The sequence below is a fragment of the Dromiciops gliroides genome, chromosome 3 (assembly GCF_019393635.1).
Source record: "Dromiciops gliroides isolate mDroGli1 chromosome 3, mDroGli1.pri, whole genome shotgun sequence".
Taxonomy (NCBI): Eukaryota; Metazoa; Chordata; class Mammalia; order Microbiotheria; family Microbiotheriidae; genus Dromiciops; species Dromiciops gliroides.
In genome coordinates this window covers 596,702,366-596,757,130 of record NC_057863.1, presented here as the reverse complement: position 1 = coordinate 596,757,130, position 54,765 = coordinate 596,702,366, and the positions used below count along the sequence as shown (strand labels likewise).

Below are 54,765 nucleotides of genomic sequence, written 5' to 3'. Positions count from 1 at the left end.
ACTCCAGCCAAACTGGACCTGTTCTGTCCCATCAATTTATCCCATGCTTTCCTGCCTTCATACTTTATGCACACACTACTCCTCATGCCTAGAATATCCTCCTCCCCTCCCTTTGCCTGTTGATTGAATTTCTTACCATGTTTTAAAAGCGGCTCAAATGCCATTTCCTCCAATAAGCCTTTTCCTCGAAACTTACCTCCAGTCATGAGTGACCTTCCCAGCCAGATACCCTCACCCCCAGCCCCCAGCCCCCTTGGATGTCACATGGTTTTCAGAATTGAAGAGTTATTTTATTTCTGTTTGGGTATCATTCCTAGTACCCTAGGATCCCTGCAGATCTCACTTAGACTTTGTCTCTTCCAGCATCTAGCAGAGTAGACATTATTTAGTATATCTTGGTTGAATGAATGAATGAATGAATGAATTCTACAGTTATCAGATTCTGTGCAGAGATTCTATCTTGGAATCTTTTAGAATAATTTTCAGAACTTAGAGTCAACCTTAAGAATCAATCTTGGAGAAACAATGAGCAGGTGGATTTCAGAGAAACCTGGAAGGACTTGCCATGAACTGATGATGAGTGAGATGAGCAGAACCAGGAGAACATTGTACACAGTATCATCAACATTATGTGTTGATCAACTGTGATAGACTTGATTCTTCTCAGCAATACAACGGGTACAAGATAGTTCCAAAGGATTCATCATGGAAAATGCTCTCCAAATCCAGAAAAAACAAAACAAAAACTGTGGAATGTGGATGCAGATTGAACCATACTATTTCTTTTGTTTTTGGTGCTGTTGTTTTTCTCTTTTGAGGGTTTTTCCTCCTTGCTCTGATTCTTCTCTTATAACATGACTAATGCAGAAATATGTTTAATATTACTGTACATAGACATGCTGTCTTGGGGAGGGAGGGGAAAAAATTTGAAACTAGAAATCTTATAAAAACAAATGTGAAAAAAATGTTTTAATTAAAAAAAAGAAGAAGAATCAATCTTGGAGCAGCAGCTAGTGGTGCAGTGGATAAGCACTCGCCCTGGATGCAGAAGAACCTGAGTTCAAATCCAACCTCAGACACTTAACACTTACTAGTGTAACGATTGGAATGACGCCACCCTGCTGGAGACTTACTGTAGAAGAGTTCCGCCCATGAAGCGAAGGTCTTTGAGGGCAAGACCAGGAGTCAGGAAGTGACGCGGCTAGTGGGAGGAGGAAGGAAGAGACTGGCGCTCAGGCTCGCGCTCTTTCCTCTGGACTCTGGTGGAGAAGGGAGCTAGAAATGTGCTCTCCCTTTAATAGATAGGAATCTAGGCCTTTTTCTCTCTCTTTACCAAATTCTTATTCTCCTTAATAAATGCTTCAAAGTCTAACTCTTGCTAAAGCTTATAATTGATTGGCGACCACTCATTGGATATTTTAGACAGACTAGCTAGAATTTTAGCCCTTAACACCAGCTATGTGACCCTGGGGAAGTCACTTAACCCTTATTGCCCTGCAAAAAAAAACAAAAACAAAACATGGTCAAGTGATTTACTTTTCTTTGCCTGAGTTTCCTCATCTATAAAGTGAACAGGTCGACCTTGATATCCTCCAGGAACTTGTCTAGCACTAACTCTATGATTCTGGTCAAGATTTTTTTTTCTTTTTTTGGTGGGGCAATGAGGGTTAAATGACTTGCCCAGGGTCACACAGCTACTAAGTGTCAACTGTCTGAGATAGGGTTTGAACTCAGGTCCTCCTGAATCTAGGGCTGGTGCTTTATCTACTGCACCACCTAGCTGCCCCCCTGATCAAGATTTTAATAAATTCTAATTGAATACCTTAGAATTATAGTTATGGAACTGGACTCAGGAGAGATTTGGGTTCAAATACTGGCTCATGCACTTACTTGTTTATGTAAGGGAAAAGAGGGGGCACCAAATCACTTAACCTCAGTTAAGCTTCTGAGTCTTAGTATGGTTTTTTGTTGTTGTTGTTTTTGCTCCATAAAATGAGAAAATGTCTACCTCTTACAGGGATATTGTGAGGATCAAATGAGTTCCTATATGTGTGGAAAGTGCTGTCTATCATGATTATGAGTCTTGGACTAGTTCTTAGAAAGATCCCATGAATCTAACCTTGTCCCTCTTCTTTCCTTCCTTCCCAGCCTCCCACCTCCATGGGGCACATTTGAGTGCTAGAATTCACACAGGTGGGTTCCAGAGGCTGTCTAGCTGGTAAATGAAGGGAGGGAGGGAATGGACAGTTCTATCTCCAATGGAAGTGGGATTCTCAAGCTTGGGAAGTGCAGAGTAGTCACATCTCTCCCTGCAGCAGATTGCTCTGCCACAGTAGGGCAGAATATGAGTATAGATCTCCAAAATTCTGAGGGATTGCTTTGGGGCTTTAAGTCTCCAAACCCAGTATCAGCCCCTCAGAATTTTGGAGACCTGACTGGTGGTGGCAGTGAGGGGGTAATGCTGGGCAGCTCAGGAGCCTGACACGCCAAAGTAGTCAGCACATTAATCTTAGCTTCCCCCACAGACTATCACTCACCCCTCAGAGCTTCTTGTTTTCCCCATCCATGAAGTATCAACTCCCATTCCTACCTTGCAGATAGATTCTCAACCCTGGGTCACCCCCACTATCTGTCTTCTTTTGGCAGTGATGTAGAGGATGGATTGGAGAGAGGAGGGCCTAGAAGCAAGGAGACCAATTACTAGGCTATTGTAGGAGTCCAGGTAAGCTTTAGAGGTTTAGAGGTCTTGAGGACTTGAGCCAGAATAGTGTCTGTGAAAGGAAGAAAAGGGAACAGACGCCAGAGATACTGTCGAGGAATTCTTTTTCTTTTTCTTTTTTTTTTAGTGAGGCAGTTGGGGTTGACTGACTTGCCCAGGGTCACACAGCTAGTAAGTGTTAAGTGTCTGAGGCCGGATTTGAACTCAGGTCCTCCTGACTCCAGGGCTGGTGATCTATCCACTGTGCCACCTAGCTGCTCCGAGGAAGAATTTTTTAAATTAAAAAACAACAAATCTTGGCAACTGATTGGTGAGATAAAGTGAAGAATGGAGGACGACACAGGTCAGGAATCTGGATAACCAAAAGACAGGCAATGGCCTCAATAGAAATAAGAAGAGAGTTTAAGGGAAAGATAAGTTTCACTTTAGACATGTTAAGTTTGAGATGCCATGGGGACATTAGTTAGAAATGCCCATTTGGCAGTTGATAATGCAACACTAGAACCCAAGAGCTAATGAATGGCTACTTAGGGCTGGATATATATCTGGGAGTCATCTCCAGGAAAAGGATAATTAAGTCCATGGGAGCTGATGGGAGCACAACTGAAATTGACTGAACAATCAAGTTATGCCAGAGACAGCTAGGTGATAGATTGGTTAAAGCACTGGGTCTGGAGTCAGGAGGACCTGAGTTCAAATCCAGTCTCAGATACTAACTAGTTGTGTGACCCTGGACAAGTCACTTAACTTCCGACTACTTCAGTTTCCTCAAAGTGGGAATCATAATAGCACCTACCTCCCAAGGTTGTTTGTAAGGATTAAATAACATGATATTTGTAAAGTGCTTAGGACAGTGCCTGACACATCATAGGCCCTTAATCATATCTGTTCCCTTCTTCCACAAAGATTTTAGTAGGGGTTCTTAACCTTTTCTGTGTCATGGACCCCTTTGGTAATCTAGTGAAGCCTAGAAACCCCTACTCAGAATCTTGTTTGTTGCCTCCATTCATAATTGAAGGAAATGCTAGAGGTTTGTAAAAATAAAGATGTAATTTTTTTTTCCATTCAAAGTTCACAGACACCTCCACTCCCCTCCCCCCCCCACCTCCCCCAGGTTGAGAACTCTGCCTTATAGGGTAAGTTGTAAGGCTTAAATGTGAGAATATACATAAAAGTCTGAAACTTTATTGTTATTCAGTTGTTTCAATTGTGTCCGACTCTTTGTGACCCCACTTGGGGTTTTCTTGGCAAAGATCCTGGAGCGGTTTGCCATGTCCTTTTCCAGCTCATTTTACAGATGAGGAACTGAGGCAAGCAGGGTTCAGTGACTTGCCCAGGGTCACACAGCTAGTAAGTATCTGAGGCTTGGATTTGAACTCATGAAGATGAGTTTTCCTGACTCTGGGCCTGGTGCTCTAGCCAGTGTGCCACCTAGCTGAAACTTTATAGTACTAAGTCAATTTCTATTAGTAGTAATAGTACTACTACTACTACTACTACATGCAGCCTCCCCATATTGCTTGAACCTGTCAGATATTCTGACTTCAAGGCCAGGGTTCTTGCTTTTGACGGTGCTGCCACCCTTCTAGTCACCCAGATTTGTATGTAGCCTCAATTTTTTTCCAGACCTTTCCCACTGCACCCACGCCCCCTTTAGCCATTCAGTTGCCAAGTCTTATCAATTCTATCCCCACCACTTCTCATATCCATCCCTCTCCGTGCAGATTCAGGTTTCTCCTCCTCCCTGGTCTCCCTCCCACTGCTCTCAGGCAGCCAAAATAATTGTCCTAAGGTCAAGCTAAATTACTCCCCCTGCTCAAAGACTAGTGATTCCCCATTGCCTTGGGGATAAAAGAGGCCCTGGGGGCCTGCACTGTCTCGCCTGTCTTATTTTACATCCCTGGTTCTTAGGCGTCCTTTGTTCCAGGCTAATGTGTCTTCTTTGCTCCCCACTCGTCTTCCATCTCCGTGCATCAGTACAAACTATTCTCCAGCCCCAGGTCTCTTCCAGCTCCAACATTTCATCGCCCTGTGATGCTTTGATCACAGGAAATGCTTCTCGGGCTGTTGTTACACTCATTCCTCACCTCCTTTATCTCCTTCAAGGCTCAGCCGAGAGCTGAGACAACTGTGCAACCTGGGAAAGACAGTATACAAACCACTTAGGTACAGATGAACTCTTTATTATCAGGACGGCAGAGGAAAGGCCTTAGAATGAGGGGGCAGTGGCAAACGTTTCTGTTGAAGGTGGAATTTATCCTGGGACTTGAAGGGAGCAAAGGAAGACCAGTGAGGGAAGGCCACAAGAGGGACAGCCAGTGAAAATGTTTAATCAATATTGTTGAACTTAATGAGCTGCCCTGCAGAGCCTTCCCCAAATCCCTCCTTTTGGCAGTGTTCCCATCCCTCCTCAAATACTCCTAGAGTTCTTTGTTTAGTTCCCTTTCTACCCCCACCCCCTCATCCCCTATCTTATAGCCCCACCTCCCCGCAGTGTGTCCAGTAATGTGCCTGGCACATTGTCAGTCATTAAATTTTACTGAGGCAGCCACAATGTTCCAGGCACTGGACTAAATGTTGGGGATACAAAGAAAGGCAAAAAGCAACCCCTGCTCTCAATTTGCTCAGTCTGCTGTGGGAAACAACATGCAGACAGAGGGACAAACAATCCTTGCAAGGATGAATTGCAGCTACACAGCGGCGGAGGGAAGGTGGGATTGTATCAGAAACTTGAAAGAAGCTAGGAGGGCGGAGAGAGTTCCATGTGTGGGGGAATGCAAAGAAAATGCTTAATCAATATTTGTGGAATTTAATCAGAGCCATGGGCTGGGCATTCAGGAGGCCTGGACTGGAGCCCCAGCTCTGCCTATAGTCTCTCCTCTCACTGAGCATAACTTCTCTGAGTCTCAAGTTCTGTTATTATTGAGTGAGAAAGCTGAACTAGATATCTTTGGGTCCCTTCCAGTCAGAGACAGCATTGTATAGGGGAGAGTCAGAGGACCTGAGTTCAAGTCCTGGGTCCCAGGGAAGAATCATTCATAAAAGGAAGAATTCAGGTATTCTGTTTAGTTTTGTTGTTTGTTTGTGGTGGGGTTTTTTGCAGAGCAATGAGGGTTAAGTGACTTGCCCAGGGTCACACAGCTCATACTGGTTATTTTTGAGGAAGTTCTTTGTAAACCTTAAAATTCATGGGGGGGGCAGCTAGAATGGCACAGTGGATAGAGCACCAGCCCTGGAGGTCAGAGTACCTGAGTTCAAATCTGGCCTCAGACACTGGACCTCTTACTAGCTGTGTGACCAAGTCACTTAACTCTAGGAAAAGTTGGGTTTATATTATAGATATCTGAATAACAATCCCTAGATTAGTATTCCTTATTATTGTGCTATAAGAAATGACAAGCAGGATGACTTCAGAAAGACCTGGAAAGACTTGTATGAACTGATGTATATAGAACGAGAGCAGAACCAAGAGAAACATTGTGCAGAGACAGCAATATTGTTGATGAAGAATTGGGAGTGACTTAAATATCTCAACAATACAATGAATCCAAGACAATCCCAAAGAACTATCAATGAAACATACCTCTCACCTCCAAAGAAAGAACTGATATTGATGTGGCACAGACTGAAGCATGCTATTTTTCACTTTCTTTCATTTTTTTTCTTTTATTCAAGTTTTCCTTGTACAAAATGACTAGTATGGTAATGTTTTGCATAATTGTACATGTTATAACCCATATCTGATTGCTTACCACCTCAGGGAGGAGGGGAGGGAAGGAAGGAGGGATACAAATTGGAACCCAAACTATTTTTAAAAAAGTCATTACTCTGTGTGTATAAAAAAAGAATTAATATTCCTTTTTTATAGCAAATCATTCCCTCAGTTCCTCACAAGGCATACTTGGGCACATACACAGCCCACCCTCTCCCCGCCCAACCCCCCCACCCATCCACCACGGATTCCCTTTCAAGGTATAATCCCCTGACAAGACTTTTTTATGAGAAAAATTGATCGGGGGAGGGATGGAATGGGAAGCACTCTGCAGACCAACGTCAGTTAAGCACCGGAGTCATCACCCTGGGTGATCAGCATATGTGAGGAGGGCAGGAACGGGGATTTATGTGGGGGAATTGGTGGTCTGAGTCCCCAAATTCAATTGTAAAGCACATTGGGCTGCAGATAAGGTACCAGTCCAGTAAGAGCAAAGGAGATGATTCACATAAAGGGCTTTGCATACTTTGAAAGATTGTAGAAATGATAGTTCTTGTTATCAACAGCTGCCCAGGAAGTGTCTGACCCTCTGAGACATCCTGGGGATGGGCATCAGACTAGAGTCAGAGGACCCGGTCCAAGCAGTGTGGGGTAGTAGGGAGGGGTCAGTTTCCTCATAAAGTTTTCCATATAAAGGATGTTGAATTAGATGATCTCTAATGGCCCCCACTATGTTCTTAAGGCCTGTGTCCCTATGAGTTTTGGCTACGATACTGAATCTGTGAGGCATTTGGCCAGTTATTTCCTTATCTATAAGATGGGGGTGATATTTGCTCTGTAACCTCCACGGAGCTGTTGTGATGAAATTGATTTATTATGTGGAGGAGTCCTGGCCACATCTCCCAGGCGCCCCCCCCCCCAAATCCCCTCCTAAGGTATTGCTGAGGGAAGAAAGAAGGGAGCTGAGGTCTGGTGTAATTCTTTTTTTTTTCTTTTTTCTTTTGGTGGGTCAGTGATGGTTAAGTGACTTGCCCAGGGTCACACAGCTAGTAAGTGTCAAGTGTCTGAGGCAGGATTTGAACTCAGGTCCTCCTGAATCCAGGGTCAGTGATTTACCATGGCACCTAGCTGCCCCTCTGGTGTGATTCTGGAACCTGGGTGGGGAGCCCGGCCACGTTGGGCCACAAGGGAAGGCCTGAAAGGCTCAGCATGTTTCAAGAGCTCCTCCAAACCTGCCTGAGCACACCCCGAGCCACCTGACACTCCCTCCCGATGCCTTCCTTAAAGGCCCCGCCCCGCCTCTCCACTGGTCTCCCCTCCCCCACTGTGTCAATCGGGTTTCAAGCTCCACCATGCTGCCTTTTTCAAGATTTTTCGATTCAAAAGTGTTTTTTAAATACCTGTGGTGTATCTGGTATCCATTGCCTTGCTAAGAGCTGGGGATACAAAAGAGAAAAGTAAGATAATTCCTGCCCTCAAGGAGATTACATTCAAATAAGGGAATAAACCAAGTTCACAGGGCAATGTATAAAATAAATACACAGTGATTGGGGTGGGTGGGTGGGTGAAGGGAACATTAACGCCTAGGGGAATTAAAACAGCTTGAAGGAGGCTCATCTGGTGCCTTAACCCATGTTGTCTTTGTCCATCTTCAAGTTCTACTTCTGAGTTCTGCCTCCTCCAGAATGCCTTCCCTGATTGTTCCTGTCTGAAGAGATTCCTGCCACACACTCCCTTTCTCTGGAATCCTACGGCAATTACAGTATGGTGTTCAGTCCTTTGTCCGTCATTTTCAGCACTCTGTGACCCCATTCAGAGTTTTCTTGGCAAAGATACTGGGCTGATTTGCCATTTCCTTCTCTAGCTCTTTTTTTTTTTTTTTAGTGAGGCAACTGGGGTTAAGTGACTTGCCCAGGGTCACACAGCTAGTAAGTGTTAGGTGTCTGAGGCCAGATTTGAACTCAGGTACTCCTGATTCCAAGGCCAGTGCTCTATCCACTGCACCATCTAGCTGCCCCTTTCTAGCTCATTTTACAAATGAGAAAACTGAGGTAAACAGGGCTAAGTGACTTGCCCAGGGTCACACAGCTAGTAAATATCTAAGGCTGGATTTGACCTCAGGAAAATGAGTCTTTCTGACTCCAGGCCCAGCTGCCCAAATTACAGTCTAAACCACACACTATGGTGCTTGGTTCTATATGGTCTTTCGCAATATACTCTGATCTTTTTCTCTGTGAAGCTCTGTAAGAAGAGAGCTTAGATCTCTTCCTTCAACTCTGGAAACTAGACTGAAGTCCCTGAAGAGTCTTGCTGTTCCTGCCTCCCCTTCCCTCCCCCTCCAGTTTAATAAATCCTGAGTGAATGAATGGATGCCTGCTGCTAATCTCAATCACTCTACATACATGTGGATAGGACTTTAGGAGCATCAATGCCGTCTGATGCAGAGAATGCTGGACATGGAGATGGGAAATCTGGGTTAAAATCCCTGTATTGATGCTTACTATGACCCCACCCCACTCCCAAGCAAGCCATTTAAACATGTCTGAACCTCAGTTTCCTCATAAAATGGGGATAATAATCTCTGCCCTGCCTACTTTCTTTCTTTCTTTCTTTCTTTTTTGGTGAGGCAATTGGGGTTAAGTGACTTGCCCAGGTTCACACAGGTAGTGTCAAGCGTCTGAGGCTGTATTTGAACTCAGGTCCTCCTGACTCCAGGGCCAGTGCTCTATCCACTTCACCACCTAGTTGCCCCCCTGCCTACTTTCTATTAGTGAAGATTACATGATCCGGAGTGTGCTGTGCTTTGTAACATAAATGTTCTTTTAGGACAGGGTTTATTATCCCCAGTTTACAAAGAAGGAAACTAAGGCAGAAAGATTAAAGCACACAGCAAATTTGCAGGGGAACCAGTACTCAAAATTCAAGCCACAGTGGTCTTAGAGTCAGGAGGAAGCTTAGAGGTCACTTAGACCAAGCACCCCCATTTTATAAAGAAGGAAACTGAGTCTCAGAGACATTAAGTGACCTGCCCAATATTACACACTTACTAAACAGAGCCAGTATTTGAACCCCAAGGCTTTTGATTACAAATCCAGTCCTCTTCTCAATCTATTGAACAAGACCCGAATGCCAGCGAAGGACCCTAGCTATAAATACTAGGGTGAATGATTCATTCTGGCCCCTCCCTAAAAGGGGGCAGTTTAGACCCTATTGGCCACAGAGGGAATCCTATTGTCCTTTCTCCTCTCCGTTCTACAGCCCCACTCAAAGCCGAGGGGCAAGGTGGCCTCCTGACCTGTAAGGAGAGACTCAGACATGTCTGGCTGGCTAAACTGCTCCAGTCCCGCTGCCTAGGAGAGGGTTGGTGGGAGGGATCAGATTCGTGAATCATGCCTTCCTTGGGGCAGGGGGAGGTGGGGTCCTGCCCTTTGCGCCAGCCGAGCTGGTCAAACAGGAACTGGAGATGCAGAGGAGCTGCTGGGCTGGGCTGGGCTGGGTTGGGCCAAGGGGCGGGCTGATGGGAAGGGAAGGAAAGGAGGGGAGGCCGGGCCAGAGCCTCAGCATACAGAGGCGGGAAGAGGGCGCAGGCACTGGGACGACCAGCCCGACCACCCCCACCCCACCGCCCCGGGCCGCTGGGGCTAGGCTGGGGCTTGGGATCCGTAGTATGAGGATGGACATGGGGCCTCTGGGAGGTCCCAGGAAAGAAGAGCCTCAGTAAACCTGACTCCAGCAAGGAGCCTGGGACCCCCGCCCCTACGAACCACGATGTGTCTGCGACTGGGTGAGCTGGCTCTTTTTGCCCCCAGCCCCGAGGGAAGAGGGAGCTTGGGAACGAGGGAGGGAGAGATTGTTGTCCTGTCCTGTATAGATTTACAGAGCTGGAGAACTCTGCGGAGATCCCGGACAATTTGTCCGCCACGAAAAGCGAGAGGATGGACTAGCCAGTGTCTTCAGTCTTCCTCTGGCCCTGATGTATGATAGGATCCAGTCTGAGCCCCGCCCCCTGTCCTCTCTCCCTCCGCATTTTGCTGATTGGGGAAACTGAGGCTCGGAGAGAGGTTTGCTCCAGATCTCCGGACCTCCCGGCCAACAACACCCACCAAGGGAAGCCCCTTAAAGTAGGAGTCGCAGATCCCCTCTCCTCACCCCTCGTGTCTCCCAGTACCCAGATGTGGTGGAAAGATCCCTTGGGCTTCAGAGTGAGGAGAGGTGAATGCTCTTCCCTGTTCTGCCCCTAGCTATGGGCCTCGGGGAAGCCCCTTCTTTCCTCCGGGTCTAAGTTCTTGTACCTGCACCCGGAGGAGGTTAAACTAGGCGATCGCCAAGCTTCCTTCCAACCCACCGCCCCCTCCCCCAACCACCACCGGCTTCCTCTAGGGCCAACTTCTCCCTCCTCCTACGACCCCAATCCACAAAACCCCAGAAAGGACTTTTGATGCTCTGGTGAGGAGCAGGGCCCCCCGTGGGCTGGGAAAGGAAAGGATGAGTATTGGAGATGCTTCTGGGCAAGCAAGGGCTGTATGGCTGGTCCTCAGAGAGGGACCGGCCCGGTCACCGGCAGAGGGAAAGTGAACATAGTCACTTAGGCTTTTCAAGCAGAATCCCTCCTCTGGGGCAGGCCTCAGTTTTCTCATCTGTTCTCAAACGGTCTCAAAGAGACGTCCCATCAGGCAGGAAGGGTGGTCACAAGCCACCAGTAGGGAAAGGGCCTGAGCCATTCCAAGGAGCATAGCCTTGTCAGCTACCGGCGGCACTGGAGGAAGGTGGCATGGACGTAACAACAAGGTCAGGATACCAACAAGGGCCAGGGGATGCCCCCTACACCCCTTCCTCCCGGGCTAAATGAATGAACAAAATAGTAATGAACCAGCCAAACTCTTCATAAGAGCCATAGGGGAGACAGAAGAGGACGGAGGAGGAGCGGGTCCCCATGGGCAGGGAAGAGGGTTAGTGCAAGTGAGAAGCCGGGGCCCAGGACGCCCCGGGACCCGGACGCCGCCTCCATTGCCCTTCCCTCCCGCAGGTGGCCTGAGCTGCAGTGATTACAAGAAGATTTTGATGAAGACAGGTCTGGTCCTGCTGGTTCTGGGTCACATCAGTTTCATCACATGCGCCTTGCTGCACGGCACAGCCCTGCGTTATGTCACAGACCCCCAGGATGCCGTCTCCTTGCAATACGCCGTCTCTAACATCCTGGCCGTCACCTCAGCCATCTTGGTACCCACTGTGCCGCTCACATTCCAGGGAAAGGGGGATGTGGGAGGGAGAGACCTCTGCCTAGTGGCAGGAGGTCATTGTTTCCCTGCTCAGAGAGCAAAGGTTAAAGGTTGCAATGGGACTAAATACTAGCTGCAGACAGGACCGGGAGCTTAGATCTAAAGCTGGTGGGTGTCTAGTCTAGCTCCCTCATTTTACAGAAAAGGAAACTGAGTCCTCCAAAGGTAAAGTAATGACAAAAATCACTGTTAATATTAGAAAATACTAGGTTAGACGATACCTTAAACCATAGGTTCTTAACCTGGAGTCAGAGAACATGGTTCTTTTCTTTTTTTTAATATTTTGGTAATTGTATTCTAATATGTGTCCTTTGTGCATTTTAAAACTTTATTCTGGGGGCAGCTACGTGGCGCAGTGGATAAAGCACCGGCCCTGAATTCAGGAGTACAAGTTCAAATCCGGCCTCAGACACTTGACACTTACTAGCTGTGTGACCCTGGCCAAGTCACTTAACCCCCATTGCCCCGCAAAAAAAAAAAACAGAACAAAAAAACCTTTATTTTTCCAGAGGAGTCTAGGATGTACAAAAAAGCTAAAAACCCTTGTCTTAAACAATTCCACTTTAGTCTTGTTCAGGGGGAACAACAGAAAAGGAACCCTATTTACCCCCTTCTCGGCAGTTAGGTGGGGGACTATGTATCATTCTGTGCCCAGGCTCCCCCACCTAACTGCCAAAATATTAAAAAAAAAAAAAGAACAAAAAATAACGGGCAGAGTAAGTGCATCTGGTTAACTGCTTTTCTTTGTTACAAGGGAGGGTTCACTGCTGGGAACCCATATCCAGGAATGACTGTAAAAGGTTTTTAAAGGATCATTAAAACTTTTTTTTGGATAGGGAAAAAAAACCCAAAAACATCTAGCCCTCCCCTTACGTCCCATCCCTTCATGGTCATACATATTTTTGAGAAGCAACATGATATAAAAGATAGGATCAGAAAGACCTGCCTTTGTATCCTAGCTCAGACCTTGAACTAGCTGTGTGACTCTGGGCAAGTCACTTAAGTTCTTTTTGCCTCAGTTTCCTCATCTGTAAGATGAGTGGGTGAGACTCACATCATCTCTAAATCTATGATACTATGATGGCTTGTTTTACAAATGAGGCTTCTCAAAAAACAAAACAAAACAAAACAAAACAAAACAAAACCTAACATGGCAGCTAGATGGTGCAGTGGATAAAACACCGGACCTGGATTCAGGAGGACCTGAGTTCAAATCCAGACTCAGACACTTGACACTACCTGTGTGACCCTGGGCAAGTCACTTAACCCCAATTGCCTCACCAAAAAAACAAAAACAAAAACAAACGAGGCTTCTCTTAAACGATTAAGCAACAACTAATCTTTATGCTCGTGAAAGGAAACAAAATCAAAATCAAACATGCCTCGAACACAGAAAAGTAACATATAAATGAAGGTTGGAAGGGAGGCAAGTAAATCTAGTAGGGGCTGAAGGCAGCAGTCAACAAAAGCTGGACTTCAAGTGCTGGCTCTGTCATTTACTTAACACTGTCTGTGTCGATTTGAACAAGTCATTTCCCTCTCTAGATCCCTCCAGCTTTAGATTCCAGGATCTTATGAACCCAAACAGTAAACTGTGTGACTTAGGCTTTGGTCACTGCAGGAGTTCAGAAGGAGCCAGGGTTTGGTGTGGACTGGGGCAATGGGGAAAAGGCTTCCTTGAGAAGATGGCCTTGCAGGGTGGGTAGAACTGGCCTGGGCAGAGGGTAGGGTGGCAATTATAGGCTGCCAGGGGCCTTGGAGGAAAGGGGCTCCCACATTAGATAGATAGATTGTTAGCTCCTCCTTAAGGATAGGGAATGTTTTTGCCTCTTTTTGTATCCTCGGCCCTTAGTAGGATGCCTGACACATAGTAGGCACTTAATAAATGTTGATTGATTGATTGAGGTAGAGGGCCTGTCTGGGGCTGGAAGGTCTCTGCTAAAAGAGAAGGATACAAAGGCAGATGGAGCCAGATTGAATAGGGGAATTTGGATAGGAAGGGAAGAGCCTGGAGGCCAGGAGAGCAATGTAGGGCTGTCACAGATGGTCAAAGTGAGATAGATGCAAGGAGGGGCTGGACTAGGATGGTAGCAATGGGAGTGGAGAGGAAGTGTCAGATATAAAGATATTACAAAATAAGAAGCTGTGCTGCAGAGAGCCCTAGATCTGGGGTCAGGAGTCCTGGGTTCAAATCCAGGTTCTACTATTTACTAGCTATGTGACCTCAAGCACATAACAGCCTCCCTGGGCCTCCATTTCTTTCTTTCTTTTTTCTGGGCAATGAGGATTAGGTGACTTGCCCAGGGTCACACAGCTAGTAAGTGTCAAGTGTCTGAGGCTGGATTTCAACTCAGGTCCTCCTGAATCCAGGGCTAGTGCTTTATCCACTGTGCCACCTAACTGCCCCAAGCCTCAATTTCTTAATCTGAAAAAAAATAATTTTGTAAATCTTAAAAGTTATAAAAATAGGAATTATTGTGTAAGTTATTAAAAGTAGAATTCACAGAACTTGGAATAGTCTTACAATAGAATCCATGGCTCCTGGAATACTGTGTGGAGTGTGGGATTTGAAGGAAGAATTTTGTCTTTATAGCTAGTCCCAATTTCCAGGCCCTCCCCACTTTCTCCCGGCCCCCTTAAACTGGCATTAATGCATGTGCCTACACAGAAGGGCCGCCTCAATGCTCAGCTTCTCCACATCCCTGGGCTGGCTTGAGGTTCCAAAGAGATTGTCTTCCCATGGGCAGGAGGTGGCATCTAGAAGGTATGGGGCTAGACTTGGACTTAAGAACACCTGAGGGGGAAGCTAGGTGGCACAGTGGATAAAGCACCGGCCCTGGATTCAGGAGGACCTGAGTTCAAATCCTGCCTCAGACACTTATTAGCTGTGTGACCCTGGGCAAGTCACTTAACCCCCATTGCCTCGACAAAAAAATTTAAAAAAAGAACACCTGAGTTCAAATCTGACCTCAGACACTTACTTACTTAGCTGGACAAATCACTTAACCTTTCTCAGCCTCACTTTCCTCCTCTGTAAAAAGGGGATATGATAGCATCCTTATCACAAGGTTGTTGTGAAGGTAAGATGAGTTAACAAATGTACTTTGTAAACCTTAAAGCATTATAAAAGGCTAGTTGTTGTTGTTGTTGTTGTTGTTGTTATTATTATTATTTTGGCAGGGCAATGAGGGTTAAGTGACTTGCCCAGGGTCACACAGCTAGTATAGTGTCAAGTGTCTGAGGCTGGATTAGAACTCAGGTCCTCCTGAATCTAAGGCCAGTGCTTTATCCACTGCGCCACCTAGCTGCTCCCTTGTTATTATTTTTTAATGGCTTACACTGCTTTGGACCCCAGTGGGCAAGAGAGGAGGTTCTTTGATGGGGGTGCCTCCAGGGTGACCCTGGGAAAGTGATGGGTGAAGAAGGAGTGACCTACAGCTTCCTGATGATCAGTGGCTGTGGGGAGACAGAGGCCCTCCCTTACTTCTCACCTCTTCTGTCCATAGATCATCACCTGTGGGATCACGGTCATTGTGCTGTCCAGATACCTGTCCCTCACCTCCCTGGTATGGAAGTCCCTGGAAACCTGGGTTGGGGAGGTGGGGCAGGAGGGGAGTGGAACCAGGCTATTGCAGGATGGGCAGGGGGTGGGGTCAGGCTACCCTTGTGGGGTAGGACCAGCTTCTTACAGGAAGGAAGTTCAGGGACCATGCTCTCCTAGAGGACATCAGGGTGTTTGAATACAAAGGAAAGAGCCTTGTCTAGGGAGTCAGAACAGGCTTCTGCCACTGATTCACTGTGTGACCTTGAACCAGTCCCTTCCTCATGCGTGCCTCCATTTCCTCCTACATAAAATGAGGAAGTTGGATTTGATGATTTTTATCCCAGTGCCCTTAGCAGACAGTTCTATTATGTCATTCTCTCTCTCTCTCTCTCTCTCTCTCTCTCTCTCTCTCTCTCTCTCTCTCTCTCTGTCTCCTCTGTCTGTCTCCTCTCTCTCTCTCTCTCTCTGTCTCCTCTATCTCTGTCTGTCTGTCTCTGCCCTGATCATCTTGTGCTCTCAGCCCCTGAATACTGGTCACAGATTGGTGGGAGGAAAGATGTCTCAGCCTGAGGGTTGTGTGTGTGTGTGTTGGGGAGGGGGCTCTTCTCTGGCCAGGGCCCCCTCCTCACAAATGGCCCTTTTCCCTCCAGCGATGGACAGTGTTTGCTGCCAGTGTAACCAGCGCCCTCTTCTCCCTGGTCTGCTCCCTTGGCCTCCTGGCATCCATTGCCATCACCTTCGCCAACCAGGGCCGGTCACTGCTTGCCACCTGTTCCTTCAATAACTCAGAGCTCCTGTCCCTGACACCAGACTGCCCCTTTGACCCCACCCGAATCTATGTAAGTGACTCCCAGTGATGGGCATCCCTAGGACACATGACTTCCCTGGAGACTGTGTAAATGACCCTTAAGTTTAGACCTCCCCCTGATTTTCTCTTAGGTCCTTATCCCTCCTCCCCAAAGGGTCCTCCCTGAGGTGCCTGTCTATGCACATGTTCTCTGAGGGCAGGTCTCCCTGGAGCCCCTAACTGCCTTCTTGGATTTGTGTGTAAGCGACTCCTTCAGTCCCAGCTCCTTGAACTGTCCTTTAAGCCCCACATGCACTTATGGAGGTGACTGTGGTGGGGCAGCCTCGATTTTCTCTGGCTCTAAGCTCACTCTATGTGTGACCTTGAGGAAGTCACATGCCTTCTTTGGCCCTCAGTTTCCTCATCTGTAAAGCAAGGGAGTTCGACTAGACGGCCATGCTCTGCTCCCTGTCTCAGCCCCTTCTTCCTCTCCTCCCACAGAGCTCCACCCTATGTCTCTGGGCCATCTCCTTGATCCTTTGTGTGGCTGAAAGCACCTTTGCCGTCCGGGCGGCCCAGCTCACTCACCAGCTGCTGGAACTGAGGCCCTGGTGGGGCAAGAGGAGCCATCATTTGGTAAGGACTCTCTCTGCCCTCCTTACACTCCCATGCCAGACCCCTCCCCTCACCTCCTGTGCTGGGGCTGGGAGTCAGGACTCCTTGGCTTCTCTCCAGGAGCTGCCCAGGTGTGTGACCCCAGGCTCCTCCCTTTCACTCGGTGCCTGCAGTCCAGTCGTAGTCACTCCTCGTGTTTGACAGATTTCTTCCTGTTTATTTCCTTATCCGGCAGGGGGCAGGTGTCACTGTCCCCAGTGCACAAAGGTGAGAAAACCTGAGGCTCAGCCAGGTCTAGCATCTTGTTGTCACCCAGCTAATGCTGGGAATCCAGGTCTCCCGAGTCCCCAGGCCAAGAGTGCTGTCCCCTATTACCCAATAAAGGGAAGCAGGCTTTCCTCAGCCAAGAGCTCCATCCTCTATTAGTTAATCAAGGAAACCAGCCTTTCCCATGGGACTTAGTCAGCTCTCTTGGGCCTGAGATGAGAGAGAAATCAGCAGACAGAGGAATGTTTGTAGAATTTCTCAGTGCTGGGAGAAACCTCAGAAACCATTGAGTTCAAGCCTTTCCTCATCAGATAAGAAAACAAACTCCAGACCTGGGGGAGTGACTTGCCCAAGGTCTCACCATAAGTTAAAGATTGGAGTGCACTGGAGAGAAGCTGGTGAGAGAGGGGGGCGTTCAGTGCTTTGAGCACAGAGGGCGGCCCTGGAAGAGGCTTCGGGATGGAAGGATTTTAGAAGATACCTCATCTAGCCTCCCATTTTATAGATGAGGAAACAGAGCAGGATTGTGACTTGTCCTAGTTTTTTGTTTTGTTTTTTGTTTTTTTGGTGAGGCAGTTGGGGTTAAGTGACTTGCCCAGGGTCACACAGCTAGTAAGTGTTAAGTGTCTGAGGCCGGATTTGAACTCAGGTACTCCTGAATCCAGGGCCGGTGCTCTATCCACTGCGCCACCTAGCTGTCCCTTGACTTGTCCTAGTTTAAGTAGGAAGGAAGCATCAGAGGTAGGTGGCAAATACAGGCCTCTGACACTGGGGAGACTGTGTTCTTCCTAAGAGACCACGTAGTTGTGGTGGCCCACTGGGAGGAAGGTTAAGGACAGTTCCCTCAGCCCAGCCCAAACCTATTTGTACCTCCTGTTCTCATCCCCACTGACCTCTATCTAGCTCTGTGTGTGTAGGTGTCTGTGCCCGTGGGCACATGTGTGTGCACATGCATGCTCACCGCTGGTGATGGTGGAGGGGTGTGTGTGAAGTAACCAACGATGGGAACCTCCCCATGGTCTCCTTGACAGGTCACAGAAAGCTCAAGCCTCACTGAGGCTCGGAGGACCCTCCCTCAGCTGCTCCAGCTCAGAGCCAATACCCCTCTGAGAGACGAAGGGACTTAGCAGCCACTGGGCCCGGAAATCCTGGCCCTCTGTCGCCTTGGAGCTGGTCCCACCTCCCGTGGGCAGCCCTGTGGTCCCCTTCTCTTTGAAAGAATCCCCGAAAGGTACTGAGAGCCTCCCCAGCCTGCCCTGGGCCTGCAGGCTCCTCGAAGCCACTACTCCCAGCCCCTGGCCGCTCTGGCCCAGGGCACAGCACTGAGACAAGACTTTATTCTGAAGTTATTAAAAAGAACAAAGTAATTCCAAGTGGATGCATGCTCAGAGGAAGGGGGTGGGACTGCTGATGCTGCCCCTGGGTCTTGGGGGGGGCAAAGGTGGAGGGAATGTTCTGAGGACACCCAGTTTTATGGGTGGGTTGGGTGGAGGGAGGTGGACACACGGTCCATGTTTCAGGGTGTGATGGGGGAGGGCCAGGGGGTGGGTAGACCCAGACCCACCATCATGTGGCGTGTACATACTGGAAAAGTGCTTCAGGTCAGGGATTGCCCTGGGGGGAGGGGACTCACAATTAAGCCTCCTTCCCACAATCCCCTTCCATCCCCTCAGACCCGCATGACGCAGGAGAGACCAGGCGTCTGGATCGGAATCCAGGGGGCTTGTGGAAGGGGGCATAACAGACTGGGATGACCAGTGCTGTATGCACTGCACATCCCCCCTCTAGAGCTCCTCCATCATCTCCAGCCCCTCCACAGGCAGTTGCCTAGCCCTCTTTCCTCAATACCACCCCCACTTCTCTTGAACTCCAGGGCTGGCTAGACCTTAGATGGAATGGGGGAGGCATCCTGCTCTTGGCCTTAGATGGAGCTATTTGTCCCCTTGGCTGAGAAACCTCATCGATAGGGAAGCTCCCGGCTATGAGGCCTCTTTAGGATTCTGAGGGGAGGAGCTGGGTGGGGAAGGGGGCAGCTCCTGGATGCACAGGGACACACTATCTTCCCCATTGCAAGTATGTCCACATGCCCAGCTCCTGCCCTCCGGATGTCCGACCGCCCCAGGGGCCTTGGGCTGAGCCCTGCTCAGAGGCTGGGGAAGTAGGCAGACTCTACCCCTGCTCTAAGGAGGTGGGGACCCAGGAATCGGGGCTAGGAGCAGAGGACACATCAGGCCCCACCCCACCCTGGGCTTTCCCAAAATCCAGTCTGGACACGAAGACACGGGACGGGGAAGCTGTGGGAGACGGGAGTTGAAGACAGGGTAAGGCAGGGTCCCAGCCTGGCCCTCTACCCTTCCTCCTCCCCATCCCCCAGGAGGCCCCAGGCTCAAAACTGGGAGGTGCTACTGGGGTCACATTGAAGCAGCCGGACGATGGACGGGTCACTCTTGGCTCCTCTGATGAACTCCTCCAGGGAGAGCTTCCCTGGGGGGAAGGACAGTGGTCAGTTTGGAGAGAACATCAGTCATTTGGAGGAGAGAGTTGCTTTGAGGGGAAGGCAGAGATTGTTGGTGGGGGCAAGGGGGGAATCGGGGGGAGTCTTCCTGACCAGGAAGGGGGTTTGGTAGAGGTCGGATTTTGGACAGGGTCCCAGGGAGCCCCCACCCCCACCTCCCCCTCCACCATCATTGTTTGTATCCATCTGACGGAAGATTTTTCTCAGTCCGCTTCTCAGGGGTAGATTCATCCTCGGGCATCTTCATCACAGAAGACACCATCTTGTAAATGGCCTAGAGGTGAGGGGGAAACCAGGGTCAGGAGAAAGGAGATGGATAGATTGACCAGGTGGGTTGACCTCCCCAATTTCCTCCTCTGTCTTAGCATAACCTTGCAGAGATATAGCAAGTGCTACATGAGAAGTTACATACAATTGACCTGGGCCTAGTGACCTATGTGACCAGCAGGGGTGCTCAGGGCCAGGATGCCCTTCCTCCATTTCCCCTAGGATGAGAGTAAGACTGAGTAAGGCCTGGAATTTCTCTTCACTTGGGCCACAAACTATGATGTTACCAGGGAGCACTCTCTCCGTCCCCCCTCCCCCAATTTATGCAAAAGAGATGTAAATGAGCATCTGCATTGAGAGTCCTCCTCTTGGGCAGTGTTGAGCAGGGGGGGGATATAGGACCCTGCAAGCAGAAATTATGCAAATGTATGCAAATGCACCCCATCAGGTGTCAGGTGTCAGACTGGAGTCAGTAGCATAGGCAAGGCCTGGTTAAGAGGCTTCAGCAACAGGAAGATCAAGGAGAATATTTATACTAATTATGTGAAATTATGCAGATGAGCACCAAGGACAGGGTTTGGAGGTCTCCATTAAGCCATGCTGGGAGGAGGCACTGGTTGCCATTGAAGGGGATAGCTTCCTCTACACACACACACACACACACACACACACACACACACACACTCACATACTGTAGGGAAACAGATTTCCCCTGCAGTGAAAAGTGATAATGATCCCAAGCCCCACACTGTGGGTAGATGCAATTTGGGATCAGAAAAGCAAGAGGTCACTGTAGGCTGTGGGCTCAGGAGGGCTTCCTGGAGGAGTTTCCAATTGAATAGAGAGAAACACCATGTTCAAAGGAACACTGTCATTGAAGGATACGTGGCTTAGATTCATGGAGAGAAGCTTGGAATTGATCTTAGATATTAATTAATAATCAGTAGCTAACATTTATATAATACTTACTATATGCCAGGCACTGTGCTAAGCACTTTACAATTGTTATCTCTCTTTTTTTTTGGTTTTGATGAGGCAATTGGGGTTAAGTGACTTGCTCAGGGTCACACAGCTAGTAAGTGTTAAGTGTCTGAGGCTGGATTTGAACTCAGGTCCCCCTGAATCCAGGGCCGGTGCTCTATCGACTGCTCCACCCAGCTGCCCATCTTTTTTTTTTTTTAAAGAAAACAGTTATTTCATTTTAATTTTTCAATTCCTTATACCTAACACATTATTTTAAGACTAGACCTGTGATTTCATTTTCCTGGTGAGGAAATTCAATCCACCAATGCAAGTTTATGCCTTCTGTGTAACATACAGTCTTAGAGTCACTTAGAATACTCAAGAGATTAAGTGACTGGTCTAGGGTCACAGGGCTACTATATTATCTCTTTTGATCATATTGTCCAATCTCCTCATTTACAGAGGGGGAAACTGAGGAACCATGAATTAGCAGAGACCAAACCAGAATCCAGGTCTCCTTCCTCTTAATCTTTGTAATTTTTTCTCCAACACTACACCACTTATTCAAAGGACAGTCAGGATAAAAATCTGACTGAAGCAAAGGGAGCCTGGAAGGGAAGCATCTGATGAGAAGAGCCTAAAAAGGTAGGTCAGGACCAATTAGTGATGAGTCTTGAATGCCAGGATCAGGAATTGTGGCTTTGATTATAAGCCACTGAGCAGAGCAGTGAAGTGATAAAATTGAAGACAGGAACTTTGTCCTTTCCTTTGTGTCCCCATTGCACTTGGTACCAGGCTAGGCACCCCAAAGCATTCAGTCCCTCCCCTCTATACCCACCTGCTACCACTCTCTAGTCTGACTCCTTATGACCTGCCTGGATCATGGTGATAGTCTTCTGATAAACCATCCCAGCTCCATTCTCTCACCCCACCAATCCCACATTTACATGCCACCATGTAACACTGCCAGACCAATCTTCCTTGTACGGATATGCTTGTACTATTCCTCTGCTCAATAATTTTCAATAGCTCCTTCTTGCTTCTAAATAGCTTGCCTTCCATGTCTGTAATGGGCTTCCTTCTTACCTCTGCCTCTTAGGACCCTTAGCTCCCCTTGGGGTTCAGGTCAGGTATCACTCCCTAGGGGAAGCCTTTCATGACTCCCACCCCCACCCACTGTTGCTAGTATTTTCTCCCTCAAATGATTTTATGTTTATGTTGTTTATCCATTTGCAGTCATCTCTGACTCTCCATGACCCCATTTGGGGTTTTCTTGGCAAAGATACTGGAGTAATTTGCCATTTCCTTCTCCAGCTCATTTTACAGATGAGGAAACTGAGGGAAACAGGGTGAATGAAGCGACTTGCCCAGGGTTGCACAGTTAGTAAGTGTCCAAGGCTGGATTTGAACTCATGAAGATGAGTCTTCCTGATTCCAAGCCCAATGCTCTATCCACTGCGCCACGTGTTATATCCCCCTATAAAACGTAAGCTACTTGAAGGCAATTTTCATTTTTGCTGTAAATCCACAAGGCCTTTCATATATTAGGTACATAAATGATGAATTGCTTAATAAAGTTCAGACATTTGTGCTTGGCATTCCAGACCCTCCCAATCTGATATCACCCCATCTTTCCAACTTTAACTCATGTTTTTCTGCACACATAAGCTATGCCTCAGAAAAACTGTATTAACTCTTCGCACCTCCCCAGTATAAAGAGCTTTTCCACCTTAATGTCTCACCTCCCCAGTTCTCTAAGCTGCTTCTCTCTTCCTCTTAGCCATCCTTGAAATCCCATATCAGATAACCACCTCCTCCAAGAAGCCTTGTCTGAATCCCCTGTTGGTAATAACCGTGCCTCCCACCCTCACATAGCACGTTGTACTTCTCCAGGGCTCTTGTATCATGTTGTATATTGGAGTAATCTGTTTGTGTCACGGCCCCCTACTAGAGACATTCTACATTTTCCTCTACATTTTGTATCTCCCCCAGGACCCAGAGGTGCCCTGAACATGGAAGATGGTTATTCAATGTTAACTGAGGGAATGAATGAATGGATGGATTGATTCTACCCTGCCAGGGCTGGTGAGAGGCCAAGCTGGATTGGGGGGGGAGGGGGTGGCGGCACCATACCTGGACAATCTCCAGCATCTCTTCTCGGCTGATGTAGCCATTGCCATCCAGGTCATACATGCTGAAAGCCCACATGAGCTTCTGCTCCAGTTTCCCTCGAGAGGTGACGCTGAGAGCAATGATGAACTCCCGGAAGTCGATGGTGCCGTCCCCATTGGTGTCAAAGGTTCGGAAGACATGCTCAGCAAATTTGGAGGCATCTCCGTAGGGGAAGAAGTTGGCGTAGATCTTCTTGAACTCCTCCACATTGAGGATGCCCGTGGGGCAGTCTTTCAGGAAGCCTTTGTACCACTCCTGCAACTCCAGGTCGGAGAACTCCGTGTTTTCCCGTAGGTCCTGTAGCATCTCTGGCCGCAGCTTGCTGTTCTGTTTTCCCATGACAGCGGTTTGGGGACTCCAGAACCCCTGCTTGCATTCCACAGGAAGAGAAGGAAGGAGAGAGGTGGAAGGACAGAGAGACAATGATGGTGGGAAAGGGACAGAGGGAGTCCCAGAGACAACATGGAAGACAGAGAGATGCAGATAGAAGTAGTCAGATCAACAGGGAGCCAATGAGGTGGCCAGGGACAAAGGGAATGGATAGAGATAGAAGAATATAGGAAACCACAGAGAAATAATGACAAGGAATCAGAGAGACAGAGACATAGAGACAAAGAGACAGGTACAGAGAGATGGTTAGTAATAGAGACAAATGAATTGAGAAAAGACCAGAGAAAAGTGATGGTGCGCCAGAGAGAGATAGAAACAGAGAAACAGGGAAGTAGAGATGGAGAGACAAGATGGTGGTAGACAGGAGGTTTTAATGTGAGCCAGAAAGACGAAAACAATGAGAGGGATGGAGACAGGGGGATGGAGGGAAGCACAGAAAAATAATGATAATGAGTCAGAGGGATGGACAAAGATAGAAGGATGGATAGGGACAGGAATGGAGAGAGGGATGGAGACAGGGATAGACAGAGGGATGGACGAACAGGGAGAAAGCAGAGGTGGACAATTACAAGTACAAAGAAAAGGATCAAAAGGGAAGGAGAGGGGCAGGAATGGAAAGACAGCCAGAAAGAAGGTTGGAGAGCATTGAGAGCCTGCTTTCTTTCAGACTCCATCACACTCTTGGCTCTGAGATCCTTAAGCTTCCCTCAAGAACAGGCTCAGAAAAGAAATTCTTCAATGAGAACAGGCTGGACCTAGAAATGTCAGCCTTCCAACTAATGCTTGCTCACCCTACCTTATTCTGCTGTTCCCCTCTGCTCTTTGTATGACCTCACTTGTACCCAAGCACACCTAAGACCACCAGCACAAAGTCATGCACATGATATCACAAAATTCTAGAATGGGAGTGCTGGACAGCGCCGACTACGACACCCCACCTTGTCATTTTACCGAAGAAGAAACTGAGGGGAAGTGATTTGTCCAAGGTCATACAGCAAATCTGTAGGTTGGGACCCATTCCCAGGCCAGGGCTTTTTCTCCTGCTCCCTCTACCACTCTTCAGAAAGTTGACATACATGTGTTCATGCATAATCATATGCCTAGAAACTGACCCTTATAGCCCCCCTGTGCCCCTTCATATACTAGGAACATTGAAGCCCCATGGCATGGAAGACCCTCTGCCTCCCCTGAGTGGCTCCTTGCCCTTTCTTTACCTTTCATAAGATCTGAAAGAGCCTCATTTCACAGGGAAAAAAGGAGAAGAGAGGGGAAAGGGGCATCCTGGAAATGGCTGACCAATCTATGTGTGTGTGTGTGTGTGGGGGGGTGGACAGAGACAGACATAGAAAGGGACGGAGAGAAAGGGCAGCAGTCTCTGTGACTTCATATAATTGCATGTGTTCATGTGCTGATTTGTGTGTGCATGTAATTATATGTGTACCAACATATTTGTGCATGCATGTGAAATGATATAGTTCTGCAAAATGTGGGTTTCATGTCCTTGTACATAAAAGTAGGCATGCAAACACATGAGTACGTGTATGTGCATAAACATGTGGCTATGCATGTTATCTGCGTGTACATCTGTATCCATGTCATGCATATATTATATATACACACATCCATATGCCTGCAAACATGTAAATATATATGTGTTCCTGTCCTTCTTGGATCAGTGCTCTCTATCCTAAGAACCCCAACATGCTACCTTCCTCCCCAAGTCTTGAGGCTTTGGGCTGGGGGCCCAGGCCAGTGATATGGCCCCTATCTATGGTGTGGGGGAGTCAGTTCAGGAAGAAGACCCCAATAACTGGCTTTTCTGCCACCTAAGAGGCGGGGTCTGCAGTGTCGAGAGAGAGTACTTAGCTTCTGAGTAAGGGGGCTCTGGGAAGCAGCAGGAGTAGGGGCCTTAGATCACTGGGAGGAGGGAGGGTGGCCCACCAGGACAGGACCTTCTCCTTTTCTTTCTGCAGCCTTCCCAAGTGATTCCACCACCCCACCACAAAGGGAGAAGGGGACCAAAAAGAAGGGGCTGGAACTGGTAGTCCGGAAGATCCTTCCCCCACCCCCTGAGAAGGGGCGAAGCATCCTGGTTTCTCCTCTTCAGAGAAGTGCCAGAGCCCCACTCCTCTGCCCACACCCAGCACCCGCACAACTGGAAACCCATCTCCAGAACTCCCAGCCTGGCCTGAAAGGGCTGCCATAGACCAATCCGGGGCTCCAAACCCTGAAGCCGAGTTCCCTTGGCTCTGTCAGAGGCTCCTGGTCCATCGGTTCCTCTCCCTTCCCCGGCCCCTTTCTATCGTCCCATTTTCCTCTCTCCAGTCTCCTCTCAAAACGCCAGCCCCCTGACTCTGCCCCCCCCCCCCATAGCCGATAACACCCACATTGTCCCACCCGGGTTCTGGGGCACCCTCCCAACCCCAAGATCCCTGTCACTGTTCTGGGATACTCCTACCCATATTTCCCCGTTCCCGTCGGACCCCCCTCCCCACCATTTGCAGTGGGTCTCCTGCTCCAGTTCCCCAGGAAGAGGAGGCAGCGGAGAAAGGGGGATCCCCGGGCCAAGCAGTGAATCCGGCTTCTAGAGAAGAGGGGGCGGGGGTCCCAGGAGCAGCTCCCCCACTCCGCTCCCCTGGGCATCCTCCCCCACCCTTTGGAGCCCCCAGCCCCTCCCCGGAGCGCAGCCCCCACTCACCCCTCTGCAAGAAGACACTGACTACGCAGGGAAGCCGAGGCGCTGCAACGGGGGAGGCGGCTGAGGGCGGCCGAAGGGGCGGGGGGAGGCCCGGGAGGAGGGGGGATGCTGGAAGGCAGGAGGGGGGAGCTGGAAGGCGGGAGGGAGACGCCCCACAGGCAGTCCTACCACCTCCCTCCTCCCCAGGCTGAGCCGTGGAGCCCCTCCCTCTCCCCTGGGACTCCCAAACGCCCCCTGCCCGGACAGAAGCTGACTGCGGGGGTGTGGACCTCGCCTCACTCACGCCCCCCCCCCCCCATTTGGGAAGGGGCGGCACTCAGCGCCAAGCTGGATCCCGACCCCTCTCCCCAAGCAGTGTCGGTTCCCTTGCTCCTTCCTCACACCCCTCCCCTCCAGTCCTCAGACCCCAAGCTGCCAGAGAGGGGGCGCCCTCCCCAAAGCTGGGGGGAAGGGTCCCGGTGCTTCTCCCCTCCTCCCCACCTGCTTCAGAGCCCAGGTCTCTGCCCCACGAGGTACCTCAGATTCCTCCAGGATGCTGGAGGCGCCGCCCCGTGCGCCGCCCCCCACCCCTCCGCCCCCAGATACTCCTCCCCAGGCCTGGATCCCCCAGAGCTGAGTGGAGCCAGGCAAAGGGGCTGGGGAACTGCCGCTGGGAGACTTGGTACCTGGTGAGGTAGGCGCAGCTAGGGGATCCAGGGGACCCCCCCCCCACTCGCAGCCCCGCCTCATGGGTCGACTTGGCCCGCAGCCACGCCCCCTCCCCAGCCCCGCCCCCCCGGGACACCCCTCCTGGAAGCCCCGGCCTGAGGGTCCCCAAAGGAACATCACCCCTGAGACGCAAGGCAGTGGGAGGGGTGGGGTGGGAGGGTTACCAGGGCAAGTGAGGACAGGAACCGCCCCCTCCCCACACACCCACGCGCCGGCGCAAAACTGGAGCTGCTGCGGGAGGCTTGGGAGGGGTTGAGGGGGGAACTAGTGGATTGTGTAGCTGCTCAGCTGAGGCCTGAGGGTCTCTGGGCCGCACCAAAAGGGAGGAAGGCAGCTCCATGACCCTGCCCCTCGCCCCTCGCCCCTCACCTGTACTCGCTCAGCCTCTGGCTAGTAGAGGGGAGAAGAATTCCCGTTCATTTCCCTGCCTCCAGGAGGGACAGCGTCCACCTGGTTCCCAGGCAGAACCCAGAGAACCAGAATGTGTTGGAACAAGTTCTGGGACTAAAAGTAGAAGGCCTAAGTTCAAGTCTAGCCTCTGATACTGATTCCCAGAGTCGCCTTGTACCAGTCACTTTCTTTTGCCCTCAATTTTCTCATCTGTAAAATGGTAACACAGGATGGTGGAAAGAGCTCAGGGTTTGGGAATTCAGATACCTGGTTTCAAATGCTGATTTTTTTACTTGTTTGACCTTGGGCAAGTCATTGTTCTTCTCTAGGCCTCCTGAGTCCTATCTCTCCTTCAGAGAGTTGTGGTGAGGATGACTTAAAGTGTGCAAAGCACAACAACCCTGTGATCTTGGTAGCATGAATAATAACATCCCCATTGCATAGGAGAGAAAACTGAGGTTGGGAGAAGGAGAATGACTTACCCAAGGTCACACAGTATATGAGAGCTCTAATTAGCTGAGATAAAAGTTTTTAAATCTTAAGACACCATAGAGATATAAACTATTAACTGTTATTGATTGGATGAGAGGTCTTCCAGTTCAACCTCCTCCTTTGGGGGAAGGGAAAGGAACACACATTTTATAGGCACCTACTGTGTGCCAGGCACTGTGCCATTTGCTGTTGTTGTTAGTCATGTCCAACTCTCCATGACCCCATTTGGGGTTTTCTTGGCAGAGATCCTGGAGTGGTTTGCCATTTCCTTCTCTAGCTCATTTTACAGATGGGGAAACTGAGGTAAACAGGGTGAAGTGACTTATCCAAGGTCACACAGTCAGTAAGTAGAGGCTAGATTTGCATTCAGGTCTTTCTGACTGACTCTAGGGCTGGGGCTCCATCTGATATACTACCTAGTTTCCCTAAAGAGCTTTACAAATATTATCTCACAACAACCCTGGGAAGTACGGGTAGCTGTTATCCCCCTTTTACAGTTGAGGAAACTGAGGCAGACAGAGATTAGGTGACTTGTCCATGGTCACCCAGCTGGTAAGTTTTAAGGAATTTAGAGAGGTGAGTGTATTTTACCATCATCCCTTCAGATCCTCTCACCCCTACCTTGCTCTGGAAAGATTCCTTATTCCCCAAAAGCAGAGCAGCTCAGTACCAGATCAGAAATCAGGGGAACACCATTCACATCCAGGCTCTGCCACTGCATGAGCTCGGTTTCCTCATCTGTGAAATGGGTGGGAGGGCAGGGACCTCTATAACTTCTAAGGCCTCTTCCAGCTCTCAATCTATGCTCCTGTGAGTCAGTCAATGACTTCATGGGTTCTGATGTGTCTCTCAGCCCTGCCTCATTAAAAAGTTATTAACCCCCCCCCCCACTGCCGTGGTCTACCCTCAGGCATGCCCCCTGAGACAAGGACCTTGGCGCTCACAGGCTGAGGGGCAGAGCCTGGGGAGGGGTCCCCTGAGGGAACGGCTGGGGGAGGGAACTGGTAGCTCCTGGAAGAATAGGAGCAGCTTCTCCTGCTTCTGTACCAACCCTGTGCCAGGGCACGTGGAACCCCCTGGCGGAGGCGTGAGAGACGCCATCCGTGTGGGGGTGTGTTCCAAAGCAGCCTCCTGCACACAGAGTCCTGGCAGAGGCATAGGGAGGGAGGGGAGGCCCCCTTCCCCTCTGTCATCTCACTCTTCTGCCCCCATTCCTGCAGCTTCTCTGAGCCAGCTCAAGGCCTTGGGAAGTGCCCATCCCCAGGGTTCTATGGGTCTGGCTATGCAAAGACTAAGGAGTCCCTCTATGTTACCTCTAGAGGGTGAGGCAGAGAGGTGGCCTCCATTCTTCACCTGGGATGGGAACCTCCCCCCACCCCGACCCCAAGGGTCTCAGGTCTGGGAATAGAGAAGCCTGTCAGGAAAAGGGGTTCCCTCCTCCTGGGATAGGTATCTCTCTCATCCCTTCTTCCATCCCCAAAGCCTCACTCTCTTCTGTCCCCACACAGGCCCGGAGGGCCCTGGCTTTCCTGCTCCACCTGTCCAGCAGGGACACTTGCTGTCTCTAGGCCTCAGTTTCCCCATATATAGAAATTAGAATTGTATTTGAAGATCTCTCAAGTCTGCCCTCCACCAGCTGCTCTGACATTCCACCTTGGCTGTTTTAAGAACTTCCTGGACATCTCTCGCTCTAAGAGTCTATGTTCAATGGTCCCTTTCAGAGCTGATATTCACTATTCTAAGATTTCTCCCCTCTCGGCTCTGGAATTCTTGCAGCTCTGACATTCAGTGATTTTCCTTCTGTCACCCAATTTGATCAATACACTCCCCCGAGTTTCCCCAACCTGATCTCTTAGTACTTATGGGATCAGAGGCTCACAGGATTTAAAGCCAGAAGGGAATGCAGGGTCTGTGGATGCCAATGTCCTGATTCTTACTAAAGAGGAAACTTACAGAAGGGATGGTCCTCCCATCAGGTAGCACAGCAGTTTAGGGCCTGAGCTGCCATTGGCAGCTTGTCCAGTCTAGTGGTCTTTCTGCCTTGATCGATTCCTCCTCCCCATCTGAGTGTTCACATGCCCTTATTTTGTCTCCTCACCTTTCTCATCTTTCTCTTCAGATCCTTGTGTTTAATAACCATACTTGGAGAGTTACACAGTGCTCTTGCAGGTGTGTCTTGCTTCCCAGAATTGTCTGAGTGATCCTGGAGGGCCATACCTCTTTGCTCTGCCTGCCTGACAGTCCCTTCCCAAGGGTGAAGTACACATCTTCTTCTATTCCTCACCACTGCCCACCAGTGGAGATGAGGTCACTTGTCCATACACCTGGCCTAAACTCATCAGCCTGGGGCTTCTCAGGGCCCTGTACTGTGAAGGACCAGGGAGCCCAAACTATGTCTTAGCAAGCTGAGCCCCATGTGCTACAGGCAACCTGGGGTGTATCCTCAGGGAAGCCACTTACCCTCTCTGGGATTCAGTTTACTCATCTGTTTAATAGGTGGGGATAGGATGAGGCAAAGATAGCACAAGAATGCCAGGCTTTCCCACTGGAAAGACCCTTAAAGGCTATCTGGTTCATTTCTCTCATTTTAGAGAAGAGTTAGCCCTGGGTCATAAGTCACAGGCATGAGATTTCAACCAGGTCCCCTAACTCCAAATCGAGGTCTCTCAGCTACCACTGGGAGGTCATTCTTTCTCCCTTAGGGGGCTTCCCAACCTCTGCATACTGTCCCTCCCAAAGGAACTTTCTTTTTGTCCACTCAGCAGATTTCTTATCTGGGAGGACCTTGAAAATGGAATAATGATACATCTGTGCAATCCTTCATACAATAAAATTTAAATTAAACACCTGCTGTATGCAGGGCCTTGTGCTAGGGATGGAAAGAAGGTAGGGAGATTAAGGTTAGGGAAGAGATTGTTCTTTAGTTGTTTTCAGTTGCGCCCAACTCTTCATGATCCTATTTGGGAATTTAAGATTTGGAGTTTTCTTGGCAGAGTTACTGGAGCAGTTTGCCATTTCCTTCTCCAGCTTATTTTCCAGATGAGGAAAGAGAGACAAACAGGGTTAAGTGATTTGCCCAGGGTCACACAACTAGTAAGTGTCTGAGGTCAGGTTTGAACTCAGAAAAATGAGTCTGACTCCAGGCCCAGGACTCTATGCACTATGATGCCACTTAGCTGCCCCAGGTGGAAAGAGATAATGAATTTAGATAAGACATAGTTCCTGCCTTCACTGAGTTCACCATCTAATAGGGGGATAAGGTACCAGCATAGATAAGTCTGGTGTACAATACACATGATAAACATCTTAAAGAGATATTAACCAAGTGTTGAAGGGGAAAGTATTCTTAAAATGGAGTAACTCTGGAACCAGGGCTATTACCATACGAATGGGGTCAGAGATGGCTTTCTGAAGGAGGTGGCACTGGAGTTGTGTTTTATGGGCAAGAATTTTTTTTTAATTTAAAAGTATTTTATTTTATTTTTCCAATTACACATAAAGATAGTTTTCAACACTATGCAGTCTGATATAGGTTATACATTACAATGATTTTAAACATATTTCCATATTAGTCATGTTGTGAGAGAAGCATCAGAGCAAAAGGAAAAAAACCTCAAGAAAGAAGAATCAGCAAGAATACAAAAACCAACAACAAAAGTGAGAATAGTTTGCTTCAATCTGCATTCACACTCCATAATTCTTTCTCTGGATGTGAAGGGCATTTTCCATCATGAGTCCTTTAGAATTGTCTTGGATCATTGTATTGCTCAGAAGAGTTAAGTCTATCACAGTTGATCATCACACAATGTTGTTGATACTGTGTACAATGTTCTCTTGGTTCTGCTCATTTACTCAGCATCAATTCATGTAAGTCTTTCCAGGCTTTTCTGAATCTGCCTGCTCATGATTTCTTACAGCACAACAGTATCCTATTATATTCATATACTACAACTTGTTTATCCATTCCCCAATTGATGGTATCCCCTCAATTTCCAATTCTTTGCCTCCACAAAAAGAGCAGATATAAATATTTTTGTACATGTGGGCCCCTTTCCCTTTTTTATGATCTCTTTGGGATATAGACCTAGTAGTGGTATTGCTAGGTCAATGGGTATGCACAGTTTTATAGCCTTTTGGGAATGCTTCCAAATTGCTCTCCAGAATGGTTGGATCAGTTCACAATGCCACCAACAATGCATTAGTGTTCCAATTTTCTCATATCTTCTCCAACATTTATCATTTTCCTTTTTTCATCATATTAGACAATTGGATAGGTATGAGGTGATACCTCAGAGTAGTTTTAATTTGCTATGGGTAAGAATTTAAAAAACTCAGAAAGAGTGAGGGATGTCCCAGTTTGGTCATTTCACAGATAAGGAAACTGAAAGCCCCCCCAAATTGACTTGACTTATCCAAGATCACACAAGTAATAAGGGGGATTTGAACCCAGGTCCTTTGACTCAAATGTAGCTCCCATTCCACTGCACATCCTGCCTTAGAGTTCTGAGAGACTGAATTATATGCCAGAGAGATCATTTAAGTCAGCACTAGGGAAAGAGGCCCACTTTGAAGACAGAAGAAATGAGAGGGGACCAATTTAAAGAGAGTCCAGAAAAGTTCTCCCCACTTCCCAAACCTTCTTGGGAAGTTGCTGGTGAGAGGTTTCTATTGGAATCCCCTAAAACTCTTTCCTTGGCCCTGTGTTATCCGTGGTATCACTAACTGGGATGTAAGTGTAGATGTTACATTTATCAAATTTGTAGATGACACAAAGGATGATAAAGTTAAAATCCCAAAAAGTCTCAAAAGGCTAAATCTAATAAGATGAAACTGAATGTAAAGTTCTACCCTTGAATTAAAAAAAATTAATTGGAAAAATACAGACTGGAAGAGATGAGGCTAAGCAAGAGGTCATAACATGAAAGACTTGGGGGTCTTAGTGGACCAAGGTCAGTATGAACTGAGAGTGTGATATGGTAGCCGTAAAAACTTCATGCAATCTTGATATTAACAGATGTTTAGTATCCAAAATGAGGGAAGTAATAGTATCACTGACTTCTGCCCTGGTCAGATCACTTCTGAAGCATTGTATCTTCAGTTCTGGGTATCACCTTTTAGGAAAGACAGAGGTAATGGAAATTCTGACCAATAAGGGCCCAATCTTTGGAGCATACTCAGACTTGCCCTTCCTGGGAGGTTATACATCACATGCACAAAATTCCCTGTATCGTTCCAGTTCAACACATGGGAGTTAAGTGAGCCCACTTTGGGCTATGAATGACTCAGGGGTCTTTATTGTGCAGTAGCAAAAAAGCTTCTATTGACTTTCTGATTGGCTTCAGAATGAGAAGGACTAATGACTCAAGAGATGAGGAGCTAGAACTGAATTCATGTATAAAAAGATCCTGCCCTTAGACCCTTTTGTGATTTTTCCTTCTTGATGGACAGCAAGGCAATAAATGCTGTGATATGCCCAATGGGGAGAAAGGCAGCAGTTTTATTTTCCCACCCAGCTACCATGTGTCCATAAACACATGGTGTCCCTGCTTCTTTGGTCTCGTCTATGTTTATTTTTCCTGATCTTCAGCATAGGAGTTCTCTAAGAAGGGAGTGCCCAGGCAATCAGTGAGTTTGGAAGAGCCATCAGAGTTCTCACTAGTAACCAGAGCCAGTAGCAGCAGTAGCAGCCAACTCTGGTAAGGAGCTAGCACAACAACTTGCTGAAGAACTTGCTTGGCCTGTCCCAGCAGCAGATCAGGCCATTAGTAGAGACACCATTCTCCATATGGAGCCAGCCCAACTAAGCAAGGGAGTGATTCATACATCGCAGACACCTGAAGCAAACTTTGTAGGGACCCTGGAATGAGAGAAAAGAACCCCTGTGACAAGAAGTTGCAAGGTAACCCTCAACTCCATCGGTTCCCTATATGTGTGCCTTGCTACCCTTGTACTTGTGGTGCAGTTGATGTGGTACACACAAGGTCTGGAGTAGGCAAGACCCTGAGTTCAAATCTGGCCTTAGATGCTTGCTATCTATGTGACCCTGGGCAAGTCATTTTAGCTTCTGTTTGTCTCAGTTTCCTCATCTGTAAAATAAGGATGAAAATAACACCTACATCCCAGGGTTGTTGGGGGATCAGATGAGATATTAATGGTAAAGTCCTCAACACAGCATCATGCACATAGTAAGTAAATGTTAACTTCATCATCATCATTATTATATAAACTTAAGGTCACTCTACCTGAGGATGAAGGGGAGATGAGGAGGGAGGGGAGAAAGAGAAAGAGAGGAGGGCGGGGGAAGGGGGGAGAGAGAGAGAGAGAGAAAGAATGAGAATGCGGAGTGAGTGTATGTATGTGTAAGGGGAGGTGGTACCTCCCATAGTTTGGGAGGAATGCTTTTGTAACTTCTGTACTTTCTATACTTTCTCAGTAAAAATCCCTTTTCTAAGTGAATTGATGCTACTGGTTGATCACTCTACAGATCACACTAGATGGGGCTCATGAGCAACAGTATTAGAAGGCATAACCCCTCAATGGTTATCCCTTGTAACAGTGAAGAGGGGAGTAATCTTCTGCCTTCTGGAGGCACAAACTGCTGATGTGAGCAGAAGTTGGATGAGTGAGCCTTAAAGAAAGTGCTTCACCAAAGAACTGGGACATGCACCATACATGTAAGAGGGCTGGATCTGGAGTTCCATAAAACTTGGGTTTACGCCCTTGACGCTGGTCCTAATTACATGTGTATACATGGACAAGTCTGTTAATCTCTCAGGGCCTCACTTTCTCCTTGTAAAAATGAGGATGCTGGTCTAGATGACCCCTAAAGTCCCTTCCTGGAGCTCAGGAGAAGTGAAGGGGGTCCCAAGAATCTGAAGAGGCTATCCTGTGGAAAAAAGAGGATCAGTCTTATTATCTGACCCCCAAAGGATGTAACTAGGGACAATGACTAGAAGAAGTGACAAAGATTTGGGCTTCAGCTAAGGAAAAAGTGCCTGAGATTTAGAAACTGTCCAGCAGCGGGGGATGAGCTGCCTCAGAAGGAAGGGAGCTTCTTCTTGTTGTTAAGTCATTTCAGTCATGTCAGAATCTTTGTGACCCACTGGGCCTCTGTCCATGGGGTTTTCTTGGCAATGATACTGGTAGTGGTTTGTCATTTCCTCCTTCAGTGGCAAACATGAGGTTAAGTGACTTACCCCAAGTCACCACAGCTAGGAAGTTTCTGAGGCTATATTTGAACTCAGGTCTTCTTGACGCCAAGCCTTGCTCTCTATCCACTATGCCACCTTTCTGCCCTTCCCTTACTTATTGGTAGAGACCTTCCAGTAGAGCCCACATGGACCTTGTCTGGGATATTGTAGAGGAAATTCCTGATTAGATATGGACAAGGTTACAAGATCTCTGGGGTCCTTTCCAGTTGTGGAATTTAGGAATTCTGTAACTCTCAGCCACTTGCCTTCTTTTATAGGTAAATGGCTGGAGTTGACTGCCCTCCGCCTGGACTCCAAGGCCACCCATCCCCCCATCTCTACTCACCACACCACCACCCCACCCCCCACCAAAAAAAATCCAATTCCAAACGGTTTGGAAACATAGGCAGGAGCAGATGGCAGGGACAGATGGAGGGGATGGCATCTTCAGGCAGAATTACAGACGCAAATGCTTATAAAGTGATTGGAATATCAAGGCTATGGTGGGTTCCAGGTCCCAGGATCCCCCATGAATGTGGAAAAGGTAGAATGGACTCAGAGGAGAGAGAAATGCCTGGGGTTAGGAGTTTGGCGGAATCTGGCTCAGGCTGTCTGGGACGGCCCACCCTCGGATGTTCCATCCTGGGCTCCTAAGCAGGGACCACCCCGCAGACACAGATGCCAGGATGTGGGTAGGAATAGGCCAGGACACTCCAGTCTGTTCTGGGGAGGGGGGGAGGTGAGTGTGTGGCAGCTGGGATCCCCCACAGGGGCTGGGATGCTAGCACCGAGGGACACCTCCCTGGTAATCCCCAGCCCGATTAGGAAAGTAAATCAGCCCTAAACCCTTGCCTAGAAGGCATGCTTCTTGGCTTTCTCTCCCTGCTTTAGCGTCCATTTCAAATGCCATTGTTTCCAGGAGCCTGTCTTGATCTCTCCTGTGGAACATACTCTTCATTTTGCATTGTGTAAGACGTGCGTTGTGTCTCCGAAGATCTACCTTGTATTCACTTTGCATTGCATTTAGTCTATAATTGTATCTTACATCCTAAGAGAATGTAAACTCTCTGAAGGCAGGGATCATTCCATTTGGGTCTTTATATCCCCAGAGTCTAGTAGAATGCCTGTATAGAGTGAGTACTTATTAAAATAGATTGATTGGTTGATTGATGAAAAGAGTACTGGACATGGGGTAGGGAAGTTCTAGGCATAGAGTTTAGACTGGTTACTTTCCTGCATAGAGATGGGACTTCCTCCCCTCAGTGGACCAGGGAGGTGTCCTCAGTGACAAAATCCTGGCTCTGGTAGTCTCTTCGTGTAAGATAAAATCACTCAGCCTCAGTTTCCTCCTCTCAAAAATGAGCAAAATTGGATCTGAATGATCTTTTTAAAATTGCCTTTCAGGTCCAAATCGTACAATCTTTCCTTTCTGGGCTTCAGTTTCCTTCTCCATAAAAGTGATAATCCTATCTCACCAAGGCTGTTGTGAGCCAAGTGTTTTGTAAACTTCAAAAGGCCCCTGAAATTCAAATTATCTTGATTTTTTTTTTTTACCCTCTTCATTAGGATGCTTAAGTCCACCATAGGTTTAGGGCTTGAAGGGACCCTCTGAGGTCATCTAGTCCTATTACAGAGGAGGAATCTAAGACCCAGAGACGTTAGGTGCTAGACATCAGAGCTAGAATTTGAAGCTAGGTCCTTTGACCCCAGAATCATAGATTTGCTTTGTAATATTGTGCATTACAGTTACCTGTGTTATGTGTCTTGTCTTCCCACTAGTCTACAAGCTTCGTGAGGGCAACGGTCTCTACCAACACTTTTGTGTCTCCCCAGATGCCCTAGCATAGGGCTTAAAAAAACTGGTGTTAATAAATGTTTGCTGAATTGAATGGAAGACAGAGACGAGACCAGAGATGGTGGGGGGGGGGGGGAGGTAGGCTTTCCCTTGCTACAGACTAAGGCGCTGGAAGGAGAGGGTGCTCTAAGGGTCTCGGTCCCTTCTTGGAACCATGCCAGGAGGACATAGCACAGGGGAATAACTGGACTTGGAGTCAGGAAAGAACTAGGTTCAGATGCCACTCAGGCACTAGCTGTATGACCCCCTAGGGGATTCACTTGTACTCTCTGGGTCTGTTTCCTCATTCTGTAAAATGAGAGGTCTGAACTCTAAGGATGCTCTAAATCCTGATATTATTATGATCCTGACTCCTGGGATCCCACCTGCATAGCTCAGAGACTAATCTCCTGGTCCTTGACTGCCTTAACCTTCTTTTGGGGGCAGGCTAGGTGGTGCAGTGGATAGAGCACTGGCCCTGGAGTCAGGAGGACCTGCAGTTCAAATCCAGCCTCAGACACTTAAACACTTACTAGCTGTGTGACCCTGGGCAAGTCACTTAACCCCAATTGCCTCACTCCCCCCCCAAAAATCTTTGTTATTCAAAATAGTTCTCTAAAAGAGAGAAAGGAAGAGATATAAAAGAAATCTAGACCCCTGTAACAACAAAAGGATACCAATACTGTGGTGTTGTGTTTTTTTTTTAAAGGGGGATACTGGAAAAAAGCAAACCCCTTGTTGTTTGGTCCTCAGACAACAATTTCAGTCATAGGTTCATTGATTTAAAGCTCTAAGGGATCTCGGAGATCATCTAGTCTAAGCCTCTCTTTTTACAGATGAAGAAACTGAGGCCCCAAGAAGGTTAAATGACTTGCTCAAGGTCACACAGGTAAGTAATTATCAGTATTAGGATTGGAACCCTGATTCTCTGCCTCCACTATCTGTTCCCTGCACCACACTGATGGAGTGTCTTTCTATCAACAATGTCCTAGTTTGGCAGCATCTGCCAGATTTTGTTCTCCTGGATCTGCTGCTACCCCCCCACACCAGGTCCTTTTCTTTCCCTCCCAGAGTCCTCACCTTTAAGTGCCCTTCCCCTCATTAAGCCTCCCCTCCCAAACACAGAACCACACCCATTTAATGCCCACCCAAGCCCAAGGTCAGTGAGAGGGGATGCCTCCCAGAAACCCTGGGATCTATAATTTCATCAGCTCAGAGAGCTCCAGGTAAGGAAACTCCCCCTGTCAAAGAATATCTACATCTTCTCCACAACTTCGAACTGCCTGGAGGCACTGAGAGTTAAGTGACTTCCCCAAGGTCACATGGCCATTATGTATTAGCAGATACGACTTGAATCCAGGTCCTCCTGATTCCAAAGGCAGTTCGCTATGTACTCTCACATATAATTTATATATGATTGAATCTTTCCCACTATCCCCAGGACAGTGCAGCTGTCAGGGAGAACAGATGCCCTGGGGTTTAGAGCTTTACTTCAATCCTCCCTGAAAGTGAAAAAACTCCTGAACAAAGGGACAGAGGAGATGTCAGAACTGTCCCCAGGGTGTGGAGGGGGAAAATGACCAGCACCTTGCCCCTGTGTGGTGCCCTCTCACAAGGCACCTCTAGAATCCTAGAGAGGTTGGCAGGACTAAGAGGTCATTTTTTGCCACCCCCTTATTACTGCCCTGGCTGGCTTGGGCTTTCAGTCTCTGACTCAGGAATTAATACCTGACTCATATTAGGTTAGATGCTGAGGCCAGGTTAGATGGGAAAGAAGAGAGGCTCCATATCATATTTAGGGACTAGATGGAGCAGGGACTCGAGAACTGGGAGCCCCTGGCACTCCACGGGGCAGACATAAGGAAGCACTTACTGAGGGAGAATGAGGATGGGGAAGCTTCAGGAACTAATTCATCCCCAGTGGGAGATAAAACCTTGAAATCAATAGTGGGAGTGTGGAAGGCGAAGAAAGCCTCATCTGTTTGAATAAATTTTAATCTAAGCCAGGGGTGGAATGACCAAGCTGTGAAAGCACTGAACCCACTAACACCTTCTGCCATGATTAATCACCCTTGGGACCCCTCCCAGACAGGAGGAGAGTCGCTGGGCACCAGAGCCAGCAGGAGCTTAGAGGTTAGTGCCCATCACTCTCATCTTACACATGGGTACAGTGCCTGGAGCCCTGAAGCACCGCCCCAATTGTGCCAGCCCACCATGCCCACTCCCTGTCCCAGAGACCACCAGCTCCAGGAAGCCAGGAAGGTAATTGCAGGGTTAGGGAGCAGGGAGTGGTAAGAGAGACTCACTGTCTCTTTCCTCTAATTTCATCTCTGTGTCTCTCTAGCTCTATTTCTGTGCTCTCTGTCTCTCTACCCTGTCTCCATCATGGTTTGGGTTTATCCCAATTCTCTTCTGTCTTCCTCCTTCCCTTAGTCGACACCCCTGAGTTTCTGTCTGTCTTCCTCCTTCTCCCTCCCTCTCCCTCCCTCTCTTAGCTTCTGTCTCTGTCTCTGAGTCTCCATATCCATCCATGACCGAGTTTCTCTATCCCCCCATGTCAGTCTCTCTCCCGATATTTCTGAAGATTTCCCTCCCTTCATCCTGTTTTTGTTTTTGTTTTCTTGGTTTGGTTTTTTTGGGTTTTTTTAGTGAGGCAATAGGGGTTAAGTGACTTGCCCAGGGTCACACAGCTAGTAAGTGTTAAGTGTCTGAGACCGGATTTGAAATCAGGTCCTCCTGACTCCAGGGCCGGTGCTCTATCCACTGTGCCATCTAGCTGCCCCTCCTCCCTTCATCCTGAATCCATCTCTCTGTCTTACTGTTTCTGAGGCTCTCTTTCTCTAGGCTTTAGGATTGTGCTCATTCCATGTCTGCCTTTCTCTTCCTCCACTTCTGAGTGTCTCTGTCTCTGTCTCTCTTCATCTGTGAGCCTCCTTGTAATCCCTCCCTGTCTGAGTCTCTCTGTCTCCATCTCCCTCCCTTTCTGGGTTTCTCTGTCTCACAAACTCTCCTCAGGGAAGCCGTGGGGGATTCCCTCAGTTTCCATGGTGATTGGAGAAGGAAAAGGCTTTCTTAAGCCCAGGCTGTGGTTTCTCCATACCCGGCCCAGGACACAGGCAAGGACACAGGCTTCTGAAACCTTGGGTTGATTCCTCAGGTGAGAAGAGGAGCCAAACGTTCCTATGACCCCTCATCTTGTCTCCTGAGAGAAGGCAGTAAGGGACCAGACAGGCCATTTTCCACCTGCCCCAAAGCAACAATTTCCATCTGTGCCAGTCCAAGATAACTGGCAGATGCTCCTGCTGCCAGCCCCATTTTCTAACTGGGATGTATAGAACCTGTGATGCAGAGCGGAGCAATCTTCTCTTAGATCTTCCATTTCCAGTTGCACCTGCCCCTTGAGGAAAGAAGAAGAGGAAACTCGGTGGGAAGTAGGATTTCCTCCTCCAGCCATTCAGGTTCTCCTTTCGAATCCTGCCTTACCTTCGCCCTTCAGGGAAGAAGAATCATAAAGCTTGGCCTCCCCTCTCACCATCTGACCACGTGCCCCCCATCTCATACAGCACTTGCCTCCAGCCCAATCTCCAGCTTCCTTTGGAAGACAGGTCCCCTCCACTTAAAGATGCACATTTTCACACTTGCTCATACCCTTCCTATCCCAGTGATTCTGAATCCTGTAGACCATCTTCCCAACCCTATTCCCTACCAGCCACCTGCATCCTAAATCTTCTCTCCCATTTCTTCCATCTCCTAGCTATTCCTGATACCTAGCTGCACACCCCACCCCACCCCCAGATGACACAGCCTCCCAGGCCCCCCTTTCCAGTACTGATTGCATCTTCGCTCACTCCCCTTGGCTCACTGGTAGAGGCAGGGGAGTTGGAATGCTCCTTGCTCCACATTGCCATTTCCAGCTTCTCCCCCTCCCCCCATCCCTAGGTAACTTCTCTTCCTTTGAGGCTCACGCTAATCATATCTACCACCCAAACAAAGTCCTGGGAGCTGTTGTCTACAGTCTTCCAGGTCATGCCAGGTCCTTCCTTCCTCAATGAGTTCAGGACCTGGCTCACAATTTCTCTCCTCCCCAATTGTTGCCCTCACACTAGGGACCTTTCACATACATATTAACTCTTCCTTAAGCACATCCTAACCATTAAATTTCTCAACCTACTCACTTCCCATGAACTATTCTTCCACCCCACATCAACCACACATGGAGATGGCCATACCCTTGATCTTGCTATTACCCACAAGTAGACCACTGCCATGTTCCAGAATTCTGAGGTCTCCTTATCCAACCACAGTTTATTGGCTTATCACCTATTCCCTTATATTGACTAAGTCTCTGGTCCTTTCTCTTTTTTTTTTTTTTTAGTGAGGCAATTGGGGTTAAGTGACTTGCCCAGGGTCACACAGCTAGTAAGTGTTAAGTGTCTGAGGCCGGATTTGAACTCAGGTACTCTTGACTCCAGGGCCGGTGCTCTATCCACTGTGTCACCTAGCTACCCCCCTGGTCCTTTCTCCATCTGGGCCCCCTCTACTTTGTCAATGCCTTTCTAATTCTGGGATAATCTAAGCAGGTTGCTCAGAAAGGCTCAGATGAGAAGCAAAAGTCAGACAATCAGAGGATAATAAGAATGATAATTAACACTGATATGATACTTAAAGGCTTGTGGATTTCTATGATCTCATTTGTTCCTCATGACCCTGTTCAGTAGATGCTATTATTAACTCCATTTTATAGATGAAGTAATTAAAGCTGAGAGGGTGAGTAACTCACCCAGGATGACACAGCTTTGAGTGATTGAGGCAGGATTTGAACTGTGGTCTTCCTGACTCCAGATCCAGTTTTACTAATCTACTGTGCCACCAAGCTGCTAACCTAGTGACTGGGCATGAAAAAGCCTGGGGCTACATTTTATACAACAGACTAACTGGATCTGGACAGGGTGACCAAGACAGGTTCTTCTGAGAACAAGGAAGGTCTTTTAGGTTCCTAAGATGAGCCACATGAATAGGGAGTGGCTCTTGGATCTGTGGACTCAAGATAGTCTGATATTGTCATCTGGAATCATCAAAATCATGGTATTTAGAAGACCAAAGATATCATCTGCTCCAACCCTTTTGTTTGAGGCCCAAAGGAGTGACACTGTTTCCTCTCAGGCCATTTCTAAGTCTCCTTTGTGGGCTCAAATCATAACCCGACACCCTAATCCTGATGAGTGAGCCTTTACAGGACAGTCCATCCCCCCTCCCAACCTGCATTCCCAGGCTCTCTTTTCTTCCCTTTCTCTATCCTCAGTGATCTCATCATGTCCCTTAGGTTCAATTATCATCTCCATGAGAGAGACTCCCAAATCTATATGGCCGACCATAACTCCTATCTTGAGCTCCAGTCCCACAACAACCTCTGCTGGCTATACATTCCCCACTTGGATGTCTTTTGGGTTTCTTAAACATGACATGTTCAAAACCAAACTTGTTATCTTTGCTCCCTAAACCTACCTCTTCTCCTAGATTCCCTGGTTTTTAAAGAAAAAAACTAACCTAGTTTATATAATCTCCTATATTCTGTCACCCTGGTGCAGCACCCCTCCAGGGGGCTGTCACATTGCTTGCTTTTTTTTTTTTAATTTCTGTCTTTCTGTTTTGTTTTTCTCTTACTACAGTCATTTCCTTCTCCAGTACTGCCCATGACAGGCTTCTCACATCCCTGAGATTAGGGTTGTCCAGAAATTACCCTTAGGTAATTAAACCCCTTGTTTAATATTTTGACAGCTACTTCAATATAATTGTTCTCCTTTGTAACGCTATGTATTTTGCATGCATATAAAACCTTATTATGAGAAGGGGTCCAAGAGGCTTCAGTGGACTGTCCAAGGGGCCTGTGACAAAAAAAAAAGGTTAAGAACTCCAGGATTAAAGGATCTTTAAGACTCCTTTCAGGTCTAAATTGGTGGATTTATGTTTGGTTTTTTCCCTTCTTTGGTGTGGAAATTACCTTCCTCATGCTTCCCTTTGGGTCTGTCAACTCTGTTTTTATCCACTTTCCTTTGTTCCTGATTCGGTCCCAGAGGGACCTGGGCTTGGCTGGAAACATTCATGATACCATCTTTGCTGGGTGGGGTAGGGAATCATGGGGAATAATAGCAAAGGGACAGATTTCCCAGAAAAGGAAGAGAAGGAAGTCATGAACATTTAGACTTTAAAGCTTAGCTTTGATTCTTGGCAAAATTCTAGAACAAATTTCAGGAACATAATAGAAAGGGTCACTTTAGAAACTCTTAAGAATCGATCCCTAGGCTTCCCTAAGAGCCAGCATGAATCCATCGAAAATAGGTCAGGTTAGACTAATCCATCTCCAACCCCCACATTTTATAAAGAAAGGAAGGGAGGGGGCAGCTAGGTGGCGCAGTGGATAAAGCACTGGCCTTGGATTCAGGAAGACCTGAGTTCAAATCCAACCTCAGACACTTGACACTTAACTAGCTGTGTGACCCTGGGCAAGTCACTTAACCCTCATTGCCCTGCAAAAAAGAAAAAAAAAAGAAAGGAAGGGATATGAAGCCAAATAGTATCAGAGGTAGGACTAGGACCCAGGGCCCCCAAATCTCAGGACATCAATTAAATAACCCAAACTCTATTAAAAGCACACCTTGGGGGCAGCTAGGTGGCGCAGTGGATAAAGCACCGGCCCTGGATTCAGGAGTACCTGAGTTCAAATCCGGCCTCACTTACTAGCTGTGTGACCCTGGGCAAGTCACTTAACCCCCATTGCCCTGCTAAAATTAAAAAAAAAAAAGCACACCTGGCAAGGGGGCAGCTAGGTGGTACAGTGGATAAAGTACAGGCCCTGGATTCAGGAGGACCTGAGTTCAAATCTGACCTTTGACACTTGACACTTATTAGCAGTGTGACCCTGGGCAAGTCACTTAACACTCATTGCCCTGCAACAAAAAACAAAACAAAAAACACACCTGGCCAGGGTGAGGGTGGGGGGAAGGGGCAGCTAGGTGGTGCAGTGGATAAAGCACCGGCCCTGGATTCAGGAGGACCTGAGTTCAAATGTGGCCTCAGACACTTGACACTTACTAGCTGTGTGACCCTGGGCAAGTCACTTAACTTTCATTGTCCTGCCAAAAAAAAAAAAAAAGCCCTACCTGGATGGAAGAGTGGAACAGGGGAGAAGGTTTGTATCTGACTCAGCACTATTGATCTAGCTCTTTGTGAAATAGGGAAAGAGAAGGAAAGGGGGGAAAGCAATTATTAAGTGCCTGTGCTAAACCCCTTGAGAGCTATCTCATTTGAGACTCATAACAACCTTGTGAGGTAGGTGCTGTTATTATCCCCCATTTTACAGATGAGGAAACTGAGGCGGAGAGTGGTTACTGTCAAGTGGCTTACCAGGATCACAAGAGCTGTTAAAGTGTCTGAAGCCCTATTTGAACTCTGGTCTTCCTGGTACCAGATCCAACATTCTAGCCCCTGTACCCCCCCCCCAAGCTTCACCTAATAAAACCTAATGATTCAATTCCATTCAACAAGCATTTATTTGTTCTCTTTCTTTTAAATTATTGAAAATTTTTAGATGTCACCTTCATTCCACCACCACCCCCATCCCCAACCCACACACAAACATCCCTTGTAACAAAAAATAAAAAGGGGGGCAGCTAGGTGGTGGATTTCAGGAGGACCTGAGTTCAAATCCAGCCTCAGACACTTGACACTTACTAGCTGTGTGACCCTGGGCAAGTCACTTAACCCCCATTGCCCCACCAAAAAAATTTTTTTTAAATTAAAAAATAAAAAAGGGCGAAAAAGGCAGTTCGGTATAAAACTAACAAATTGTTATGTCTATGCAGTGTCTCATATGCATCTCTGCAAAGAAGTACATTCTCTCACCCCTTCTCTGAAACTAGGCTTCTACAAGAATTTATTAAGTGTTTATATGTACCAGTAACTGTTCTAGGCTCAGAGGGGGCAAAAAAAAAAAATTTAAAATAAGACAATGGGGGGCGGCTAGGTGGCGCAGTGGATAAAGCACCGGCCCTGGATTCAGGAGTTCCTGAGTTCAAATCCTGCCTCAGACACTTGACACCTTACTGGCTGTGTGACTCTGGGCAAGTCACTTAATCCCCATTGCCCCACCAAAAAAAAAATTTTTTTTTTTAAATAAGACAATGTCTGCTCCCAAGGAGCTTAAGTTCTGCTGATGGAATCTCTCAGAATGCTGATAGCCCTTTTTAAAAAAGGAATCCCTGGCCGCTAGAGAATGACTGACATTTGTTGTTGTTCAGTTGTATCCAACTCTGTGACCCCATTTGGGGTTTTCTTGGCAAAGATACTGGTTTGCTGTTTCCTTCTGCAGCTTATTTTACAGATGAGGAAACTGAGACAAACAGGGTTAAGTGACTTGCCCAGGGTCATACAGCTCGTAAGTGTCAGAGGCCAGATTTGAACTCAGGAGGATGAGTCTTCCTGGCTGTGGTCCTTCCACTCTACCCACTGAACCACCTATTTGATATTTTTCCCCTGAAAGATTTCCCTTGTTTTGTCCTAGAGGGGCAGCTTGTGTTGCTGACCCCTTTGCTGATGTTTCAAATTAAATCTCACACATCAGATTTCCAGATTCCAAGTTCAGGGCTCTGTCCTTACAACTGGACAGATGGACTTAAATGTCATCCAGGGAGCAAGGCTTCGTCCATCCTGGTCCTAGCAGACAATGGGTATGGCCTGCCCGTGCCCCCTTCTGGCTCCTCCCTGGCACTGCAGAACTGCTGCTCTTTGGCCAAGCTGGTGAGAGGACGGAAGGGAAAAATGGGAGTGGGAGTGGGAGTGAGCCCCTGGGGGAGGAGCTGCAGGGTGGAGTTGAGAATGGGAGACACCCTCTCCATTTCCTTGATCTATCCATTAAAAAAAAGTCTTATAAGATTTATTGCTCCATAACTACCCCATTAGAAGGAGAGAGAGCCCCTGCCTCCTTTTCAGAGATAGGGGACAATGGGGTGAAATTCTTCATATACTGTCAGACATGGTTGATATATTAGATGGTTCTGATGATCTACTTTTCCCCCCTCTATTTTCTTTGTTACGAGGGATGATGCACTGGGTAGGGGACGGGAAGGGATAAAATCAGAAATGAAGATGATATGAAAAATAAGTCATATCAAAAGTTGTATTGAGGCCTTTTGTTTGGGCATTTCTGTCATCTGGGGAAATAGCCCTTTTCCCCTCTTCCCCCCGCCACTCTATCCATATTTAATATTCTCTGGTAACAAGAAAAGCAATTAAGCCAAGCACCCAAGTCAGTAAAAATCAACTAAACATGTATAGAACATCCTACCCTAGTAGTCCCCCACCTCTTTGCTGTGAGGAGGGAAATCCACCCATTATTTCTCCACATCACCCCAAATCTTCTTATTCAATCTCTCCATAAGTTCTGTCTTATAGCATTCTCTGATAGTCCCTCTCATTTATATAGTCCTTTAAAATCTGCAAAGAGCTGTCCCACAATAGCACTGTGAGCTAGGTAGGTAGTACAAGTATTCTTATGCCCATTTTACAAGAGAAGAAACAGAGGTTCTGAGAGGTTGAAGGACCTGTCACATAGCCAGGAAGTCACTGAGGCAGGATTTGAATTCAGGTCTCCTAATTGCAGATCCAACACCTGATCTTCTACTTCACACTGACCCTCAAAAAGATGCCATTAACCTCTTACCTCCCCTTTATTACCAAACTCCTAGAGTTGCTTACACTAAATAGCTTCTTTTACTTCCTTATTCTACCACCAGCCCGACCCCACATCCTGGCTTTTGCCTCCACCACTCTCCCGAAATCAATGGCTCCAGGATCACTAATGACTTCCCCAAATCCCAAATCCTCCCTAACCTGTCATCAGCATTTGATGCTGCAGAGTTCCTCCTCCTTCAGACTTTCTCCTTCCTTGGCCTCTGGTTTTCTGCTTGTAGCTGGGGACATCAGACAGGGAGATGGGAGATAATCGGGAAAGAAAGGCTCAGTAAGTGCATGACCCAGAAGCATCACTCCCCGATTCTTGAGTGTTCATTGTGCTTGATATGCCAAGTAGCTCTGCACATAATGCACCACCCTTAAGTTCATGGGGTTTACAGGTGGGAGGCACTAGGGACCCTCAATTTACAGGAAAGGAAATTGAAGCCCAGAGAGGATGTCTCTTTCCCCACAAATACACACAGCCCAGGGTCATAAATACAGAATTCCCAAGAAAGCCACTCAGGGAAGCAGGGTGCCCTAGAACCATGTTACCGTGTCTCACTGAGGTCTCTTCTGCAATTCTACCTGTCAATACTTTCAGTACAGGACACCTCCTGAGGGCCACTTTTGGAACACCAGCTCCGAGAACTGACCTCCTTTTGCTTTTATCTGAAGCCCGTGGGCTGGCAGACAAGTTAGTACCCTCATTAGGGCTCTTTGCCTTCCTGTTACCACAGTTCAGCTGTTCTATGTTACCAGCTGTGATAACATACGCCTCTTCTGGGCTCCTCCATCTGTTCTTTCTCTCTTGCCCCTACATGTGGGCCCCTCTGAGTAAAATGGTTTAGAATATTGGAGAGTGTGTCAATTCATTTGAACTTTAGGGCTTCCTATAGAAATGAAGAACAAGATAATGATAAATAAGAACTGCCAATTCAACTCAATTCAACAAGCATTTATTAAGCACCTATTACATGCTTTAGCATTGGGGATACTAATAAAGGCCAAAAAATAAAGGAATTCCTGCCCTCAAGGAGTTCACAATTTAATGAGGCAAGAGGGAACAAAATGCAGACAAGTATGTACAAATAAAATATTTTATACAGGATAAATTGAAGATAATCTCAGAAGGAAGGTGTTCACACTAATGAGGTTAGAAAAGGTTTCTTGCAGAATATGGAATTTTCATTGAAACTTGAAGGAAAACAGGAGATGGGAATGAATGAGAAGGGAAGTTTTCCAGGAATGGGGAAGAGCCAATGAAAATGCTTGGAGCTGGGAGATGAAGGGTCATGTTCAAGGAAGAACAAAGAGGATGAGCACTGGATTGTAGAGTTCATGGACAATCTCCCAGTACAGCTGGGTAACTCATGTGTATGTTTCTCCAAATGTAGGGAACACAGTCCCCAAGTCCAATATAATCACTCAAGGTATTAAACATATATTGAACCAGAGAAACTCCACTCCACTCCACAGAAAATGCAGAAGATACCAAGAACTCACAGGCCATAAATAGATACAGAAAACACATGAAGTTCTCAAAGAGCTAGTAAACTTCCCTTGGAAAGGAACGGAACTTGGGGTTGTCTCAATGGCAATCCTTTTACATTCCAGTGATTCTTGATTTCCAAAGGGTCCTTAGGGTTCTTCCCCTAAGACTTCAAGCAATACCCTATAGTGTAAACTATCCCCCAAGATGGTAAAGATACCTGGGGGCCTGCTGAATAAACAATCCCTGACATATCAAAGCCCAAACAACTCACAGGAATGGCAGGCTCTTTGGTCAGATTGGGTTTCTTGCTTTCTCAAGTCACCAATCCCATTCATTGTTCTTCTTGCCATGGGGTTTATGTGAGCAATCTTCTTTCTTTAAGAAGAATGGAGGGGCAGCTAAGTGGCGCAGTGGATAAAGCACTGGCCTTGGATTCAAGAGGACCTGAGTTCAAATTTGGCCTCAGACACTTGACACTTACTAGCTGTGTGACCCTGGACAAGTTACTTAACCCCCATTGCCCTACAAAAAAAAAAAAAGAAGAAGAAGAAGAATGGAACAAGGGGCAGCTAGGTGGCGCAGTGGATAGAGTCAGGAGGACCTGAGTTCAAATCTGACCTCAGACACTTAATACTTACTAGCTGTGTGACCCTGGGCAAGTCACTTAACCCCAATTGCCTCACACACACATACACACACAAAAAACCAAGAAGAATGGAACAAAACAAAACAAAACAAAACAAAACAAAAAAAAGCATAAAGAGGCAGCTAGGTGGCACAGTGGATAAAGCACCGGCCCTGGATTCAGGAGGACCTGAATTCAAATCCAGCCTCAGACACATAACACTTACTAGCTGTGTGACCCTGGGCAAGTCACTTAACCCCAATTGCCTCACCAAAACAAAACAAAACAACAAAAAAAAGAAGAATGGTGCCGGGGCAGTTAGGTGGCACAGTGGATAAAGCACCTGCCCTGGATCAGGAAGACTTGAGTTCAAATCCAGCCTCAAACACTTGACATGTTCTAGCTGTGTGACCCTGGGCAAGTCACTTAACCCTCATTGCCCTGCAAACAAAAACAAACAAAACAAAAAGAAGAATGGTGGACTTAGGAAATTCACTTTTCTCTCTGGGTGGCTCAAATACCTACAGGGACTTTCAAACTTGGGATTACCCAAGAAGTAACCTTCATTGTGGTTCTGCCCAGGAAATCTCCCTTCTCATATTAGAAGGTGAGATTCTGGTATCATGATGCATAAGAATTTTAAATCCTCCACCTCAGAAGGTTGGGGCTCGTGAATTCTTGTCATAAGACCACATGACCAATCACGTCTGCTTCTTCCATGAACTTTTTCAGGATTTGTACCTATGCCTGGTTGCTGCTTTCTCTTGGTCTGGGAAGGAAATCTCTCAGCCACTCTCTTTTCAGGCCAAGTATAAACACGTGTCATGTTCCACGGGCTCCTGCTCCAACATACTCATTCTCCAGTTCCCAGGGGAGGGACCACATGCAAGAATAGGCTTTCCTCTTCCCCAGATCCAGGACTGTTCTATTGTAAACCAGATTGCCTTTTGAACTAAGAAAAATCAAAATGGGTAAAGATTGAGAATAAGTTATTCCTCTCCTTTTTAGCCTGACACAAAGGGCACTTCAACAAGAGTCTTCTTCCTGATCATCTGGTGATAGCCCCAGTCATTGAAAATGAATCAGTAGTTCCTACAAAGTGCTACTGGGTATGCTTACACTCTCCATGGAGAGTGCCCCCATGGGCCTCCAAGGCTGACAATCTATAATCTCATCAAGTTAATGGGGATCTCATCACACTGATCAAAGATAGTCCTGATTATCCCTCCTTATAGTATCATCTAATTTATATCCCCCATAAAAATATCAGAGTATCACAGCCTTAGAGATCACCTGGTCCAATAATATTTTGTTTTACAGGTAAAAAATATGAGACCCAAAGAAGTTGCCTAAAGTCATGCAGGTAGTAAGTACTTGAACTCAGGGACTCCAGAGCCCACATTCTCTGGACTCAGACACTCACTAGCTGTATGACCCTGAACAAGTCACTAACCCTCTTTTCCTTAATCTGATAGAGATGGAAATGACAGACCACTCCAGTATTTTTGCCAAGAAAACCCCATGAAAAGTATTGGCATGCTATGGTCCACAGGGTCAGGAAGAGTCCTACAATAACACCTTTTCCAAGGGAAGGCTTCTATTTGTCAGGCAGGAGCTGTCAGAGAGGGAATTGGTGGCTAGTAGAATGATGAAGAAAAAGAAAGCAGCAATAAAACTTTTAAAAATGCACAGGAGAAAACAGAAAGAAGTTTTTCTGAATTTCATATGCAATTTAAAACAATTTAACAGAGGTTTACAGTTTCATATACAATCCCCTTTTTTGTTCTTTGTTTATTGAAATGTTGTTTTGTTTGTTATATTCATTATTAAAAATCAAGCAAATGAGGTTACTTTGGCATGACATCCTTAATGAATCCATGGTGACTAACAGTCATTGCTGCCTTCTTTTCCAAGTACTTACAAATCATCCCTTTAATAATCCAGCCTAGGGGGCAGCTAGGTGGCTCAGTGGATAAAGCACTGGTCCTGGATTCGGGAGGACCTGAGTTCAAATCTGGCCTCAGACACTTGACACTTACTAGCTGTGTGACTCTGGGCAAGTCACTTAACCCTCATTGCCCTCCCCCCCCCAAAAAAAATTATAATCCAGCCTAGAATTTGGCCGGGAAGTGACTGCCAAGCTCATTGGCATTCGGTTTAGTTAAACCACCTCTTTCTTTTTTTTAAATTTAGGGCAACATTTACCAGTCTTCACCCATGGAATCACATGACCTCAGAGGTGGCAGGGACCTCTTTCTCTTCTGATTCAACCTGTTCCCAGGCAGGAAGTGGGAATTCCCTGCTTAGCATCCCTAACAAGCCATCAGTCAATCTCTTCTCACAGGCTTCCAGCTTCCTCCGTCTCAAAGTAGCCCACTTTTAGATAGTTTCAAAGTTTTCCTTGACACTAAGCCCCAATCTGAAACCTGCCCCCTTGTATCTTCTACTGACATCTCCCAGTTCTCCTTTCTGGGGTCAAGCGCCTCCAATCTGATCCTTCTTCCCCATAAGGAAGTTCACTGAACCAGGATTCAAGAATACCTGTGTTCAGGGGCAGCTAAGTGGCACAGTAGATAGAGCACCGGCCCTGGAGTCAGGAGTACCTGAGTTCAAATCCAGCCCTCAGACACTTAACACTTACTAGCTGTGTGACCCTGGGCAAGTCACTTAACCCCAATTGCCTCACTAAAAAAAAAAAGAATACCTGTGTTCAAATTTGGTCCCAAATACTTAGCAACCATGTGACCCTGGACTACTTGCTGTCTGCCTCAGTTTCCTCAGATATAAAATGGGGATAATTAATAGCACCTACCTCCTACAGTTATGATCCAATATTCCATTGGTAAAGCACTTTACAAACCCTAAAGTGCTACATACATACTAGCTATTATTATTGCAGAATGATTGCGGATTGAAATCCTTCTGCATTCCATACACACTCACAACCATCTACACACACGGACACGGACACACAGACGCTTTTCTTTTCTCCAGGCCCAGGAAGCATTCTCAGTTCTGTGGTTCATCTTCCCTTCTTTTCTATGCTGAATCCTTCCACCTTCTGACATTAACTTACAGGTAACATTAACAATAACTTATAAACTGTAACACTGGGCAATCCACTTAGCCTCTCCCTACCCCTGTTTCCTCATCTGTAAAAGGGATATACCTGACAAGGTTATTGTGAGAATCAAATAAGCTAATATAGTAAAATGTTTTTGCAAACTTTAAAGTGTTATATAAATGCTAACTGGGCAGCTAGGTGGTGCAGTGGATAAAGCACTGGGCTTGGAATCAGCAAGACCCAGCTACATGAGTTCAAATCCAGCCTCAGACACTTACTAGCCATGTGACCCTGGGCAAATCACTTAACCCTGTTTGCCTCCATTTCCTCATCTGTAAAATGAGCTGGAGAAGGAAGTGGCAAATCACTCCAGTATCTTTGCCAAGAATGGGGTCATGAGAGTCAGACACAACTGAAATGAGGGAACAATAACAACAAAAATGCTAGCTTTTGCTGTTGTTATTTTTTTAAATTTTTTTTTTTGTCGGGGCAATGGGGGTTAAGTGACTTGCCCAGGGTCACACAGCCAGTGTCAAGTGGCTGAGGCCGGATTTTAACTCAGGTACTCCTGAATCCAGGGCCAGTGCTTTATCCACTGCGCCACCTAGCCGCCCCCTGCTATTGTTCTTAAGATCCTGATCAGGTTTCCCTCTCCCTCTTCAAGTTCTTTTCCCTTTTTGTTTGCCCTTTTAAACACTTCTTAGCCCTGATTCTTTTCTTTCAAGGAACCCTTCATTCCCCCTGGTATCCCAGAGAATGGAGAGACTGTAACACCTCTCTCATGCTCAAGGATAATTTGGGGCAAATCACTGACATTGATGCTGCTATCACATCGCTAATGCTGAATTCCTCCCATTCTTCAGGATATCGGAGAGAGACAGAATCTGGTTAGTTCAGATCATCATGGACAGCTGAACATTCTCTCATTGTTTCTTTACTCATCTAAGGTTTCTCTCTGTTTCTCTGCTAAATTTCTGGTTCACCATTTTTACTAGTGACTTAGATGGAGGTATAGACTGCCTGCTTATCAAACCTGCAGATGGCAAAAAAGCAAGGAGGAGAGCTGATAGGTTGAATGACAACTAGAATGCAGAAAGCTCTTAACAGTGTGGAATGATGGGCAAGATTGACGGCCAAATTTAAAAGGGGTCAATACTTTGGGTAAGAGGCAGTGTGGTATAGTGGGAAAGAACAGCTTCTGAGACAAATTCAACTCCCCTTCCATCTCTCCCCTCTGCCAACATCAAGGAAGTCACTTAACCTTCTCTGCCTAGACCAAAGGTGCCTGACCTACATTGGTAGAGGAAGTTTTCTTTCTGTCTCCTTCCTTCCTTTCCTTCCTTCCTTCCTTCCTTCCTTCCTTCCTTCCTTCCTTTCTTTCTTTCTTTTTTTGTGGGGCAATGAGGGTTAAGTGACTTTCCCAGGGTCACACAGCTAGGCCAGATTTGAACTCAGGCTTTCCTGAATCCAGAGCCAGTGCTATATCCACTGTGCCACCTAGCTACCCCCAGAAGTTTTCTCTTTTCTTTTTTTTTTTTTTTAAGAATTTTTATTCTTCATTTTTTGTTTTGTTTGTTTTCTTTTGCGTGGCAATGAGGGTTAAGTGACTTTCCCAGGGTCACACAGCTAGTAAGTGTCAAATGTCTGAGGCCAGATTTGAACTCAGGTCCTCCTGAATTAAGGGCCAGTGCTTTATCTACTGCACCACCTAGCTGGCCACCCCCCCCCCAGAAGTTTTCTTAACTAGGCATTCTCTATGCCAATGATATCACAAGTCCTGTCCCTGTTGGCTTCCAGTGCTCCAATGTCCTGAATTTGGGTTCAAAAAATCAATAGTACAAGTAAAGAGTGGGCAAAGCATGGATGGAATGTTTCACTGATGCTCTTTTTTTAAATTTAAAGATTTTTAATTTTTCTCAATTACATGTAAAGATATTTTTTGGAGTTCCAAATTTTTCTCCCACCCTCCCTTCCCTCCTCCTTCCTGAGGCCAGCAAACAATTTGATATAGGTTATACATTACTAACTGATGTTCTTTTCTTTCTTCTTTTCCTATATCACTATCACTATCCACAAATTCCCCCTTCCATCCCCCATCCCACCCCCAAAATAAATCTTCCTTTTTAACAAAAAGTATAGCCACACAAGACAAATTAACCCATTGGCCATGTCTAAAAATGTATCCCTCCTAGTGCATCTCTACTCCATTTACTCTTTGCCAAGAGGTGGGAAGCATGTTTCATCATTAGTGAGACAATAGTTCTTTTGAAAACGTTGGGGGGGGGGTAACAGCTGTAACTAGGGCGGGCCTTTGCCCCAGGGTGATGAAAATTAAAGGGATATTGACAGCACTTTTAGTTCTTCGGCAGCATGAAAACAACCCAGCTTAGTGACTAACAAAAATAATAGTAAAATGGAAAGTTACCAGATAGTGGTTTCTTCTGTTCCCTCTCTCCCACCCCCTACCTGTGGCAGTGACCCTCCCTGGCCAGGCCTGCCTTAATACCCCTTCACCCATGGCAATCAACCCAGCGATGGCATTACAAGTTCTCTGCCATGACTCACACTGGAGACACACACACATATTTTGTGCCTATGGCTCTGGGACACAGTAGACTAGAGCCCTGGGGTTTTTAATGGACTAAAAGTTCGATAGGAGTATAGCCTCTCCTTTAAGATATTAATCTAACTTTCACTCGCTCAAAGGTTGAGAGCCCAGAAGGTGGCTGCTACCTTTGCCTCTAAGTGTAATCCTGTCGTCGGATACTCCTACTGTGATAGCTCCTGAGTCCCCACTGGTGTGTTTCCCATGAAGAATTAGGCAGAAGACTGAATTAGCTTTTATCAAAGTCATTTACTAAAATAATATAGTAAAAAATAGCAGGTATTAAACATCATAATATTAAATAATTTCATTAAACACAGTAGTAGCAATTAAACATTTTTCACATAAACCTCACTAGCACGGAAAGAGTGAGCACAAACTTGGAGAACAATGGTAGTGAGACACATGTGTAGGATTCATGTGTGACTAAGGAAAATACATCATTCATGATACTGTAAGAGCTGTGAGTCCTTTCTCTCTTATAGAATCCTCCATAGTTCTTGGAGGAGTTTCCTCTTGGAGGGCTGGATGACCACTTTCCAAGGATGTTGTAGGGGGGACCTCTATTTAGGATAAGATTTCATGAGACGGCCTCTGAAGTTCCTTCCAGAACTAAGGATGTATCCCATCTATCTCTTGTATGGTTATGAACTCTTCCCTTATCTGTATATCTAACATGTAAGTTCTTCCATGTTCTACTCATTT

The 54,765-nt window shown here is 47.0% G+C and overlaps 2 protein-coding genes across 6 annotated transcripts; one reads left to right on the top strand and one right to left on the bottom strand.

Annotated features, from left to right (window-relative positions):
* The first annotated feature begins 9,981 nt into the window (after nucleotides 1-9,981).
* Nucleotides 9,982-22,721, top strand: TMEM54 (transmembrane protein 54). 5 transcript variants are annotated; one of them, XM_043991739.1, is made up of 6 exons: nucleotides 9,982-10,215; nucleotides 11,458-11,651; nucleotides 15,217-15,276; nucleotides 15,905-16,093; nucleotides 16,543-16,677; nucleotides 22,661-22,721. In XM_043991739.1, exons 1-6 carry the CDS (start codon nucleotides 10,200-10,202, stop codon nucleotides 22,676-22,678), a joined length of 612 nt encoding a protein of 203 aa, XP_043847674.1. In that variant the 5' UTR covers nucleotides 9,982-10,199; the 3' UTR covers nucleotides 22,679-22,721. The 5 variants fall into 5 exon arrangements, with proteins under 5 accessions (XP_043847674.1, XP_043847670.1, XP_043847673.1 ...); XM_043991735.1 differs by lacking the exon at nucleotides 22,661-22,721 and adding an exon at nucleotides 17,955-18,296; XM_043991738.1 differs by lacking the exon at nucleotides 22,661-22,721 and adding an exon at nucleotides 16,892-18,296.
* Nucleotides 19,310-26,483, bottom strand: HPCA (hippocalcin). Its single transcript, XM_043991747.1, is given in 5 exon segments — nucleotides 19,310-19,407; nucleotides 19,606-19,639; nucleotides 19,641-19,712; nucleotides 22,802-23,206; nucleotides 26,409-26,483. Coding segments are annotated over 4 exon segments (582 nt in total). The 5' UTR covers nucleotides 23,180-23,206; nucleotides 26,409-26,483.
* Between the last annotated feature and the right edge of the window lie 28,282 nt (nucleotides 26,484-54,765).

What these genes read in the sequence shown, in the direction of transcription:
- TMEM54 (XM_043991735.1), top strand. An exon ending in ACCTGTCCCTCACCTCCCTG is followed by an intron (nt 15,277 to 15,904) that starts GTATGGAAGTCC and finishes TTTTCCCTCCAG; the next exon opens with CGATGGACAGTGTTTGCTGC. An exon ending in GCAAGAGGAGCCATCATTTG is followed by an intron (nt 16,678 to 17,954) that starts GTAAGGACTCTC and finishes TCTCCTTGACAG; the next exon opens with GTCACAGAAAGCTCAAGCCT.